The following is a 66,575-nucleotide window of genomic DNA, read 5'->3' as shown; positions in this document are numbered from 1 at the left end:
TGATGAAGTGTGAGGTCTGCACGAGCAGGGTGCGTGGATGGAAATACATATGCTGGCAGGCAGGTAGGACATCCTATGCATTCCACAGAAGATAGGTATATGTACATGTTTTAATATTTCGACCACTTCTATTATTGATTGCTATCAGGATGTGAAGAGAGTTTTAACCAGTATAATAAAAAGTGTTACCTATACCCTACCTTTAAGGGAACGTTCCATTTTACAAACATTATGGGAATGTTACTTTTGAATGTTCTCTGAACATTCTGAAACTAACATTTAAAGATGTCATACTAAAATATATATCTAAACCAAATATATATTTGGTAACCAAAACGAACCAAATCACAAAATCATCACTAGAATTAAACAGGTACACCCCACTCTGGCACAACCCAGAATTCATGATACAGAACAAACCTCTTTATTTCCCCACATGGGCACAAAAAGGAATCACACATCTTCACCACTTATTTGAGAACCAACATTTCATGTCATTTAATACACTCACACAGAAATATGGGGTTGGGAGAGAACAATTCCTTCAATATCAACAAATTAGACTTCAAATTAAAGATAAAACCACACTTACCAACAATACATTACAACCTTCCCAGCTTATAGAAGAAATTTTGAAAATTAATAACTTCAAAAAATTAACCTCCCAACTATATACATTAATCTCCAACCAAAACACAACAATAACACTCCCAACAACCAAGTGGGAAACCGACCTGGCCGTCTCTTCCAACCCTGAATACTGGGAACAAATCTGTAGGAATACATTTTCCATGACCGATAACACAAACCTGCAGCTTATACAATATAAAGTCATTCATAGAACTCACATCACCCAAAGTAAAATGTTCAAAATGGGCCTACACAACACCGAAATCTGTTCACAATGCACTTTGGGTAGCACAGACGACTATTTGCACGCCATGTGGCACTGCCAACCAGCCAACACACTGTCCACTATCCTGAGCCACAGAATCCCATCATCACCAACACTTTGTCTCATAGGCGACTCTTCCGAAATTCATATCCCGCAAAAATACAGGAATCCGTTGCTCATCTCTCTAGCTGTCGCTAAGAAAGTAGTTCTCCAAAACTGGAAATCAAAAAAATCTTGCCACATCAAACACTGGACAAATTTAATCTCAGAATACATTTCAATGGAAAAACACAATGCACACAGAAGGAAGCAAACACCAGCCTTTGAAGACACCTGGTCACCATTTTTGACATTTCTAAATACCACACAAACATAACTACAAGCCGTGTACATTACCAACTTTTGTTCTTGCAGCTATCACTTCATACATACACATAGGCATACACTTATGCATAACACGTTTCCAAACCCTTTTCCCTTTCAAACACCCTAGCCATGACCAACTAATATAAATCTTAGATTAACAAATAAAATTTGCTTAAGATCATTCTACTTAATCAACAATAATACGTTTTTGTGTTTGTCAACTGTCCTGTCCCTCTGTTGTCTGTCTATCACCTTGTCATGTCCTACAGTATATGTTATGTGTTACACTCTGTTCGTGGTGTTATAATCCCCCCCCACCCCTCATGTACCCAGGGTCTTACTAAATTGGTTGAATGGTCACGCACTGTATATAAATCTGTCGTCAGTATTGTAATATATTGTGTATATAATTTGCTTCATTAAACAATAAAGTTGTCCTCCGAAGAGGGGGGGTGGTGGCGGGCCAAAAAAAAAAAAAAAAAAAAATATATATATATATATATATCTTTTTTTTTTAAAGTTCTATAAACAATGTAGATAATGTTTCTGTAAAGTTTTGACATTATTAAAGACCAGATAACTTTGAAAAAAAAAACGTTCTATTAATGTTACTGGGAGAACGTTTGTTCGTAACTTTAAGAGAACCTTGCCAAAACGTTTGGGAATATTCTGTGTTAGCTGGATTATTCATAGGTAAAGAGCTTTCAACAAGTCAGAAACAATAGGGTGGAAGGCATGGGTGCCTCTTATTATGTGAGCTTCTGTGAAAAGGGCAGCATTATTTATTCGGATAGCTGTTCTTGCTGAATCTCCTCATGACATCTTTGTGTAGCTAATTTTGACAAACAAATTAAGAAAACCACTGTGCCCAGTTGTAATTAACAAATGTAAACTGACTGTTCACTCGTAGTAGAATTAGTTATCACCTAACAACAAGAAACAAGAAAAAGACCATTCAAAGAACCCAGACTAACATAACTACAGCATTTACAGTAACAGTGTTGTGTTGTGCTGACATCTAGTGGCATAGATGCAGCATGATGCAAATGTTACCATATAGGGCAAACACTAAATAAGTACACCCCCTGTGAACATATTTATAATTTTAGTGATAACTATTACCATATTATTCATGGGAAAATGAATACAATTAAATGTATTAAACATATAGGCAACTCAATAAAACATACAATTATCTCATCGGTATTTGTAAAATAAGTAAATCAGACCATTCAAATCAAATAAATCCTGGAGGATGACCTCCTTGAGTGCTCTAATGTTTGATGAGGACTGATGCTCAACATACAAAATCCCTCAATTTTGGTACATTTGGATGAAATACTTGTCTACCGCAGGAGTTTAACCTTGGGAGAGTATCATTGTCATGTTGAAAAATTGCCCAACAATGCAGATGTTTTGTTTCCAAATTTTGTATTAAATGTGTGAATTCATGACACCATTGCATCACAATATTGCGTTACTCCTTAAATAAAGTAACTATATGTGGTACTTATTTATTTTTTTATGGAAAGTAATGCGTTACTTTTTCTTGTAATAAGGCATCTTTGTATATATGGTTACACTTTATTTTAAGGTGTCATTGTTGTAGTGTAATTATATATTTAAGTACTGAGTTATATGATTAACTACATGTACTTACTATAGGGTTAGGGTTTGGTTGAGGGTTTGTTGCATGCAATTATGCATAATTTACTGTTATTACTATGGTAAGTACATGTAACATATGTATCAAGGACACTGTAAAATAAAGTGTTACGGTACACTCACCTAAAGGATTATTAGGAACACCATACTAATACTGTGTTTGACCCCCTTTCGCCTTCAGAACTGCCTTAATTCTACGTGCCATTGATTCAACAAGGTGCTGAAAGCATTCTTTAGAAATGTTGGCCCATATTGATAGGATAGCATCTTGCAGTTGATGGAGATTTGTGGGATGCACATCCATGGCACAAAGCTCCCGTTCCACCACATCCCAAAGATGCTCTATTGGGTTGAGATCTGGTGACTGTGGGGGCCATTTTAGTACAGTGAACTCATTGTCATGTTCAAGAAACCAATTTGAAATGATTCGAGCTTTGTGACATGGTGCATTATCCTGCTGGAAGTAGCCATCAGAGGATGGGTACATGGTGGTCATAAAGGGATGGACATGGTCAGAAACAATGCTCAGGTAGGCCGTGGCATTTAAACGATGCCCAATTGGCACTAAGGGGCCTAAAGTGTGCCAAGAAAACATCCCCCACACCATTACACCACCACCACCACCAGCCTGCACAGTGGTAACAAGGCATGATGGATCCATGTTCTCATTCTGTTTATGCCAAATTCTGACTCTACCATCTGAATGTCTCAACAGAAACCGAGACTCATCAGACCAGGCAAAATTTTTCCAGTCTTCAACTGTCCAATTTTGGTGAGCTCGTGCAAATTGTAGCCTCTTTTTCCTATTTGTAGTGGAGATGAGTGGTACCCGGTGGGGTCTTCTGCTGTTGTAGCCCATCCGCCTCAAGGTTGTGCGTGTTGTGGCTTCACAAATGCTTTGCTGCATACCTCGGTTGTAACGAGTGGTTATTTCAGTCAAAGTTGCTCTTCTATCAGCTTGAATCAGTCGGCCCATTCTCCTCTGACCTCTAGCATCAACAAGGCATTTTCGCCCACAGGACTGCCGCATACTGGATGTTTTTCCCTTTTCACACCATTCTTTGTAAACCCTAGAAATGGTTGTGCGTGAAAATCCTGGTAACTGAGCAGATTGTGAAATACTCAGACCGGCCCGTCTGGCACCAACAACCATGCCGCGCTCAAAATTGATTAAATCACCTTTCTTTCCCATTCTGACATTCAGTTTGGAGTTCAGGAGATTGTCTTGACCAGGACCACACCCCTAAATGCATTGAAGCAACTGCCATGTGATTGGTTGATTAGATAATTGCATTAATGAGAAACTGAACAGGTGTTCCTAATAATCCTTTAGGTGAGTGTATATATCAATGGTTGTAATGTTAGCTATAGTAACAGGACCGTTTTGAGTGTCTGTTTGTCTGGAGCTGCTGGCAAATAACAACGGACGCTTGCTTGTATATACTCATGTACTGTATGTCCTTTTTTTGTTCTTCATTGTATTTGTTTGTCATCTACGCTTTATATTGCTTTGCTTCAGCTATGATCATGAGACATCCACTCTTGCATTGTATGTTTGTGCATTTGAAGGCAGCTCTAGCAATGAAAGGAGGGGTCTGTTTGTTTGGGTTAATTTCAATTATCAACAGTGTTTCTCAGAAATTGCTTACTGCACCTTTAATATTTTTTAAAAGCCTCCCAGGTACATATTGTGTTATTGGTTAAGGAAGAGATTGTATATAACTGTGATCTTGACAAAGGGAGACAAATTTGAAGTTAAAATAAGACCATTTTGATTAAAGTTAAACTTCTTTATTTTTTCAATTCTTGAAGGGCTTTGTTTTCTCACACATTATACATGTTATTTCATAGTTGATGGCTTTATGTTCTTCTAAAATGTAGAATATATAGAAGAATGATTTTTAACTGTTTTTCTCAACTCCAGTCCTATGTTTTAGATGACACCACTATTGCCCACAAGGCTATGGTCATAACACATGGCTTTAACAGTGTAAGCCCATTTATCAGTCCAAATGGGGGTTTCCGCCAGAACGGGTGATGGTCTTTGCGTGTTACTGTCTTTCCGCGTGGCAAAGTAATTCCATTTAAGCTTTTATCTGACTCAATTTTATATCTGACTCCATTTTATCTCGACCTCATATTAAAGTTAGATTGCCAATTGGTTATTGGTCCATTAAATAGTAGTTTATACAACAGCAATACATTTCATTGTTCTAATTAACTCTTTAGGCCTACTTATATTTTACCCGTTCATATTAGGAAGCTATGTCGCTCAGAGGTCCTCACGCCTTGTTTAACGTGGGTCTCACGATCACAATCTCGCCAGCTTCAGTCACAAAACAGAGGTAATTGCTATATACCTGAGATCAGTCACATTCACGCTTACACAATCAAAGATACTTTGGTATATTTTTAGATCTGAATGTCAGATACCCCCGTGATTTTTATACACTTGAAATTAAAGGAACGTTTACTTCAGTAGAGGTAAGGACACTACTACAGATATAAGTCAACCAACTTTACTTGTCTTATAATAGCTTTGGATTGGCCATGCTGTGGTTTCCCACGTACACTTATCTAAAGTAACATTAAATTAAAACAGAGGTAAGACACACCCAGATTTAGGTTGGTCAAGCAGCACTTTTGCTGCCCTAAACGGAAATTCACTTCTTGTCTTTGCAAAACATGTACACTTGAATTAGTGCCAAATATTAGTCGTCACTAATCTGACGCAAAACTTGCGGTAACATACGAATCCGTTTAATCTACTTGGGAAAACAATTTCAGAGTCAGTCGGAATAAAATCAAATGTAATAATTTATTATGTCAGGTAAATGTATCATGCCAATTTTATAATCAGTTCAAAGATAATAAATACAAAACACCAAATGCTCTGGAATAAAGAGAGAAGATGCGAACCTAACATTATAAAATACATGATGCGAAGTGTTTTGCATACACTCAGCATCAGGGGCTAATTTGAGTTACTAATCACCACGAGCCTTCTTCAGCATCTCCCTACATACTCAGACCAAGGCAGAAACCTCTTTTCAAATGTAAACATGAGTTCACAATGGGAATTTGAAGTAATCACGGTCCCAGACTTTCTGGGGACAGATGTTGATTTACATGGGGGCACACCCACAGCAGTTAACAAGTTATCTCTAAACTCTCCACACCTTATTACCTTTTTGGTTCGTGGGAATGAGACCTTTGTACCAGTCGCACTGAGACATTTCAAATGATACCAAACATGTATGTATGTATGATAATTGTTCATATTAAACCATATAGATTTTTGGGTGAATCAGGTAGGGATGGGTGAAGGGTATGATGTGTAAATTGGGAGGTGATCAACTCAAGTGTGATCGTGTCTCGAATGGGGATCTTAATATAGCAAGAGAGTTCAAATGTTAATTTCCTTTGTTTTCTCAGAGAGTAGCCCGCTGTTCCAGTTCTTCCTGTTTCTCCAGTCTTACAACAGTATATTTAGTAATGTACAAAATCAATAAAATTCCTTGTAGTTCACCTATGGTAAAAAAAAAAAAAAAACTTATCTTTAATTGAATAAAACATATAGGTAAAACAAGAAAAAGTAGGGTAGCTCAGAAGGTTAGGATTTAAATTTGAAAAGTTGCATTGTAACCTTTGAACCATTAGTATTTGGCTAAAAAGTGCAAGGAAAATGGGCTATTTTAGAGAATCACTGCAAGTTACAACTCTGTTTCAAGTTAAATGACTGGCAGACATTCATGAATGAAGTAACAGAGCAGCAGCCGAATGATAGGCTACACTGGAACTGTAGAAGGTATTGTGCTTTGGATTGGTGTATATTTGACTAAAAAACAGCATTCTGTTCAAGATTTTTCCTTTTTTTTATTATTATATATATTTTTTTTTATATTTCAGTCCAGTTCCAAAACTGTAGCTTTTTTTGTTTTACACTCAAGACACAGCCATGCACAATTTAGAATTCAAAAAGTATATTGCTTCAACCACAATTTAAAATAGCTTATCCAAAACAATAGTTCCCCCCTCTCTCATACGCCTCACATCCAGCCTTGTTTCAAAGAGCAGGGGAGGGGCTTGCTGAGATGAGCCCAGCAGTTCTCAAATGTCATAATTAGAATAATAATTTAAAAAGAAAACATTTGAGTTTGTAAGCACGTACAGTCTTGTTTCTTTCTCATATTAGACACCAATAGAGGGATTTTGTCACAGCACGTGTACAGGGTTCACACATTCAGAAGAAAAGGGGAATTTACAAGAGACAAGAGGAATCCTGGAGTGAGTCGCTTTCCACATTCGTGGTGCTTTTCGTCCTTTTACGTTTTCATGTGCTCCTAGTTCACATCAGGTCCGAGCCCTGATTAAATATGAAGGGTCTTTTAAAAGCGAAGTCCACTATCTAGAAATAAATTTGCATTGTGTTTGAGAGTGTGTTTCTCCTTGTACATCTGCCCCAGTACATAGGTGAAGGCTGCAGTATAGGTCGCTCGGTGAGTGTTCATGATGGTCGTATTAGCCTGGTTAATGGGGCTGTAGTCTCCGTGACAGGCACAAGATGCTGCTATCTGTGGGATTTGCACAACCATGTCCATCATCGATTTGATCTGTTGAATTTCTTGGAACCAGGGTGCACAATATTTACAAATACATATCAAAGAGCAGCCTATCGTAAGGTTTTCATTTAAAAAAAGAATAAAACACAACAATGTACATTAAATATCATCCTCAAAATACCTTTTGTAATGCTAACTTATTCAAAGGTTATCGGAGCTGAAGGAAAGTAATTCAGTAATGTCATGCATGAAACTGGTTCCTACGATAAAACGACACTCCCATTTACCTGCTTTGATACTCACTGTAGGTGGGGTTGTGACATCCATCGCGACATACACTGAAGCAGTAGCACTATAGATATTGCTACCCATGCCTTAAGATGTCTATGGTTGTCGCTAACTACTGTTCTATGTCTACTCTAGTACCCATCTGCCTATGGTAGGGTAGTCTAGGTGTAGTATCCTGAATTTTCACAGTGATTTGAAAGACAGACTAAAAGCAGGCTGAGGTTATCCTATCTACGCACAAACATAGCACAACTCTCACACAAACACTCATTTGTAAAGAAAGATACCAAGTTGACATGATCTATCAGACACCTACATCCTCTACAAGGGCGTACACTTAAGACTTCTACTCATGTACTGTATTGAATCCATATTCTTAAACCAAGGGAGAATTAAGATAACCTCAGCAAAAATCAAACATTTTTGACTTGTGACCGTAGTTGAAAAAGGCATCAGAAATAGCACCCCTATTGATGTTTGTTGCAAACCAGAAAGTCTTAAAAACTAGAGCGTCAACAGTTGGGAAGGGGGTTGGATTTACAGACTGTTCTCTTATGCCCCGTTTAGGGTATTAAGATGCATTTTGGTCGATCGGATCACAAGTAGAAGAGGGAGACATTCCTGTCTACATTTGGTGTTTTAATCCGTGTCTTTTGTCCACTTTCAACCACTTCTGTCCTGATTTCTTCGAGGGGGGTCTATGGACTGGTAAATGTATGTTTTTTTTTTCATATGGCCAAAATAAGTTAACACAATTTACATATGAACGCACCGAAGACGACGGAAAAACATACGGAGAGCATCAGCTTTCGTTTCTGCTCTGACAGCCGCAAGATCACGCTGAACGCTGTGAGTGTGTGTAAGAAATCAGGAATGTTGAGAGAACATTGTGCTTGGTACGTTTTAGTCTTCAAACCAAACTTGGGTCTTCAGCCAACAAAGCTTAATATTAGCCATAATATTTACACATTAGGTCAGTAGGCGGAGAATAGGCGTCTTTTGTGGCTGTTTGAACACATTCGACCACATGAGCGTTTCCACTACGAAAGCAATTCGGTCAAATGCGTTTTCGACTACCTCTGGAAGTGGTCGAAAGTGGACAAGCTCAAAACATTTTGGACCCCATTTACACCTATACTTGCCGTTGTCCACATGTGATCCGATCAACCAAAACGCATCTTAATACCAGGTGTAAGCAGGGCCTTATGGACCATTCACACAAGATGCGATCTAGTGTTCACAATGGAATGGAGTAGAACTGTTTGCAACCCACTGTCTTGGGCAGAACATTCTCTACGCAAGTATGCAAACACAGATGCGAATGCTTGGCCAACACATTGCGAATGTACGCTCCCTGTGCATACATACCACGTATATGCTGAATGTTGAATACATACAATACATCATTGTGTTACGGTTGCTTTTATAAACCTCGGTTTTCTAGGCAGTAAAGTTATCTTTAAATATCCTTCATCAAACTGAATGTTATTATTCTAAGTACCTGGCTACATAAGATGCAATTTGCCCAGCAAGATTCTCTTCAAATTGCACTCCTTGTGGCACTGAGAATGCAATGTGTACTCGCTTTATATTATGAACTGCATTCTGACACTGGAACTGGGCTTGCGTAGCTTGAAGTGTCCGCGTAATTGCGTAGAGCTTTGAGCCTTAAAAACATGGAACTCATGTTGCAAGACAAAAGAGCAAAGCCAAAGACTGACGCCAATGTGTGCCGCATGGCCGACAATGAAAAAACAATAACGAGTCTTATGTGAATGGCCCTTCATCATGCAAATATTTTCAGCCAATCACTGCTCTCTGAAAGGTTGTACAGAATGTTTTCGAATAATGTGTGATGAGCAGATGTCAAAACACCAGCATGGATTTCATACTCCATAATGCCCAAGTAGCAGCACATTAGCCTGCTCTACATTTGGCTCCTCATGGCTTGGTTTTCAGCATTTTTCATTTTCTCTTAAAATGCATAGTATAGACCTATATGTTATGGTATTCATGCCTAAATGCTGGGTTCTATGGCAGAAATATTGCACAAGAAAATGCAGTCTGTGAATCCATTCTGAGAGAGTGACAAAAAGAGAGAGAGAGAGAGAGAGAGAGAGAGAGAGAGAGAGAGAGAGAGAGAGAGAGAGAGAGAGAGAGAGAGAGAGAGAGAGAGAGAGAGAGAGAGAGAGAGAGAGAGAGAGAGAGAGAGAGAGAGAGAGAGAGAGAGAGAGAGAGAGAGAGAGAGAGAGAGAGAGAGAGAGAGAGAGAGAGAGAGAGAGATTCTTTGCTTTCTGGCAAAGTCAGGATGCAATTTGCCTTCAAATGATTTTTATCTGTGTTTAATCCAGTAGCAAAGTGGTTTACATATTCAATCTTTGAGTAAATATTTTGAAACATTTCAAGAACATGTCCAGGTTACATTTAACCCCAAAAGAAAATAAAGCCTGTTTTAGGAACCATTAAGATTTATTGAATTGTTAAATTATTTTCATAACAATCAATCAAAGATGAAGTGCGCATTTTTTTAATTAAAGTGCGCATTTTTTTAATTAAAAAAACCTTTCTCTTCGTGTTTAGAATTCTTATTACTATAATGAAAAAATATCCTCATTAATTTGAAGAAAATTTTTTAAGTATTATCATGCTTCTAATTTATGATTTAAATGAATAAAAAAAACATATAGAGTTTATTCAAATGTCTTAATACAAAAATCTTAGTATTAATAGTCCTGAAAATAGGTATAATTTCATTTATGCAGAATTGATCTTCATTTTTGTTCCCCCTTTTTATTTTGGGATGAAATGTGACCTGGACATGTTTTTTGTGAGATTGATCTTTGTTCTTATATATCTCTTGCTCTCAAGCTCTCTCTCTCTCTCTCTCTCTCTCTCTCTCTCTCTAGCACACTGTCGTATGCTCTCTTATTTTGCGCACACACAGTGTAGAAAGGAAATGATTGCTGTGGAAAGCTGTGGTAGACAGTCATGCAGATGTCTTGAGGAGATCCCGAGATTTGGAGGTACACTTCTTCAGGCACAGGAAAAACTCTGTAAAACCCAAAGAAGGTTGCTTGTAATCCAAGACAGTACAGAATAGATTAAATAAGAGATTGGATGATTTTAAAGGTCTACTGTAATCCATATCATCTTTCATTTCAGAGAGAAGGAACACAGGAGTTGTTTTTCAGTTTGTCTCCTTTCCAGATGTGTAGAGGTGAACACACACTGATGGACTGGTGCAGCAGTTCCATACATCACAACGTGTGTGTGAGGGCAGGCAGCAGGGGACAATCCCATCCCAAAGGCCTTGAATTGCTGTCAATCACCCTTATAAGGGTAAGTGCATGTGCAAGCATGTGCTTGTGTTATTGTTTGTGTCCAGATTCAGATATTGTGTAATTGTGCTATGACACATAAACACACTGTACCTGCACTCTGTGCATATGAATGTGTATGTATGTGTGTGTGTGTGTGTGTGGGTGGGTAGGGGGAAGATCCTAGCGGCTGCTATTCTTGATGGCTTCCTTGGCAGCTACAATCAGCGGACTCAAACTGGAGAGTGGTTTGGCAAGCTTCAGGAACGAGTGCTGTAAAGAGAAAGAATACATTTAGAAAACTTCACTTTTTATATCCATTTTGGTCTATATGTATTCCTTTAAAACCATGACATTACAGTAGTCAACATTTGAAGTCGATAAAAAAAGTTCATCAAAGTTGTCCTAAGACAAAAACGGGTATTGTTCAAAATTCATGTATAACTTTGATGAAAGGTTTTGATCCACTTCAAATGTTGACTATTGTAGTTGCGTTTCTAATAGAGTATTGTAGATGTATTAAGTACATTTGCAAGTGTCTACTGCCAAAGCAGCAGCATGCTCTTCTGAGGTTTTAGCTTTAGCCCAAGACTCTGAAAATGGTTGAAAACCAAATTCCGATGCAATGACAAATTGCTAACTCCCATGACTACACCAAAATGAGCTAATCATTGAAGTTCAAAACCCGCACACACTGGAGCCTCAACGGGGCCAGAATGGCATCCATGCACTTCAAGGAGCCAAGGCCAGTCCGAATGGAAGAACCAAAAATGGATAAGCTTTGCCCCCAAAGCAAACCTAAGGAAATGCCTGTCTCTCTGGATGATCTAAATATGAAAATATGCAACCTTCAGATTGATCGTAGCAAACAGATCTTGGGTTCAAACTTGAGACATCCCAATTGTTAGCTAGCAGCGCCAAGTCAGTAGCTCACCTGAGCTCTTTAACTACCTCATCAGGTAAACCAGAACCCTCATCCATCTCCTTCAAAGTGTAAGCTTGATAAGCCACCATAGTATGCAAAGCCGCACACGTCTGACTGGATGCCATATAGGATTTTCTGATCAGAGCAGATGTGACTCTACACAGCTTTTCTAGCAGCAAAGGCCAGGACATCCGAGTGGGAGCTGAGGTTTGCCAGAGATCAGTCGCTTCTCTTCAAACACCAGCATCTCCACATGCCACTGTTTCGCCAGTCTAAAGCAGCTAGATTAGTAGCCAAAACACTGCAAACACTCATCCAGCTTAGATTGAGCCTGAGGCTGGGCTGATTCCTCCCAATCCAGCTATTTTATCTATTGCATCTTTTAAGGATCTCTGAGAATTGCATTAAAAAAAGACCACATCTGTATATGTGCTTTGTTATTGTATACTTATTATATGTGTTCCCAAATTATTCCTTTAATAGTGCATTTTGTTGGAATCAGTGGAAAGAAACACTAAACAACCACTGCTAACAGTCACACCTGCTAAAATTCACCAGTCTTATATAAGGACTTTGGCTGACGATGTTGGTGTTTTCTGCTTGTCAGTTGAAATTTTAGTGTAGACAATGGGGTTATAGGAACAACTATTTCTATATACCTATTAAGGTGCTAATATAGAGCAGTATGAAATAAAGTATAATGTACATAATGTGTACTAATGTAGTTAAAAAACTATATTACTTAATACAGATGTCTGAAGCATAGTTTGTTACCTGCAGCAATTCTTTTGCTGACCCTCTCCGGTCTACATCCATCTCAAGACAGCGGTTCAGGAAGTCTCGAAACACTGAGGATAGCCGTTCAGGATTTTGTAGCTCTGGAGTTCCATTGGTTGCAATTAAATACAGGGCCTACCACAAGGGAAAAACATTAATGTAGTGGAACAATTCTAGAAAAGTCTGCATATCCAATCCAAGTTACAATTCAGACATTAAATGTAATTTCTCCCAATTTTCTATTATGCTTTTTCGAATATTTCCATCCATGTCGTGTGTAATACAGCTGTTTGTGAATGTAAAAGGTCTGCAAAGTTTTAAAGATCAAAGTGCATGACAAATAAAGTTATTGTCTCCTAAAAGTAAGAATCAAATCTGAACTGCTGAAACGAGTTGTAAGTAATTCCAGTCTCGCTTCCTTAACATCTACATAGGATTGTAATAAATATACTGTACATAATGCCAGCCTATGGCCTTTATTGGCCGCCCGTGAACAACGTCTACTTATTACTTTGACCCGCCTTCAAACACTAGTTGTAGCTAAGAAAACAACATATTGTAGTAACATGTTGAGAAGATGCTGTTTTTTGCGGTCCACTTTGCATGCACTTCCAAAGGATGAGGACTCACACTGGATATTGATACAGTGAAACTGACACCATTGTTTCTGTCCTCATCACTGTATATACAAGTGCTGAGGCAGCTAAAATTCAGATATGGTAATGGACGTTTCGTTTCTGACAAGTACTCTATGCGGTAGACCAATCAGAGCAGAGAAAGCTCTGAGAAAAGAGCGGTTTAGAGAGACTGAATCTTTGATTGAAGCGTTTCAGACACTGTAAGAAAAGAAGTGATGCTGCAATGTATATTATGAGAAAATGTGAGTGTTTTTTGACCTTGGATGCATGTAAACCTATTGTAGGAAACCTTTAAAACAAAATTAGGAACTTTTAAAATAGCATAATAGGGGCACTTTAAATGTTTTACTCATTTTTGTTACCAGCTAAGATGCTTTACACTTAGACCAACCTCAACACAGTTAACTACTGTACTTCAGATTGTTTTAGGAAATTCCTGCGTTTAGGATTAGTTGGCATTTTTTTTAAAGAACATTTATAATGTGTCTTTTAAAAAGCTCAGTAAGGTCTTACCCTGAGTGGGTTCTCATTCAGGTATGGCGGTTCTCCCTCCACCATTTCAATAGCCATGATGCCCAGGGACCAGATGTCCACTTTAGGGCCATAGGCCTTCCGGGTTACGACCTCTGGGGCCATCCAGTAGGGTGTACCCACCATAGTGCTACGCTTGTTCTGCTCAGGTGTGATCTGAGCACAAAACCCGAAATCCGCTTTAGAAAGAAAGAGAGAGGGGGTTAAGATGTTGATCTTGATGCATAACAAGAAATTACATTAACATTTCTGAAGAATTTGTGTGTTCACACTTGGAATGTTTGGTTAGATTAAAACGAAACCCTAGTGCGATTGCTCTGTTAGTGCGGTTCATTTGAATAAGTGTGAACATTGCCATCCGAACCCTGGTGTGCACCAAACAAGTGGACCAATACCGCTGAAAGATATGTCTTGGTTTGCTTCCAAATGAACTCTGGTTTGGTTTGAATGAAATATGAACGCAACACGAATTATAAAAAGGACAGAATGCTTAAGCATACCTGTTTTTTCTCGTCACAGTCGCGATGTTGCCCATTACCATTCAGAACCGCGTCTCCTCACAGCAGATCTTCATTTTAGTGTGTGACGGAGGGATTCCTGACGCTGTTTTGACTCCATTACACATTTTATAATCTCTTCATGAGTTCTCAGCTGGTCAAAACACCATCATATGTAGGCTATATGCACAGACAACGAGCGCATTTAGCACATATCGCTATGCCTTTAGGTTCGGTGTTAAAACGGCAATGTGAATGCTAAGCGAACCGGGACTTAATGCTTTTTTTGGTCTGGACCAAGCGAACTGCACTATAAATGTGAACACACCTAAAAAAGTTTTTTTTTGTGCATAACTTACTGAGTTTCACAGAACCATCCATGCCCAGCAGAATGTTGTCACTCTTGATGTCTCTATGAATCACCTGATTAGAATGGAGGAAGTCCAGAGCCTGTAGACACTGCAAAGATAAATACAGAGTAAGATCAGATCTTCATAGTAATTCAGAGACTGTAGGCGGTAAATAAGCAGTGTAATTTGAGTGTATTGAGTGTTACCTCTCTGCACACTGCAGCAATCTGTCCCTCATCCATGCAGGTCTCGGTTACCACATCAGTTAGAGAACCACCGGCCAAATACTCCATCACCACCCACAACTCATCTCCTACAAGATAACTGAGACAGAAAGATGAAACTATTTATATTACAGGCACCAACCTGACCACTGAATGAGAAGTAAGATGATAGTAACACAGTACCTGCATTTAAGGTTTAGTACATCTTTATAGGTAGTTTTCAGTATTTCAGGTTGGACAAAAAGTTGCAAGTTTTTAATGGCATTTACAACTATTCATATAGCAGATGCTTTTATCCAAAAATACAAAAATGTGAATACTACAAGCAGAAACATTAAATCCAAGGGAGAAAACTATTCATAACAAATATTTAGAAAAAAATTGTTAAAAATGACATTAACATTATGGCTATCGATATAATTAAATAACCAATATTAATCAAATTTTTGCCATTGTCATAATTAATTTCATATTTTGCCTCTAAATATATATTTTTGTCATTTGTAGTCCATTTTCTTATATTCATTCATTTTCTCTTTTCAGGAAAGAAAAGAAAACAATAATGTAAATAATATGTAAAAAATTCACATAAATAATAGCAAATTGCTAATAATTTCATAGTAATAAAAACAACTATTGTCACAATGTATTTGAGAATGCTTCCATAAACAATTTACACAGACATGTTCTGTTAATGAATAAAGGCAAAGTCTTTAAAATAATTGCATTAATTGAACTCAGTTAATATATACTACTATTGAAGGTTGTACCTGTCCAGGTAGTTGACTATATTGGGGTTTTTGTTTTCCCTCATCACGAGAATCTCGTTAATAATGAGCTCTTTCTTTGGCTGCTGTTGTAGATTCATCTGTTTAATGGCCACCTGAACAAAGTAAAAGGGAGAGAGGTCAGCAAAGAGCAGAAGGCAATGTGGAGGCTTTCTTCAGATCGAAACGTAATCTGGTTTACCTCTTGTCCTGTGGCAATGTCAATAGCTGTGTATACTGTCCCAGATGCCCTTAAAACACACAGAGGAGAAGCAGGTTAAAACTTTTCTATACTGTAGTGACTTAGTATGGACTCATCCATTATTCAGTGCCCAATAGAGGGCAGCTCTGGATTTCTTAATGCCCCTAGAGATCACCTCTCAAGAAATATGTACATGTATATGGGTTGGTAGTTGACATGTCCTGCTGTGTGATATGCTAAACAACATTTTTCTAATTTAGCTTTAATGACCTCACATGGCTTGGAAGACTACATTTGTGTTTTTACAAATGCATGTCACACTCACAACACAGGACAATTTAAAATGAACTAATCAAGGCAATAAATAAAGAAAAATAGTTGATGATGGTTGAGCAGTCTTAACCTAAAATATACATTTTCCCTTATACATTCATATACATTTGACATATTAATGGACATGTTATATGTACATCATATCCATAAAAAATGTAAATTAAACATTTAAATAATATAATATAATATAATATAATATAATATAATATAATATAATATAATATAATATAATATAATATAATATAATATAAAATAAAATAAAATAAAATAATATAAAATAAAATAAAATAAAATAAAATAAAATAAAAAGGCTTATTTTGATTATCAGCTCATTGGCAGTGAAATAAAATATAAGGTAGTGGTAATATAATTGTGAGTGATGGTATTAGCAGTTGCTGTGTGGAGATTTAAACAAATCCAACACAAATTTACAGGGATATAAAATATCTAACCTTTGACCTCTACACCCACAATCATAATACTGGGGTATTTACACAAGGCTGAAAAAAATGTGATGCATGAAGATCAACATAATCTTACCAGTGTCATCAGTGTGTAATTCCCCACTATCTAATACACACATTTAAGAGTAATACATACATGTGTAAGCTTGAAGAAGCTGCTGCTCTACTTGATATATGAGGCTGTTTATCTCCTTTGTCAATCCATGAACACACATCTTTTCTCTCTTTCTAGGGCACCAGGCCACAGATTATTATCAGGGTGCATAAATAATAGAGCAAGGGTGCAACTGGATCAGGTGCATTCAGGGTAAAGCCACATTGAAACACCCTTGGACTGATCCTGGAGCAGTATTTGCTGCTCAGAATACAGGGACTGCCAGCAACTGACAAGAATATGTACAGGTCTGACATCATTTATGCACGAGCACAAGGTTAAAATAGAAATATTAACCAATTTATGTGTTTAATTGAATTAATGTACTATGCAATAACTTAGAAAATAATGTATAATAAAAAAAAATAAAAAAAATAAAAAGTTAAAAAAGAAAATAAATGTAAAAAAAAAAAATATATATTAACCCACTCAAATTAACTCACCCTCATGCAAAGATGAATGATTTTAGAACATCTGGAAAACAGTATAAGAGTCATATGGGCTACTTTTTTTGGTAATTTTATGGCACTTTTTTGAAAACATTTGAAAACAGCCTTGCTTTGAGAGGAGGTCAGCTGATAACCTCAAAACACACTCCCTCTCTTTGGCCTGTAGTCATGTCTGAATTAAATTTTCATTTGCTCACTTTATTCTTGACTTCTTAAACCTGATATCCAACCCCTCCTATCCTTTCTTCTCTGTTGAACCAGTCATGATCTCATATCCATGTCTTTGAAATATGAAATGAGAGGTGTGGTGTGTGACTTTGGGTGGGTATGTGTACATAGATGATGACTGTGTATAAACATACCCTTGGCCTATTTTCTCAAAACGTGTATATTTCTTCTTGGGATCACCAACACTAACAATACTTCCTGGAAGAAAGAGGAGAACCTTGTAAGACTATATGCACACAGAAGCAAATGCATACAAACAAAGCTTTTGGACAGGTAACTGCTGAAGAGAGATGGATGATGAGTTTGGTTAACAATATAAATAATTGTTAATGATGGTCAGATACATAGACATAGATCTGTGTGAGTGTGTCTGTTGGGAGTACTGTTGGCAGAGTAAGAACAGTAATCTCTGTCTGTTATAAAAACTATAATCTCTGTTTTAGTGCTTAGTGCTGTCAGTAATCTGGATCACATGTGTAGAGTCAAACGGGAAAAAGACAATGATTCAAAGAGTGCACATAAAAGAGACCAGATCTGCATTCCTAATCAAAAATTCTAAATAAATGTGCATAAGATACGTATAGGAATTTTATCCGAATTTGGAACCGACTCCAAAGGATCCTAATGATATCGAATATCGAATGATCATCTTGGGAATACAGACATTCCTATTAGGATCCAGTAAGGTTTCAAATTATAAATGAAATTCCTAAATGTACACATTCCTTTAGGATTCTCAATAGGGTATTATTCAAAAATGTCTTATTTGCCATTGGAGAAGAACCTTTAAAAATGGGAACCTTTAAAGCAACTTGACAATTATGTATTAAGTATTGTGGCTGAAACAATATTACAACACAGTTCTGTCATTCATGAATTATGTCTCCATTCCATATCATACCACATCAATGAACTGACAATGAAGTATCAGTTCATAGAAATATTATTACTAATACTTTTTGGAAATCTGAGTAGATGTATACCTTTTTAAAGGCTAAAGTTGCGGTTATGCTTTATTTCGATGGTCCACTTTAGAGATTCTACTAACTATGAGTAACTTTGCAACTACATGTCAACTAACACTCATTCAAGTATAAGTAGACTATAGTAGACTGTTAGGGTTAGGTGTTAGGGTTCGGGTTAGTAGAATAAGCTGACATGTAGTTGTAAAGTTACCTATAGCTAGTAAAATGCCTAAAGTGGACCATTGAAATAAAGTTACTGGTGCTCTTGAACCAAATATTTCAATAGTGTCTATTTCAATAGTTATTACAGTAAAAATAAATAATATTCTACCACCACATGCACAGCTAAAAATCAACACTCTTGACCACATACTGAGTTTTTCCAGTATTTCCTCATCTGTCATCTTGGATTTCTTCCTTTGTCGGTCAGTGTGACGGTACAGCGTACTAGACGTGTTCTCCGGCTGGACTTGTGACTCTGGAGGGGTCGTGACCTCTTTGACAGAAGCAGGAGGTGCAACTGGCTCAATAACAGAGCGTGTGAAGATCTACAAAAAATACAGTGATAGAGTAAATGCATAGAAATACATAGCAGAGAGAAACAGACAGGGATGAAAGGAGATATAATACATTTCTTGATTGTTTCTCATAGACAAAAATATTAAATATAGATCAAATAGAGACTTTAAGGGTGTGTTCACACTTGTAGTTAGTTTCTCTTGGTTCTTTTGGCCCAGAACAAAAAAAGAAAAATTATACAATTAGTTCTGGTTTGCTGAGTGTTCACACTGTTATTTTTAAAGTCACCTAAACCGGAAGTTGCGACCGAATTTACTTCAGTATTGTGACGTAATACTGAGAAATTAAGTGTAATTTCACTTAAATGGCATAGAAAATGACCTATGAATTGTCATTTAAGTGAAATTACTGAAATTAAATATACAAGCTTGATAAAAATGATCATTCTAGAAGAAATTTTCAGTTGGCACTTAGAGGCTTTTGCATCTGAACTCTTCATTTTCAGAATTTGCTCAAAGATTACAAAGACAAAAAAAAAAAAAAACTTTGTGAATCAACTTGCATTAATTGTTCACCAAAAGACTAATTATATGCACAAACAAGAAAATATCGACGCATGATGTATATTTTGCGACAGAACTTACCGAACATGCAAGACATTGCTGTGTGCTAAATGCACTCATTGTAATTGTGTACATACAGGGGTATTTTTACCAGCTAAAAACACGTGATGAGCTCATAAAATGTGTTAAGGATTCAAAATAGCACCAGGAATTCCTCCGTTACACACACACAAGTGAAGATCAGCTGCAAGGAGACGCTGTTCTGACGGTTACTGAACTGTAAAGGGCTAAGTAGCTCCTATAATGAGAAGAACCATGTATCCTTGAGCATTCTGTCCTTTTAAGGGTCGCATCTTGTGTCACATCCTGTTTTTGGTTCGTTTAGATGTCTTTAGTGCAGTTTAAATATGAATGTAACACAGACCAGAGTTCGTTTAGAAGCGGACCAGGACCCCATGCAAATGTGGCTCTCGGTCCATTTGTTTGGCGCACACCAGTGTTCTGATGGTAGTGTTCACACTTATTCAAATGAACCGCACTAACAGAGCAATCTCACGAGAGTTCGTCTTAATTGAACCAAACCTGCCAAATGTGAACACAGCCTAAGTCTCCCGCTTCTCAGATTTTTCTCCTGAGAAAGTACCTTAGAAGTCTGACATCTCACTCTAGAACGTTTTTGTTCATAATGTATTATATATCTAATCTACAAAATAAACATGCTGTACTAACAGATTTGGTGTGCTCAGGCCGTGGAGCGATGATGGGTGGAACCTCATCCTCATCCTCCTCCTCTTCTTCTTCCTCTTCATCCTCCTCTTCCTCGTCTTCTTCTTCAGACACCGGAGGTGCAATAGGAGGTTCAGAAGTTGTCTTAGCCCCTTGCTGCGCTCCCACACAGACACACACATGAGCAGAGTGCAAACATTGTTGAGCACTTGATCCACAATCAATAAAAATCACAAATTCATCCATGTACTGCTCATTTGTAGCCTTCATAACTAGCACATTTAAACAGGACCACAATGCTCTACATATATAATTCAAGCTGTCATGGTTAGGCCTGTAATGCTTTGTTTCAGTCATTTCAACCTCTAGAGGGCGACATCATAAACACAGTAGACCTGAGTAAACTGAGGCTATTCCAGTTCATGGCTATGTCTGGAATGGGATACTAGTTTATACTAGTAAATACTGTCCATTTTAAAAATAGAAAATTAAACATTAGAGATTACTACACACTAACTGTTTCAAACAATAGTATTCTACATTGTTGCACCGTTTCAATTTGTCCAGTTATTGTTATATTTCTTAATACATTTTAGGTTAATTTGTTTGTCTGATCAAATAATGAGTCAAAACTGCTGCAACTACTTCTGGTTCATTCATCACACATTAAAAAAAGCAAATTGCATTGTGCATACAGTACCCAGCGCAGTGCGTTTAATTGCATTCTCCACATTTTGCAAACGTAGGAGGCCATCTGTGTTTTTTACATTTTTATACTATGAACAGTATACATACGTTGCAGCACAAGCAAGAATGTATGCATGCTAAGTATACTAATCCTTATGCTAGTTTGCTAATGTCCATTCATGTGTGTTTCAATTTTCTGACAAGACTTGGCTAAAGGACTCATTATACTGTCATTGCTGTGCTACGTTCGATTGGTATGTGTATCTGGATTAGGGTGCAACAGTTCAAAAATACATAAATATTATGTATAGTTCATAAATACGCCATAGACACTTTACAAAGTCAGCTGAGACAAAGAGCACTAAATTATTAAAAGCATTATCATAATGGAATGGATACTCGCAGGACCAGTGAAAACCCAAAGATTTACTATTATTTACTATCAAACATAGCAAAATCTAACTCATTTAGTACAAACATACATATCGACAACACAAGTGAGGTTTGGGATCAGCAAACTTTAAAAGCCAGCTGCGGTGTTGTGATGATTAAATTATGAAAGGATTTTTAAAAGAAGCTTTGGCTTGAGAAAATAACTATACTCTTAAAAATAAAGGTTCCCAAAGGGGGTCTTCGTAGCAATAGAAGAACCATTTTGGGTTCCCTAAAGAACTTTTCAGTGAACAGTTCTTAAAAGAACCCTTTTTTCTTAGCGAGAACAACATTTTAAAAATCTAAAGTATGTTTTCCACTAAAAAAAAGAACCATTTGTGCAATGGAAAAGTACAATGGATGTTCTTCATGGAACCATCAATGCCAATTAAGAACCTTCATTTTTAAGTGTACAATCTGAACTTTCAATTCAGAGCACTTGTTTTGTCAAAATGCATGGTAATTAAAACAGCTGAAACTGAAAACATAACATACTACTTCCTAAAGAGTAAGCATTAAACAAACCCATATGCTCTACAAGGTGAATCTGAATTAAAACAGCAGCCTTATTTGTGTAAAGGTCACACTTACAGGATTAAGCATAACATGCATTTTCATATTTGTCTCCGCCAATTAGAAACTGGAATTTGGGCCATAAAAAAAGTAAATAATAAAAAAAAAAATTCTAAACCTGAAATACAAGGAAGAGATTCCAGAAGCATCCAGCACCTGTTGGTATGAGATGGATGGCGAAAGATAAAAAGACACACATACACATACTTGCATGCATGTGACGCTGTTGTTGTATGTTTTCATGGTTAACTGCACTTTAGGGAGTATTTAATAAGGCAAGCAGCAATTATTTTACAGCTAGCAAGCACATCTAAATGGAGCACTTGAGTATAAATCAGAGAAATTAAATATCAGAGGGGAAAAAATAAGAACGATATCAAATTTACCTAAATTGACATTAAGGTCCCTAAATTTATTTCTCTTTAAAACCCCAAGAAATAAAAAAGGAGAATTCCTAAAAAGTTGACAAATATATTTTAAAAATGAACTCAAGAAACTCCTGCTTGCCAAGCAATAGCAAGTAGCAGTCATGCCTTGATAGCAACCCTCAGGCCTAGATAGAAACACTGATGAATTTCACTTAATACATTACATAGAATTTCATTTAATACAGGGAAAAATTATTTCATGGGGTCTTTGTTAATATGTTGGTGTATTATGGACTAGCTTTGTTGTGCATCCAACCTAAGTTTCATTCTCATTTTAGATGAGAAATAAAACATTGTGTTAGAGATATGACTGAGATTAGCTCAGGCAAGCCTTGAGTTTCCAGTGAGATCTAGAAATTTGTTTGCAGTGTGCAGCATTTTTTTTTTTCATGTCACTGCAGTGAGTAAAGTTCAGACTACAAAAACTACCTTGTGGAAAACCACAGATTTGGGCTGTTGGGTCACGGCTAGCTTGTGTACAGTAATGTGTTTAGATATCAAATGCCCAAATATTGTGTCTTTGACTCATGGCTGCACAGTAGAGGCATTAGCTTTGCCAAATGATGCAGCTTCCTTAGTGCCGTACAGTATAAAGGTGAAGTGTTACCTTGTCAAAAAACGCGCTGCAGGTTCTAAGGCTGACAGGTGGCCCGGAAGACAGGAGGCGGTTCTGAATGATGATAAGGTTGAGAACGGGAGGATATTTTACTTGACACAAAAAAACCCCACAAAGTATTCAAACACTACAAATGGATTCCAGGCAACAGAGGATAGGAGGGAAAGTGTGACAGGAGGGAGGAAGGCAAAGGAGAAAGGTGGCTTGGAGGTGAGATTCTTGTGAAAATAATGGGCGAGGAGGAAAATACAACTAAGAAAAGGAGTGAGCATCTTCATTATTGCGGTCTAAACATGGACATTCATTTGCCACCACTTTACAGTTCATAGTCACCAAACAATCAAGCTGTCAAAGTTTTTATACAAAGATCAGATCAATTGTCCCAGCAAAACCGGATTTTCTGCCAGATAAAATGTCAGATGAAGAGCTTTTCAGTGTGAGAGAGACACATTAATCTGGGGAGTGTTTAACTGTCATTCGTGTTCTTTTGGCCATCTTAAGGGTCCCTGACACTTAAATAATCAAGGATTTGATGAATCGTGCATCACAACACACACTTCTGTATGTAGTCTATAATTACTAAGAAAATATTCTGATGAAAAGCTGTAACCACTTACTGTATTTTCTGGAATATCAGTTGCATTTTTTAACATCTGAAATTGACTTATATAACATCAAGCAACCAAAGTGCACACAAATATTCACACAAACAAAACCTATCAGTTCTAGCATTGCTAACTTGACATCACAGCATATTTCCTCATCAAACAAGAATGCAGTCAACTAAACATAAAAAAGTTACACTGCTTACTTTAAATTGTCTGTTGTCATTAGCTGGGGGGACGTATGTTTTTCTTATGCGAAGATTTCAAACAAAGTGTATTTCTAGGTGTAAGAATTTCACTTCACCCTCACTCTTTAAAGGGGTCATATAATGCCATTTTTGTACAAGCTAATATGATTCTTTAGGGTCTAAATTAAAAGTTTGTAATATACTTTAATTAAAAATTCTCATTAGTATTGTAAGAAAACACTAATTTTACCTGGTCAAAAACAGCTCTGTTTTCAGCACGCCGTTTCAGTGCATGTGTCTTTAAATGATAATGAGCTTTGCTCACCCCGCCCCTCTGTTCTGTGGGTACACCGTATTAGACATTCTCTGACCGTATCTAACACAATAACCACGTGTTATTCGTTATAAACGTGGGATTATGAATTATATTGAGAACGTCGTACATAGAAAACATGCTGTAATGTACCCTGAGTGTAAACCTTAGACGCATTCATCGTGAAGCCTGCAGCAAGGTTTGCAAATTTCGCAAAGATTAATATAAATACTAATATAAAGGTTAATAAAACATTACACTCACATCTTCTGGAGGTTCAGCAGGAACACGTTGGTGCCGATCCGTTTTTTCTCTTTGTGAAGCTGTCTGGTGTGAAATGATTCGCGTAAACATGAAAGCACAGACGATCGTGGGGAATCCCCGTGAGGGAATCCCCGCGTCAATCCTTTGGGCATATCGCTTCAAAAACAAAACTCAGCCACTGCTTCTTCAACGGCTCGGATTTAGGAACATCCAAATGACTGCTGTGTTCCTTATTACATCTAAGAACAGAACACCACAATCGCTTAGACGCCATTCTACTCCAGCATATCCACAATGGCGGACTAGTATGATGACGGCTGTCACAGCTTGCTCAGGGCGGGTCTTGTGTTGAAGCACGGCTGTCAATCACAATAGCGGGAGGGGCGTACGATCTTATGACGTCACAATATCGAACGGCTTGATTTTAGAGATGGTCAAACATATAAGGAGATTAAAACAAAACCACTGGATGGATTTTTAGCATGATAGGATGGTTGTGTACAGGCACTGCCAACAGACATTTCAGTGCAATCAACTTGTAAAAGTGCATGTACCATTATATGACCCCTTTAAAATTAAACCGCTTCTTGTCCTTTCATGAACTGAACTTTGATGTTCGTGATTACTTGCGTACTGATTGAGTGAAAGTCATTTGTTGTTTTTACAGTTGGAGCAGATTTTGAATCGTCTAATAGTTCTGCAATTTAAAACGATTCCTAATTTGAATGCTTAATCTTAATTGTTGAGTTCTTTAACTCTTCGATGTTCTTCTATTCAATAGAAATTCCCAATTGTATACGATAAAGAAGATTAAAAAAAAATTAAGAGATGAAATCAAATTATTTTTGTACAATGGTATCTAAGGCATTTTAACATTTGAAATTAGTTTGTGAACTAACTGTGAAAAACATTAAGTATTTATAGGTATCATTGATCATAATTTCTTTAGTAGACAAATAAAAGAGTATGCTTGTAATAAATATTTGTATGTGTTAGTAATGACTAGTTTTTCTGTGGTAATGTAAACAGCAAAAAGTGTTATAAATGTATTGGATTCAGCTACATGATGGATATATATTCTGTTCTGCGAGCTGCTCACGTGATTTCCCATCATTTTAATGGAGTAAAATACATTTTTCCATTTTTGATTCTTCTCCCAAATCGTCACTCACATCTCACCCTCTCTCTTTTCCCAGCGGATTTATTTGTGTAAACATTTATTTTCCTCCTTTTGTTAACTTTGAATACATATATATTCACATTTTAATGTGGTAAAGTAGAAAAACACTGTAGATCAGATATTTTTACATCAAAATAATAGTAATAATTATTTGAACTCTTTTAGTCTTTAGTTTTGTATATTAGAAATGAGTGGTCTGTGTGTTTGTACAGAAATGTTTTATCTTGTGGGTTTCAGCTTTCATCTCTCCTCAAATTCAACTTTAACAGTTTGTGCTTGTTACGCGAGGTAAGGTATGTCAATTTTATTCATGTAATGCTTTGCCCACGTGCAGATAATTCAGTTTCGCTTTAAATTAGTTAGGGCTTGGAGTTTTTAATAAATGTTGTTTATAATGAATGAAAATAATTTGTTTATATAATGTTTATATAATGTATAAAATGTTTCTCAATTCTTTTTCTGTATACCATTCAATTTGAAGGATTTTTTATTTTTATTTTTTTTTGTGGCAAGAGTGGAAATAAAATACATGTTAAAATTGTAAACATTTCATTTTATTTACCAGTATTTTACATTATTTCTGAATGTAATAAAAAGCAACGTATACACAATTCAACTTATCAGTGTTTTTTTATTATCTTATTGCATTTTTGACCTGGTGTGACTTGTATTCTTTTTTTTCTGGAAAGTACTGTACTTTCTTTTGGAATATGTTTTATGCAGGATATCCTTCCTGACTTGGAGCATCAAACCACTCAAATGCATTAAAATATAATATCATAATACTGCATTCAGCTTCAATGCTGTAACAACACTAAGATTTTCCCTATAACTCTGAAGACACATTATCTAAATAAATAAATAAATTATATTCCTATTGAGTTTCTTTGTAATGAATTCCTGTAAATATTTACATAAATGTATGTTTTAAAAATATTTAATGAATAATGGAGTGGTATTATCTGCTGGACTTAACGTGTTAAATAACGTTTGTGGAAACTATGCCCTTAAGCCTATTTAATGCTCTTTAAGAAAGTTATTCATGTAGTAAAATCAACCCACGCTCTGGAAAAATGTGTGCCTGTGGCAACATTTTTGCAAATATTTAATTATGTTGTTTCTTGCACGTTTATGAAAGTTTTAAAGTTAAACATCCAATGAGTGATGCTAAAAATCTTGTTTAATTGTACCAACTTTGTATTATGTTGGTTTATATACGTTGAGTGATGCTAAAAGATTAATTCTCAAAAACAAAAAAGAATATACCCCCTACATTAAACCCAACCCTAAGCCCAACACATCATGAGATAAAGACGCATTTGCTGAAGCAACAATGCCATTTTACCTTGTTTTTACACCGTTTTGAGCTCTTTTTCTGAAGAGCTGATCCTTGCACCCCCAATCAATTAGTTTACAAACAATGCACTATGGTAAAGGTGTTTTAAGGTGATAAAATATTATTGTACAAGGAACCATGCGAAAATCAGGGGCCGTTTGCATGACACAATTTTCAACTAAAAACGGAAACCCTTTATGGCCTTTAATTTATAGGACAACGGTGTCAAATAAAAATTTAAAACTGGTTTCAGAGTGCACGTTTTTGAAACCGATACCATTATCGTCTCCCTGTAAACAGCAAAAAAAAGCAAATTTGTTAAAAAAAAGACGGCGACATCATGCGCATGCGTATTACAGTCTATAGACACGTATGCGTTTCTTTACAAAGTCGCCAACTACTGGCCTGGCAGCAATATACAGCGTATATTTTCACAGATATTTTTGATCATTTCCATTTTTAATCAGCGTTTAATCAGCGTATATTTTCAGCGTATATAATTTTCACGGATCCGTGTGAACGGGGATCGTTTTGACAATGTTGTCGTCTGTACGTTTCCATTTTTAGTACATTGTTGTTGTTTGAACGTACCCTTAGTCTTCATTCATTGATAATCTGCCCCAGTGTAATCATAATTTGTCTAAAAGAAATAAGAGTTGTTTTACTGCCCCTTGTGTTCATTTGTTACTCTTTTTTTTTTCTTATCTTTTTTAAAAAATGTAGGTAGAGGCACATTTTTTCGAATAAGCCGAGTTGCACAAAACTGTTCTTCTCAACCAAATTCAACTCAATTTTAAGCCTTAAATATGTTGAATTGGATTTATATTACCAAGCGGTAAAAGCTGTTTTGTGCGTAAATCTATAAAAGATAATGTGAACACACAAACACACAGGGCCAAATTAAAGCATCACCTCATCGCAGGAAAGTTTAAAAATTAAGCACTTGTGAAGCTGAATTTTTTCCACTGCTCTCAGCATCAGTCAAGTATGTGATTGATGATAACCTGAATTTCACACAGTCCAAGTTCATTTAGGAAATTTCACAATAGGGAAAAATAACATGTCCAGATTTACACAGATACGACATGGAATCTGATTCAGGTGCAGTATGCCATCTACTGTTAACACAACATTAGTTACGGTATCATTATGAAAGAGACTCTATTAGTCTTGACCATTACTACTGTAACAGAAAATTCGGGGAAAACCCCGGAAAATTCAGCTTTAACCAGTTTAAGCTGGCTTGCAAGGTGTCTAGCTGGTCTAGATGGTTCACTAGATGGTTCACTGTATACTTAGTCTATTAGAACCTCTTGGTCAAGATGTTTATACCTTGTAGCCCACCAAACACAGCTTTAGCACCTTAACACGCTATGAGACACATGTATAATATATACATGTTTAGTGGTAACTTTTAATACTTTTCAGTGGGTGGCAAATCAAATCAAAGCCAGCAACAGTTATGTAGAAATGGTCGGAGAGGAATAAGCATTTTGAAGATATGTGACCCTGGACAACAAAACCAGTCACATGGGTCAATTTTTTTGAAATTGAGATTAATACATAACCCAAAGGCTGAATAAATAAGCTTTCCATTGACGTATGGTTTGTTAAGATAGGACAATATTTGGCCGAGATACAACTATTTGAAAATCTGGAATCTGAGGGTGCAAAAAAAAAAAAAATCTAAACATTGAGAAAATCACCTTTAAAGTTGTCTATTTATGTTTGCGATTGTGCTGCATTCACTCAAAAAAATACATGTTTTATATATTTACGTTTGGAAATTTACAATATATCTTAATGGAACATGATCTTTGCTTAATATCCTAATGATTTTTGGTATAAAAGAAAAATCGATAATTTTGACCCATACAATGTATTGTTGGCTATTGCCACAAATATACCCGTGCGACATGTGACTGGTTTTGTGGTCCAGGGTCACATATGTGTTTCCTTAATTCTGTGGTTTAAAATCACCCTTGAATCTAGGTCAAACAACAGTTTTGTCACAGTAATCTGGCAATGATGACACCATCAATAACATCAATGTTAGAAATATATGCAGGTGATGGGGAAGATATTGAAACGAAGCTAACTAGATGCACAAGATCTTTATTATCACAATATTAGAGCAAAAGTGATCTTTATTGTTATTTTACAGAATCTTTGAGTCACAATTACATTTAGGGCCAGATTTACTAAACAGAGCAAATGATCGTGAGCGCAATCCCATAAAAGCGCTGATGGGAGCGAAGCGTTCTGAGCGTGATCTACTGACAACGTGCAAATTAAAGAACACAGACGCAGCCGGATCATTTCCATAATGACCAACGCAAACTAACAAGAGCAGCACAAATTAGCATCTGGTTTAAGACATGCTTGTTTGGGTGTTCAAGAATGGCGCAAACACCAGTAAATTGACGAGCGCAAACCTTAATAAACCACCTTGCATGATTCATTTAAAAACTCTCCACCCATAAATTTTGCGTCTGAAAGGGAAACTCCTACAAATGCATATGCAAAAAGGTCAGCCGCAAAAATAACCGTGTCCACACCTTTTCAGCGCTAACTTTTCACTGCGCGCCTTTAGTAAATCCTGACAGTAGTTTTTTAACACCAAAAGAGGGTTTGCGCTGGAGCAAGCTGTTAGTAAATCTGGACCTTCATCTGTTACTAAGGAATGGCTAAAAAAATACATAATGGTTACATAACTACAAAGACAATGTGCAATTCAGCTAGTCCATGTTAGAAACGGTTATGTTTGTGAGGGGCAGACATGGCATTACTGGATGCTTGAATCATGAATCCTTTAATTCATGAAGATGAATTGGTAAATTGAAATAAAATGTCAAACTGGGAAACAAAATAAGAAAAAGACCAACAAAAAACACTCACCAGTGTATTGGCTGCAATGTAACCATGAGCAGATTTATCTGGAAGCAAAAAAAAAAAAAAAAAATTCCATTAGTCAGAGTTTTACTCAAGCAACCCAATTTAAAATATAATTATATAAATGTAGTATGTATCAAATCCCAAAAGCAGTCTGTGTAATACTGATTCTAAAGGTACTTGTTTTGGGATTGTCCGGCCACTCTTAAGAAACTGAGTCATTTGTGCTATTTATTCTAATATGTCATAGTAAGTTTGGTATTCATATAATTCAAATATTCATACTTTGTTCCTCCAAGAAGTTTTAAGGTTACTGCACCACACCATTTTATTTCCACTTTAATGGTGTTTGTTGTACAAAGAATAATTAATATATATTTAATTGATCACTATGATTTGAACTACTGAATTTCATATAATATGTATAAAAAAAATGTGTCCTAAAAAAAAATAATAATACTTAATCCTGCCAATTACATGCAAATTAAGTTATACAGACATACTATTCATAACAAAAAGTAAAGTAAGGCACACACATTTACTAGTGCTACACATCTATACCACACTGACTTATAAGCCTATAAGCATATTCTTCCAATAAAGTGGCTAATATGAAGTGGCTTATTTTTACAAAAAAATAAATTGACATCTAAAAAGGAAGTGTCAGTTGTTATTGCGATCAGAAAGTGTTGTGCAACAGGGGTAGCCAGAGGGTAGGGATGCACCAATACTGATAACAGCACTCAGGTGTCGGTCCGATACTGTGCTCATGTACTCGCAAAACTACCCCGATGCAACCGCACCCGATACCACTTGAAAGGGCCGTTCACATATCGCGTCTAAAAACGCGTGGAGAGTGCAGCCACACCGTTTCTGTAAAATGATTCTCCTTCTTTCCACAAGCGCTTGGAAAGCGCTCCCGTGGCGCCTGGAAAAACAAGCGCGCGTCACTTCTATTATGAGTGGGCTTGCCGCACGCCTACATTTGAAATAACGAGTTTGCACGGGCAAAACACGTGATATGTGAACGGCAATGGCCCCTTATGGCAACCTGACCTTAGCCTAACCTCTCGTCAGTTGAGCAGGTAGTCGGAGGAGGAGTAATGTCAGCCGTTTTGAGATATTTTAAGATAAGCAATGATGATAAAAGTAGAGCAGACTGCAAACTATGCTCTGCTAAATTGTCAAGAGGAGGGGTGAGAAATAGCTCCTTTAACACAAGCAATCTGATTATACAAGTTGTATAGGCCTATTTATTTTGTTACAGTCAGAAAGTGAAAAATATCTGATGGTATCTGAAGAACTGTAATGGTATTATTAAGTACTCATATTGGTACTTGGTATCGGCAAGTACCCAAATGTAAGAACTTGCACTTGGTCTGAAAAAAAGTGGTATCGGTGCATCCCTACCAGAGGGGTTGTCAAGCTTCACTACAGGGCCACCACATTTGCATGTTTATTTGAGTGGGTGTGCATGCCTCACCTCCTGACGTGAAGCTCATGTATTTCTGGTTGTTGACAGTCTCTTTGGAGTCGTAGAACTTGAGAACATCTATAACAGCCTGAGGGTTTTTCTTCTGTTCCAGCTTAGTAATATTAGAGGTTTGCAATAACCGAGCCCATTGCTCTGGTATACCCTGTTTATGTGTACATTGGAAATAGAAAAAAATAAAAAAAATGGACATATAAGTAAATCAAATCTTTTGCATGTGCCAAACACAAATGAAAAAAATAAGAACCCTGAACCAGACTTTGTGACACTATTAGCAATTTCTAAACCAGGGGTCCTCAAATAGCGTATTGCTGTCCGGTTCCGGGGTCCGAACCCTGGTTTGGTTCCAACTGGACCGCGAGACAATGACAACAGTAGCACCGTTTCTGTGTGCATTGTTCTAAAAATCCTCCATATAGTTTCTGATTTTCATAACTAATGCTATTATTTACAACAAACACACATGCCAAATGTCATAAAAGGATACCATTCGCATGAACCATACATCACAGAAAACAATGACTCTCAAATGAAAAACCTAAAACCCCAGAGACTGGGTGAACTCACAGTGAACTCCCCCGTTACTGCGTCAAAGCCTACATGGATAGTGTGCTCGAAATCAGAGGGCAGGGATATCTCTGGACGCTCTTTCTCTTTCTTCTTATTGGCTGTTGAATAGAAAAACAAACACACTTTTAAACCTTTCCGATCAGCTCATCAAAACAGTACCATTGGGTTTGAATGGTACAGTATCGCCATTCAGCGTCTCTGCTGGTTTGCTTAAACAAGTGTGGATTATACTGGTAATTGCTGGTTTGGAGGAGTTGGTGAAGCTGACTAGCCAAGGAAGTCTAGTTAGCCTGTTAACTGTCAGCGTCCTGGCAATGGGACGTTTGGCACACTTTTATTATTGTCCTTTTTTCCATATCACATATTTTCGTAATCAAGATAAATGAGGTATCATTCGAAAGTTAAACACTCAAAATTCATCCTGTGAAAAACATTTTGAAATTGGACATTGTGTTACCATGGAAACGGTGCTTTAAAACCTTTCAGCGGGCTAAAATGTTTATAATCTTAACTTCAGCTTTGGAAGGCAACTTGGTTAAACATATTGCTTTGATCCAAGTTATTTTGTAAAATATATATTTTGTATAAAAAAAATATTTTAGTTCAGTACATTTGAATTACAATAAACTGAAACTTCTATAACTTTTTACACTTTCATTGAAGTGTACATCTGCTATAAAATTGTGAAGTGTCTTCTTTAAAAAGAGCATCCAAAGCGTTCATGAATTACAACCATTTAAGTTCAGATTTAGGCTCAAGGGGTCCTTTAACTGTAAACAGGTTAAAGGAACAGTTCAGCCAAAAATTTGTAAATTATTAGGTCAGCACAGAATCTGCGCCCACAATACACTGCAAGAAACTGTAGATTCTTGCAGAACTTAATGGTCTGTCATTTGCAAAATTATACCCATCCCTTATATGTTTTTATTAAATATTTGGCTAATTTAATTACGCTTTAAGCATTTTCCAATATTTAAATACATTCCACATATTTTCCCCCACAAAAAGCACAAACAAATGTGAAAACTACATACTTTTGTCTCCCCCGGGAAAGATGGACCTGAGACGGGCTTTCTTGTTCTTCTCTTCTGGAGCCATTGGAAGTGGTTTGGAACTGTGCACTGAGGAAGGGTCACGGGAACTACTGTTCATTCTCAAGGGGGGGGCAGGTGGTTTTTCTTCAATATCGACACTATCGGACATCTTTAGTTGCACTCCCTATGGCCTGCAAAGACAGAAAGAAAGTTTTTGTAAAGTCCATTTAAAGTCAACACTTCACAAGGTTCTAAACATTAAAGTACCCCTGTAGTCAATAATTGTATCCCTTAAAACTGATCTTTGATCATTAAAATTACATATTTAAAAGTTTTTCCTGTGAAAAAAATTCTTCATGCCTTAAAATAGCTTGAATGTAACTCTACACCCTTGCTTCGTTTAGTATGTATACGCAGATCCATATGCAAATTAGCCCCACCTCCACTCACTCATACAGGGTCATCTACAAGTTGATGTATCAGAATGGTAATCTCTACAACATCGGACACATATTGGCGATTAATTTGATTCGCCTTTTGCTTGACTGGGTTATCAAATAGCTGTGTGTTGCTAATGTTACAAATTACGTTCTTGTTCGCCATTTCAGAGTCAGACAGCTGCCTTTTAAAAATCAGTATCTTTAGAAAAGCTTTGAACAACTCAGAACGTCAATGGAGAAAGGCATATAGTTCATCATAACATCGTAATATACATCATATAGATAATTAACTGGGATAACCTGGCTTCTCTTGAGACTCCCCTGCTTCAGAGCATAGTTAATGATAAGTTAAAGTCCGCCTGCAAATTGACAGCATTGGTTACAACATATTTGATTTGGCGATTTCAAACAATGTTTTTGAGATTGTCTTTGGTTCACTGCAGTTGTAAGGAGAAAATACTCAGCAATGGTGTTGACTCATGAATTTGCACATGCCACATGGTTTTTCTTAAAGCATATTAAAAACACCACATAGATATATAAACAACATTAAAAACTTGAAGGGATCTTTAACTGTTATTGTATATATTAATATCAGATATATGTATGTATATGTAGCCTATGTATTAAATTATAGATAGAATTATTATTTTATATTATGTATGTTTGTATACTGCATTTTGGAATGTATAATGTTGTATGCATGCCTTATAACTAAACCATTAATTAATGAAACCCAATATATAGCATGTCTCATATCACAATAATCCTCTCTTATATTTTTTATTGTTGATTTATATCATGTCCTCATAACTTAGGCTAAATTATACTCATTATACTATTTTTTTTTTTTTTCTTTGCCTACACAAAATGGCACTTTAGGATTGTCTGGTCCACCTTCAAGTGGTGTGACCTCTGTAAAAGAGCCTTCCAACACAGAGTGAAACTACCAGAAAACAAATCCATCATCAAGTCTGAATAATATTTCCAGTGTTTGTCTTTCTTCTCCTCACCTTTGGAACAATCAAAGGCAAATTTCACTACTACCTCCCTCACTCGAGAATCCACAGGGCTCCAAAGCAAACTACTACCTGACAGCCTATGCAACATTAGGTCACCAAAGAGTGAAATCAGATGAGGAACACACTAGGGCGGCATTTGGGACAGGGCCAGAAGATGCTGCCCTAAATCTATTCTTTTGGTTTAGAGCAATTTTGAAAAAGCCAGTGTTTATACTCTTCAGTAAATAAAGATACTAATGGCTTATTTATTTAAGAATTGTCTCTGCAATAAAACTAGTCAAGCAGAACATATTATAGAAAAAGAAAATCACCTTTGAAGAAGAACCTTTGAAAATCTCTGTGCATCTCTACTCAAACACTCCCAAAAAAAAAAAAAACACGATATAAAAGATGTCACTGGGGTGGAACCCTTTTAAAAAGGTACCATCTAGGTTAAAAAAAAAAAAAAAAAAAAAAAAAAAGGACAGGTACCGCCAAAGTAACAGTTTTTCCCCCCCCTGAAAGTGATTAAATTAAGAATTAGCTAATGTTAAATCAAACACTGACCAGTCATAACATTCCCAACATTCACTGGAAGGGAAACACTCACACACCCACACAAACAAACACAAATGTGGTTTCATCTTTTCAAAGTAATCAATTGTAATTAGCCTGTGACCCTGTGGATGTCATAGATTTTTGCCATTATGAAAGCATACATAGAAATGATGTCCATAAGCCTGTCAGTGCAGTGTATGTACAGTATGCATTCTAGTAACAAACTTTGTTGGTTTGTTTTTCCAATTTCCCTATTTCCAATTTCCCCATTCCACATACAAATGTACAAACCCTGGGCAAAGCCTACAAACTTGTGCCACAATATCAGCATTTGGAGAGAAAAAAAAAAGAGATATAAACAATTTCTTCCATCATATAGCAAAATTTATGGCGGCTCACATAGTGAGACAAGCCGATAAGCAAGCATTAGTCAAAGATCACAACTGTTCTGTTTATCTGCCAATGTGTATCTGCCACAGCACACTGCAAAATCAAACAAACGAAAGAGTTTGCCACAATTGGTCATCTTTTGTCTGGGACAGCCCAAAATAGTACAATGTACGGGCATTAAAGGGTGCATTCGCACCGCCAGTAAGAACTCTGAAGTGATGTAAGCCGCGCTTGTTGTTGTGACTTATTTTGACGGCACGACGGACCTTTATTTTGAAGGCGCTGAGAACAACTGTTTTCCATGTTCGTAGAGTTAGATTGTGGAGTAAATATATAGGTTATAATCTGTGTGCTTAGACATCTTTTTCAAAAAAATAGGGTGCTGGTGTTTTGCGTGCGTTCGGCCAATCAGCGTACACTAATGTCACGGATAGTTCCTATAGTGCTGGTTTAGACCCTACTCTAAGTAGGAGCTAAATTAGTTCCTCCAAAATGAGTTACTAGAACTAAAATCATTCCCAGTTCCTGCGGTGCAAACATGCCGACATCCGGGTACTTTCACCAGTAGTTCTAGGAACTATGAAAAGGTTCCTCCGGTACAAAAGCCCCTAAAGCCATGTTAACATCTTTTCAGACTGAAAGATCCCTAGTTGATAGCTCTTCAAGATTACGGGTAGTGCTCTTCACCAAGGTGCATGGTATATCAAACCACAATGTATTTCATTTGATAGCACTAAAGCATGGTACCGTCAACGTACTTGTATTTGTGTTATAAGGGTAGTGATGTTTTGAACTCATAGCAGCTGCTTTACAGCCAGAAGCATACATGGTGTTAACTTGATATACAAAAATTGATTACAAGCATAAACAAAATACAACATGTGTGAGAAGTTATTCTGCTGAAGTCATTATGCTGCTCCATTATAGAGCAGAAAAAAAACAGAAGCATAAAATGAATGAAGAATGAAACTTGCTAGCAAAATGTGTTGTATTACTATATACAGTAGATTGCTCACCAAATCAAGTGACATATTGACATGCCTGTTTTTTCATACAGTCACAGACCATCAGAATCAAATATATCCAATTGTATGTAGTAGTAGTAGTAGTAATTAATATTAATAATAATAATAATAATAATAATAACAACATTATTATTATTATAATAGTACTTTGTAATGGAAGTCATTTTAAAATTTCAATCTGTGGTCAATTCACCTGAGAGAAATATTCAATTTTGTAATATTTAGGAAGGCTGGATCATAAAATGACAAACTAAATTCAGACTAGAAGAAATTCATAAGAGCACATGCATCGTTCCATCACTGCCTTTTATTTTGTTGAAAAAGTAGTAAGGGGCTCAATGCAATACACAGATAGATCCTATCCATTCGTACCTACTTACCTGTAATAGTTATTGATTAATTTGACACTGATTGACTAATTTGAATTTAACAAATGACAAAAGAGGATAGAGCATGAGAAACTCCTAAACAGCAATGAGTTCATTCATGCATGGAGTCAGTTAGTGTGTATTTTCCTCTGCTGTGCAGAAAGGTGTGGTGCTGACTCTTTAACTGTCGTTTTTCTGGCCAAACCGGAGGTCTCACACACACACAGAATGAGAATTCCCTGTGAGAGCCATAAATCACACCCAACACACAATTATAAACCCAAACGTACATTAAACAGTTTCTCGGTTTTTAACAACTCTTTTTACCTGCTGTCATCATCATCTCTCATTTTACAAGATTGTATTTTTAGAAGATTGTATTTAATCGTTAAATGTAAATTGCATTATGAAATCACAAACTATGCTGATTTAACTCAGCCTTCAGGAATTGTCCACTAGTGGCAAACAAAACAAAACCAAAGATAAAGTGATTAAAAAAAGAAACACCCCTCATTGACAACCCCCACCTCTCACTATCTCTCTCGCTCTTCTGTTTTAAAGTATTTTACATGGCATGATAAATATTTTTACATTCATATTGCCAAAGCATTGCTGCATTCAAGTAAAAGAGTGCCACATTGATAATAGCGCAAAAGCAACATAAAAGTAATGAAGAACAAAAGAACACTGTGTAAATGACAACCAAATATAAAATATATGACATTAGGGAAAATTCAAGTAAATAAAAAGTAATAATAATAATAATAATAATAATAATAATAATAATAATATCATGAGAAATAGCAATAATATTGTTCAGAAGTCTGATCACTGTTTTCCGTTTCTCATTTTATTCAATACGGCCAGAAAGTAGAGTGTTTGCAAGCAACCCCTTCAGCCATGACTATATTCACAACAGGGCACTGCTTTGAGAACCTTATTGTTTTTAGATATGTTAAGCACATAATACAAATAAAGCAGAAAATATGAATTAAATGTTACTTTTTTAAAGTAAAATCATTAAATGCAATCCTCCCACTGAAAAAAAAAAACAAAAAACTCCCTGGAACAGAAATAAAAATTCATAGGTGTAGCATGCCTCATCTGATGGAGCTCAGATTTCACTTTATTTTACAGTACATGTACTTACCTAAGAAAGTACAGGGTAATATAAGGTAACTACATAGGTTAAGGTTGGGTTTAGGGTGGGTTCAGGGTTATTACCCAGTTATTGCAATTACTATAATAAGTACATAGGTTCCACACCACAACGGCACAGAGAAACGATATCGCTGGAATCAATTCCAGAATAACATTTTTGAGTTTTGAGTTGTGAAAATGATGTGATCTCTTTGCTTTAAACCATACGTGCCATGGTAAAAACTGTAAACCTATCCCTCACAGCCTCGTTTTCATCCACGTGAAAATCAATATGGTGCTTAACTTGACTAAGGTATATGGTATCATCCTTAGCTGAGCTGAACACAATTATGTAACAATTGTTGATGATTATACATTTCTCAACAACAACATTCACTTTTTCAGTCTTATCAAAAAAAACAAAACTTAACTTGGGCAATGACGGACATCTCTCAATTCATGACAGCCAGTTAAACAAAAACTGAATATGACAGCATTATATTTCAGGGTTCTGTGGTCAGTTACTTTGGAAAACATGCCTAGGGAAGGTGTAGGAGCTTATGAGACATTACATGGCAGCAGGAGACATATGAAAGAATAAGACCGAGGGAGACATTAGACAGTCGCTGTAGCAGTAGTCATTCAAATTAAACTGGACGCTGAGGAAACCATTCATCTTTGATCAGGGAGGTTGCATACTATAGTAGTATTTCTGCAGTATATGTATCGTCCAGATTATATACCTTGAGCAAACATCTAGATATTCCACAATGTGAAATAGTCAAGCAGAACACACTGTGTGAGATACTGAATCCCACAATTCAATGCCTATCAAACATCACATCTTTAGCTTAGCAATATGCTAACTAGGGATGGCGAAAACTAAACATTTTCTTGACCGACCACCGAGCCTCATTAGCTGGTTGAAACCGGTTAACCGATTAGTTTAAAATATGCTACGCTATTTGAAATAACAGCCATTTCGAGCCACGCCTGCAACTTCGCAACTCTGTCGCATCTCTCTCTGCCGCTCTGCCTCCCGCGCACACACACACTGCCTTCCACTCACGTCACTTTTTTAAAATCCCCTACAGCGCGAAACATGAGTCCCGCAAACGCGGCGGACAAATCGGAGGACAAATGACTCATTAGTTTTCAAAATGGTTTGGGTACAAGGTGATCGCGTTGAAAATAAAGGCGTTTGTCTAGCCTTAGAAGCTCATTTGAAACATTGCCGCGGCTCATTTAAGAAAATGACAGCTCCGAAGAGACGCCACTTTAGTTTGAGGTAGTTCTAACAATAATAAAGATGATGATTCCTGTCGTCTGCCCTGGCTCTAACCTCGAGTGTTTTTAGCCTGTAGCCTTTACTTTTCGCAAACCTTGTGAGCGCGCGAACCCAAACGCAGTGACCTCGCGCCAAATGTTTTTATTGGTTTATTAAGTACAAACAGGCGAGTTATGAAAAATTGAGTGTGAGGAATTTGTTCACTTCACACAAAAAGATCTTGGAATGAGATGGCTAACTGTAGTAGCGTTTAGTCCACTGTCTATAATAGCCTAATTTAGAGATCACTTTTTTTTTTTTAACCGACTACCGACAACTTTGATCGGTTAACGTTGATACGGTCAACCATCGGTCAAACGGTCATCGGTTAACATCCCTAATGCTAACTCCAGACTACATTAGAATCAAGTCTTCTATTTGATGTGTAGATTTGCTGACTATGTACAGCATTTTAAAATCACTTCTGAGGTTCCGTTTCAGTTAAGCATCTGTATGTAGGCAATGGGCAGCAGTGCAGATTTTTAAACCACTAATGTGCATATAATTTAAGTTTTTTATGATTTATTGCATTTCTTTTCAGACCACTGTGGTCTCCGTATTGCTCATTTTCCTCAAAAGGATATTACAGAGAGGAAAGACTAATGCATCAAGGGAGAGATGCACAGAATCTCTCTCATATTCTCGCTTTGCTGGTCTGTGCTCAGCTTTAAATAGGTCAGAGTTTTAATGCTACAGTCGGGGATAAGGAAACACTACAGCGGCCATATTTAACCCTCCCAACAGAAAAGACTGTCGCTGCTAGAGAGAGAGAGAGAGAGAGAGAGAGAGAGAGAGAGAGAGAGAGAGTGTGTGAGTGTGAGTAATAGATGGGATGTTGGAGAAGCTCTAATCAAAATGTCTTTTGGTCAATTGTTTTGACGTGGCTTGAAAACGCCCCACCGATTGGGGAACACCCACTAGCATTCTACCAAAAAACATACTTGCATGATATGAACAATAAATAAATCAACAATAAATCAATGTTAGTTCAATGCCACCATCACCACCTATGGCCCTGTGTACACCTGGTATTAAGATGCGTTTTGGTCGATCGGATCACAAGTAGATGAGGGAGACACATAACCGTTTGCACCTGGTGTTTTAATCCTTCACAACAAAACGAAACAAATAAACACCTCCATTAACTGGAGTGGGCTCAGGCTCTTTATCTGTGGTGGACGACATCAACATGGGGTATAAGGACTCCAGACACCAGAGAATGGCTTCTCTCCATGTTCCTTCTTTCATGTCAGGTATGTCAGGTATAATAATTTGCTCCAAACCAGTACAAAGATTCAATAAGTCCAAAAACTGTCCACTGTCTGTCCGAGCATACAAGTATATTTAATACACAAATATACCAGATGACACTGAACAAACAGCCTGCAGCATCCCACCAGACAGATGACAGCCCTTTATGACGCCTCAAAAGTCATTACCCTTTCTCTGAAGGTCAGTGAGAAAATGAGGAACCACCTATGGTTCTCTCTTTTCCTCTCTCATATTTTAGAATAAGGAACTAATTTATCTTCAAGTCAAGTCAAGTCATCTTCATTTATATAGCGCTTTTAACAATGAATGTAGATTGTTTCAAAGCAGCTTTACAGAGATAAACGTATAATTTATGGTAACAGAGATTGTTTTGGCTTTATAGCGGTTCTTTAAGTAAAGTTATTTTCCAGCTAAAGTTAGTTTTGATTGATTCGCTTCCGTCGCAGCGATCATTTGTTATTAAATTAGGGGCCGCTAAGACGACACCATTCCCTCTACACAGACTTTAAACGCGAACCTGTGAGAAACGCTGATGGCGTTCACATGCGCATTAAGAATTGGTTCTATAGTTATGAGCGTTTGAATATATGTGCGCAGGTTTGGAATTCCCTACAGACCAAGCCTAAACAAAGTACTGGGCTTTCCCGAAAATGCTTTATCTGGAGTGGTAAAGGGATCCTCCATAGGGAGAGACTAGTTGGCACTTCAGCACTGCGTTGTCATGGGGTCCAGGCGAAGGCCCTTCGTCAGATCTGGATCTTCTCCTCTTTCCCCTCACTTTAAATATAAAGAGAGCAACAAGGGTATCCTTTGTAATGCATTGCTCATAAGACATGCCACAGATTTGGAACAGATATAAACACAAAGACTCGCTTGGCGAATTCCAATCCATTTTATAACCACTATGTCTACAACTAACAGCATTGCTTCAAACAGTTTGTTATCATCGTCAACTGATAATGACTTTAAACCATATTTTAGATCAAACTAGATTTGAAGGTTTCTGTCTTGAAACCTTCCCATACCAGAATGAAAACCTATAGGTGAAACCTAAAGCAATGCTGACAAATTAACAACATGCTGTAAATGTCAGACAGAGAAAATTATTTTTAGTCATTTGAAATTTCTTTGTGAATTCAAGTAGTGAAGCTGAAATGTAAAATCACTTGTGTCTAGATCTATTGATTAGCAACATAAATTACGAGCTACAGGCAAAACAAGTGAAAAATGTCAATTTGAGGTTCACACAAAAATGACTTCATTAAGCCCTCGTCTAGCAATCCCAATGCTCCAAATAGTATTTGAACATCTAAAAGGATCTTTATTTGTAAGTTTTCTGCTCACTTCTCAACGACTGGCACTTCCCCTCTCAAAAGTTTGGTATCGTTTTAAAGTGCAGCATTCCAACTCTCGATGCTACGAGGCTGAACCAATGAAATGTGATTTTCAAACTCATGCTGATGTAAAAATAAATAAAAAATCTTCCTCTCAGACACAGACACGATCCTGATATACATACACGGAATTAAAATATCTGTCTTGGTGAGTATTCACGCAAACATTATCTGTTATGTCAAATGAATGTTTGGTTAACTGTAGGGGAAAAACATCTGATGGGTATATAGTTAATATAATATAGGCTATTTCATTAGTGTTAATCAAACATCTGTGGTATATATATATATTAGGGGTGCACGATATATCGGCCGCCGATATAATATCGGCCGATATGGTCATTTTTTTTTCACATCGGTATCGGTCCGATGTCAAAATAGGGCCGATGTGAACAGGCCGATATTTGACTGTGAAGTTGAAGATTAAGTTACTGATGCTGACTCGTGCAGTGAACGCGCCTGAGAGAAATACACATTTCATACAGATGACATAAGCAGAGAACAGTCTGTTTTCTTTCATTTTGAATTGTTCTGTTTAAAAATAGATGTTTCAAGCTTTCTATATAGGCTATGTCTCAGGTCTGTGAGGCAGGTAGGTTTCGGTTCATTTGAGACACGCTTCAGTTCACGCGCTTTCGCCTCCATGTCCTGATTAAATATTTTCTAATATTTAGCCTACTTTGTTTATTTTTGATGAAACATTGATCAAAATTAAGATACAATTAATACAAAACGAAATTAAATTTAAAGACAGGCTTTGTGCTTTCTGTTTGAGGTCTCTGTGAAAGTTTTAAAGCAGTCTTTGGACGTGCGTTACAGAGAACTGTCCCGTCAGTAACATTGTTAACGCAGTCCAGTGCGACTTATGATTTTTCCCTCATGACACATTTTTGATTGATCGTTTTTTGACTCGTAGATATTTGAATATTGCTTGATATTTGATACCCGTTCGAATTTGATTTTTTCTCAAAAGTGACCGCACGTGTGACTTGTGGATTACTGATAAGCGCGAGTGGAGAAACAGGCGTTTATTATTCATTCTGTGTTGAGAAACGTACCTTCATGTGTTACGTTATTGTGTTGATAATAACTAAAGTAACCTAATTATGTTACATATTTATTTTGTATGAAAACTAGCGCGTTCGTTACTTATGGATTAAAAAGTAGGCTACCGATGTATCAGTGCTGCGCGAGCTGTCCCTCACAAACACGGACGCGCGCACACAGAGAGAGAGAGAAGATAATTGTAAAATGAAAAATTGACGGGCTAAGTTTAAATTTTGTTCTTGCTTGTTTTTTTTTTCTTTCAAAATGTCAGAAAGCATTTTGTATTATCCATCCGATCCGTGTTTTTAAAATTCGTTAAATGACGGACGTTTTACTGTTAACACAGCCCATATGTCGGATTCGTCTTATAGCCTAGGCTACTTGTTATTATTTTTAGAATAAGTGATTCGTTATGCTATTATTGGACTCCTGTCTAATCATTGTCAACTGTTTTCTATAAATATGTTTGTATTGGCTAACATTTATTCAGCTGCGTGTCCTGTTTAAAATGTGCAATGTTCAAAGGCAAAGACAGCACGTCACAAATAGAAGTCCTTTTCCCTGTGGTATTTAGTATCATATTTGGATATTGGAATAATAAATTAAGTAGCCTATCTTAATTGTACACAATGTTCCTGGGTTTTTTTTTCCTGTTTTCTAAGGGTTTCATAATTTTAGACAAGTTGACCAGCACACATTATATGCAATGCAATATAATGCATGTGTGTCGTATGTGTGACATATTTTGCATACAGGTAAAGGTGCCCAATATCAGTCATTTCTAAAGTAAAAAAAAAAAAAGTGTTTTGGAAAATAGCTCTTTATTTGATAATCATTAAAATTTGTTTTCTATACAGAGATATCGACATCGGTAAATATCGGTATCGGCCATAACAGCAATATTAAAGAGCAACTTGCAGGTTAGAAGACCCAACAAGTCAATGTATAGAAAAATAATGTAGGAACTAGATTTTCTTAAAAAAAAAATTATAAATACGCTACAGTGGCTTCTGGAGTCGTTTTTATGAGAAAATTTTACTTCCGCATCTGAAAATGGGCGTGACGGGCAAGAGTCGTGACGTAGCACGAGGGAGAGCGGTCGATTCAAACAACAGAGAAAAATGGATTGCAATGACATTTCGGACGCTGAGGAAATTGTTGACGGACCACAGCCATACAATTATGAGCCTGCTAGGCTGCCAAGAGAGCAGGGACAGGCCAGGATTAATGTTAGACAGAACATATTGGAACTTACAATAACAGAAACTAAGCTTCGATCAGGCGTTTGTCATGCTCATTAATATCCGCCCAGACTAACGTTACGTGATATAACTTAGCGGTTTCTCATCGAGAGACAGAGAGATATTTATTCCTGCTAACATTTTTTGTTCCATAGGTGCTTGTGTGGGAAATGCGAGGCAATGTTTACAGCTGAGGAAAGTCAGTGTTGCAGGGAGGTGGATGCATACTGGGCCTTAGTGGAAAATGCCAAACTTCCATGGTTGCACTTAGTGTTACTACAGTAAGGCCATGGTGAATGTTGCTGATCTGTGGACACTGGATAGTTCGTTCATTCATTGCACAATGTTTATTCCTGATTTCCACGTCAGCGCTGTTCGATCCGTTAATAACGGAGAAATGTGAATATTTCTCACTAGATCTCGCAGCGATGTTATTACTTCAGTGGCGAATTCAAATGCTTTATTTACTGGATCTCGCAGTTAGGCTACAGTGTTGCTCGCGCTGCACTGGTCCAAACTGATAAACAGTCCACACAAACACAATAACGAGTAGCTCAGTTTCGTTCCGCTTACATTGCGTTTGCCAGTTGATGTTGTGCTCGCGCCTACATCCGGCGGGAGAACCCGAAGATGTGTGCATAATTCTCCGGAGTGAAATGTGCGCCACAAACGACCGAGTGTGCGGTGACAGACGCGGCAGTGAAGTCTGCTCTCTTCACCTGAACAAAACGCACCCAAGAACGAAAAGCCTTGTTTTTCCTAGAAGGAAAATGATGGACACGATGTCCTGACAGGCTGGATTTTGTGCAACCAGCACAAACACAATCATTTACCATTATGGCTTCTCTAAAACTCGATCTAAAACTTTCTCTGTCGCTCACTACTGCTCTAACTACTACACCCACAATGAGAGCGCTGGCTGAACGCGAGCTCATATTTACCTCGGCATACGTCATATGACGCGTTGCTATATAGGGGGAAAGGCGTATTCCAGAGCCTAGCACATTTTCATCAAAATCTCTACAACCAATTAGATTTCATTAGTAATTTCTACAAATGTGTTTTTAAAAAAACCTCTTCAGACAATATCAAGTATTAATTCAGTTATAAATTTAACCTGCAAGTTGCTCTTTAATATCGGTTATCGGTATCGGCCACAATTTTCACATCGGTGCATCCCTGATATATATATATTATTATAATATAACTGTTATATATATATATATATATATATATATATATATATATATATATATATATATATATATATATAACAGTTATATTATAATAATAGTTCAATTACAATGACATAACAAACACTACATTCTGTGTCCAATTAAACCTCATGTTTATACTTCACTTTGGAACCCCTTGAAATGGGTTCCACCAATTACACACACATACATACATAGCATATATACACACACATATACATATACATATATATTTCCTTAGGTCCGTAGACAGTTATTTCAGTGATTAAAACTAAACTACTGTGCATCTCACCCAGAATTAAGATTAAACAAATACTGAGGTTGATGTTAGGATAAGGCTTGTCAAGTGCAACCATTGGCTACTAGGTTGAGTTAAGCTGCTTTTTTCACCCCATCTTTACCAAAATCTCCTCTTTGGTAAATCTGACATGTGGTAACTTGGCATTAGCCACAGCCTCAAAAAGAATTTATCTAGATATGGTTTTATTATTATGGTTTTACAGTATTAAAAACAACTGTAGTCACTATGTTGTTGGTAAATTTTCATCATATATTTTAAGGAACCAGTAAGTTCCCTCCTCTGTAATTTTGGTTATAATGTGACAGATTTCTGAAGTAAAACATAAACTATGATAAAAAGGAACATGCAAAATATAGTAGATTTTTTTCTATGCAAAACATATATCAAACAGGATACATATATAAGGCAAAATATTAGCAGAAAAATCAAAGTTGGTCAAATGGGTTTTGGCAGACAGTATTGATGGCTGAAAGTCAGTGTGTGTCTGTGACTCCCTGCTGAGATGGCTGTAATACTGACAAACACTATGGCAGCAAATGGGTCTGCTAAAGCTAAATCAGCCTTAGGCTAATGAAAACCTTCCTCAATAGGTTTCATCTACTGCACACATTCTCTCACCCACAAAAATGAATATGCATATGAAAACAAAAATTGGCACACATATGAACTCGCATGCACATATAGTAACAGATGGAACCTGCTCTTTCATTAACCCCATACTAATACTGGCTAGGCAAATATTACTAGAAACTAACCAACATACTTCACATTACTTCAGACTCACATAACTCATCATTTTCAGTTATAGGTTTTATTTAAGCATTTGCAAGACAAATGTTCCAGTTGTCAAAATATAATATTAAAAGCTATAAGATGTTTTGAAATTGGCAAGATGTTCTGAAAGGGCTTAATGTAATTAAACAGATTTCCTTTTTGTCACATGAAGTAAATCATTTTTTACCATGCATTCATTTTTTTTTACATACATACACCTACATCATCTTCCGCTTATACGGGGCCAGGTCGCGGGAGCAGCAGTCTAAGCAGAGATGCCCAGACTTCCCTCTCTAGACACTACCTTCAGCTCTTCCGGGGGGACACTGAGGCATTCCGAGGCCAGCCGGGAGACATAATCCCTCCAGCGTGTCCTAAGTCTTTCCCAGGGTCTCCTCCCGGTGGGACGCGCCTGGAACAGGGAAGGCGGGAAGGCGTCCAGGAGGCATCCGGAACAGATGCCCGAGCCACCTCAGCTGGCCCCTCTCGATGCGGAGGAGCAGCGGCTCAACTCTGAGCTCCTCCTGAGTGACCGAGCTCCTCACGCTATCTCTAAGGGAGCGCCCAGCCACCTTGCGGAGTAAGCTCATTTCGGCCACCTGTATCCAAGATCTTGTCCTTTCGTTCATGACCCACAGCTCATGACCATAGGTGAGAGTAGGAATGACCGGTAAATCGAGAGCTTCGCCTTGCAACTCAGCTCCTTCTTCACCACGACAGACCGGTACATCGACCGCGTTACTGCAGAAGCTGCACTGATCTGTCTGTCAATCTCCCGTTCCATCCTTCCCTCATTCGTGAACAAGACCCCAAGATACTTGAACTCCTCCACTTGAGGCAGGAACTCTCCACCAACCTGAAGTGGGCAAGCCACCCTTTTCCGACTGAGAACCATGATTCACATCCCAGCCACTTCACACTTGGCTGCAAACGGTCACAGTGCATGCTGAAGGTCCTGGCCTGATGGGGCCAACACAACAACATCATCCGCAAAAAGCAGAGACGAAATCGTGTTGTCCCCAAACCTGACACCCTCCGGCCCCTGGCTGCGCCTATAAAATCTGCCCATAAAAATTTTGAACAGAACTGGTGACAAAGGGCAGCCCTGCTGGAGTCCAACATACACCGGGAACAAGTCTGACTTACTGCCGGCAGTGCGAACCAAGCTCCTGCTCCGATCGTACAGGGACCGGACAGCCCTTAACCAAGGGCCCCAGACCCCATACTCCCAGAGCACCCTCCACAGGACACCGCGAGGGACACGGTTGAATGCCTTCTCCAAATCCACAAAGCACATGTGGATTGGTTGGGCAAACTCCCATGAACCCTCCAGCACCCTGGAGAGGGTATAGAGCTGGTCCAGTGTTCCACGACCGGGACGAACACTGCACTGTTCCTCCTGAATCCGAGGTTCTACTATCGGCCAAATTCTCCTCTCCAGTACCCTGCCATAGACTTTCCCGGGGAGGCTGAGAAGTGTGATCCCCCTGTAGTTGGAACACACCCTCCAGTCCCCCTTCTTAAAAAGAGGGACCACCACCCCGGTCTGCCAGCCCAAAGGTACTGTCCCCGACCACCACGCGATGTTGCAGAGGCGTGTCAGGCAAGACAGCCCCACAACATCCAGAGACTTGAGGTACTCAGGGTGGATCTCATCCACCCCCGGTGCCTTGTCACCGAGGAGTTTCTTGACTACCTCGGTGACTTCAGCTTGGGTGATGGACGAGTCCACCTCCGAGCCCTCGGCTCTGCTTCCTCAATGGAAGACATGTCGGTGGGATTAAGGAGATCCTCGAAGTATTCCTCCCATCGTCCGACGATATCCCCAGTTGAGGTCAACAGCTGCCCACCTCCACTGTAAACGGTGTTGGTAGGGCACTGCTTCCCTCTCCTGAGGCGCCGGACAGTTTGCCAGAATCTCTTCGATGCCAACCGGTAGTCCTAGGTATCTTTTTTTTTTTTTTACTTTTCAAATGCTGGTTACATTTAGATTTCTTTGTTTGTTTCATCTTTGTTACAGAACCAGACTTTAAATATAAAATATAAAAACACATCATAGAAATTTTAATTACTACATGCTTAAAACTAGGATTATCTAAACATGAGAGAAAAATACACATAAATCATTTCAGTAAGTATTTTGTGAAAATTATTTTTTATCAATTTCTCACCAACAATTTTGCCCCTAATAAAGGTGTCAAAAGTGTACTTGTGTCAGTGAAGAGTGAGTGTTGTGTGAGTGAAGTGAAGAGCATGCTTGATATGACGTGACATCTCTCATGTGTCTTCCATACACACTGTGTGAAGACAACAAACAGCACACAGTGAAACTGAGAGAGAGGCTTCACTCATATAACCTGCTTAATTTGCTTTCTCAGTGCCTCTCTCTCTCCACACACACAGTTAGGGTTAGAAATTGACTACAGGATGAATAAATCAATAGAAGAGAAAGCCCTAGTACACAGACAGGTAGAGAATGCGAGTCTGTAAGTGCCTGTCTCTCCCTCAGTTTCTCTCTGCAGGCGGTTACCAGATGGCACTCAATCCTCTATGCTAATCCAGTATAGCAACTGGGGCCCTACTAGCACCTCACAAAGGCGCACAGACAGACACGCGCTTAAAATGCGGCAATTTGACCAGTGAAATGAGGGGGGAGGATTTCTTTGTGTTTGCATGCACGTGTGTGTGCGGTTATGTGCATCATATTTTCTCAGGCTCTGACACCAGTGTTAAGTCTATTCAGTACCTTGCATGTGTTTTAAGTGATTGGTAACACTTGGTTTAGGAGATTGTATGACTTTTAACAATGTTTCCTGTGTATTTTTACAAACACACACTCCAGAAAACCCTCAATTTGTTTTTAGAATAACTAGAATACAGTAGATCTTTCCAAACTCATTTTGAAGATCTAATAAAAAATTTTTTTTTACAATTTTAAGCAATATATGTTACATAATTACATATGCACACTCCACTCTGGCTTCAATTGTACAGAGGAACTTAGACGTCATTATCAACTTCCTAATAAGAACGTTCTGTTTCCTTCATCCCTTCAGTGAGGACAGGATAAAGGCCCATTCACACCAAGAACGATAATTATAAAGATATAGCCTAGTTCTAAAAAGTATTCTAAATATAAAAGAATAGCAGAGTCCACACCATGACTAGCTATAATGATAACGACACAGAGAAATATGGCATTGGAATCACTTTCAGAACATTTTTTTTTCTTCAGCAAATGAACAAAAACATTGAAAGCCAATCAGAATCCATTGAGGTCCACTTATAATGTTAAAAAGATTTTTACATAAAAAAAAATTATAATAAAAAAGTAATTTGGAAGTAATAGGCTATTTTCTATTCTGTTTTTGACCCTCTTTGAAACACTCTGACAGGAGTGCCACATATAAGACTATAAGAAAGTAAACACTCACTATGATTGGGTAACAGTTTTGCATATTAACGTCCTCGCTACACGTGTGGAATTGCTTTGAAAACTTCTGATGTTTGAGCCAGAGTTGTACCATTGTTTGTCGCAGTGTCATTCATCATTTTCTGTAAAGTGAAAGTAAAGGGAGTACATATCACACAATCTGCAACAGACTAAGCAATAGCAAAACTAATCTGCAGTCAAATTAATGCTAACGCAATTTTCGAGTTGTGGACTGTGAAAACGAAGGTATTCAAAAACCATGATGCATTTTTAGTCATGTGACTCATATTGTACCAATAGATATCCAGGTTTATACCGGTTTTGTGCTATTCACCTTCACACTGTTGCTAAAGATAAGTTTATTTGTACACTCTTCATATTACAGTCCTGCAAAGATGACAGAAAATGAACTCGCATTGCTGTCCTGCAGCAAAACATGAGGGCATTTATGTTCTACTCAAACATAAAATGGTGGCTGGGTGCAAGCTGGAAATAAAACAATAAATAATCAAATAAAATGATCCTGCTAGAAGAATAGCATGAGAACTTAATTATGTCTGTTCCGTCTGTATAATCCAAGTAAGCGTTATTAGGTTTTTCACATGCACAATAAGGTTAATTTTTACGATGTTTCAGTGTGGATGTGAAACTTTTGGAAAATGCTGGTGTGGACAGTAAACGTTTTGAAACACAAATGAATCTGGATTAATGTAGACGTAGCCTGAAACAAGTCATTTTGAGAGCTTGGTTTCAATAAAAGCTGTTTTTGGACTAACAGGGAAATGGAGTTCTAAAACTTACAGGATATTTTTATAGTACAATGACCTCTTATTTGTCAAAAGATCAAGGAAAATGTGATTTCTTAATTCGTGAGTTTGAGCATTTAAAGAGGCAGACAACAAAACTGCAGCTTGAGCAATATTATCCACTGGTGTAAGAAAAGATTATAAATCCACAGAATCCATTTACAAATGCTATGAATAATGAATAGCATATAATCTTTAAAAAAATATGTTGGGAAACTACTTTAAAACTGTACCTGATACAAGTTAATCAAGCTATTCTTATTCAGATTTGTGTTCTAGCACAGATGTCGGAGTTTTTTTTACCGTATTTTGCTTGCAATAACAAACTAACCAAACCGATTCACCAAAATGTCTCCGGTAACCCATTGTTTCATATAAGAGAAAGCCAGTGTACACTTAGGCAGGCATATTTAATTAGCATCTCAAATCGCTCAGCTATAAAGCTGCAAGCATTGCACAGCAGAAACAAAAATAGCAATGTAGTGTTATGTCATGCAACACCACTAAACTACTTGCTGTAAACGCTACTTTATTATAAAAGTAACCTAAAAAAACTGCAAGGTAAGTTAGTTGCAACTTGATTGTAGTACCCCAGAGTGCAGTCTGGACGATGGGGCGGGGCGACACTTTTAGGCGGGGCGACACGTGTCACTCCGCCCACACCCAATTTAATTGGTTTATAATACCGCAATCTTATTGGTGTAGACGATTCAGGTCTGAGCATGCGCATTCCTTTCAGTTCGATTTTATGAATGATTTGGCCGTATTAAAGAAATATTAAATGCTAACTTTAATCGTAGGCTATATGTTGTCGGTTTACCATGGTAATTTTAGTTAAGATCTATTGGCTAATGTTTTATTGTACTTAAGAAACAGAATGGATGAAGTTATTGTTTAAAAACGAACGCAGGCCTACTTCAAAGAGATGTTTTACAAACTCGATTTTACTCAAAGGATGAGAATTCACTGTAAGAATGTAAAAGCAGCTGATTTTCATTTTTAAAGCACGACCGTTTTTTGTTGTCATTTTTTTAGCGAGATGTTGTCCAATGCGTGCGTTATTTGGTAGGCTACAGTGCAAATAAAATGTTTAATGGCAAACTCACGTTTCTTTGTTAATAAAATGAGGGCCTGTTGGTTCTGTAAAATCCCTATGTTATAGTTTTAAAGATTCATGTTTTATAAGTGTCGACCGTAGGCTACAATTCGACTATCTGTTACTGTGACATCATCAGGCCATTGGGTTTTGTGCGTTGGCTACAATAGAATTAAAACCGTGTAGTGCTGAAATGTGAAAATAAATAAATATGTATTTACTAAAACAGATTTATTATATCGATCTGGGCTTGTATACTATTTGGTAGGCTAGCCTATTATTGTCTTATTTGTCACTGTGGTTTTGCTTTAAAATAAAATAAAACAAACTTTCGGATTTATCCGATGTTTTACTGAAATACAGTGAATTATCATCATTTGTGTAAAATCCCGAGTTTGTGTTTATTCACTGATCCTAATGGAAAAACGAAGAAGCATTTACGAATGATTTGAAATTCCGGAGCCCTGCATGACATGCGGAAAAATATTGTCTAGCCTATATCAGCCTAGAAATGATCTCTCCTTTGATAGCCTATATGCCAGTAATTTCATGCTGTCATGATCATTGCTCACTAAAAGTGGCACTGACTTATCTGCTGGGTAAATTAATAAATATAAGAGTAGGCTATCTAAATTTCAAACAGTAATTTATCAGCAACATATTTCGTGATATTGCCTAGCCCTAAAACTGCTCAATATTAGCCTAAAGCTTACAATATGATTTTTTGTAAAGCTGCTTTGAGACGATGTGAATTGAGCGCTATACGAATACATTTTGACAGTAACTTCATCTAACTTGACCCGTAAATTCAGCAAAATATTATCCAATTGATCATTAGGCTACTGAAATCGGAAATCCCCATGGTTATCATCACTTAATATTTCTGTAGTATGGCCAAACAGCGTCGAAGTCGTAGATCATTCATAAACTCCTACCATAGACTCGTACATAAAGGAATGCGCATGCTCATGCCTCAAACGGCTACGCCAATTAGATTGCTGTATTATAAACCAATAAAATCGGGTGTGGGCGGAGCGACACGTGTCGCCCCGCCTAAAAGTGTCGCCCCGCCCCATCGTCCAGACTGCACTCTGGGGTTACTCACTTGATTAGCCAATCCTCAGACACTCAGCACAAAGTTAAGGCAAATCATTAAGACTGCTTTACATTACACACTTTCACAAAATTACAATGCTTCTTAAATACTATTAGGAGAACCGGTACATTTAAACAAATACAAATGACTGAAAGCAAACACTGTTTAAAAGGAAGTAACAAAGCCTGAGGCCAAGTCCAAAGATAGAGTTGCCTTTATCTGGCTAAAAATTCAAATTTGAATCAGGTTTTTTTTTTTTCTAATGACTTATTGCACTTGAACTTTCAAATAATTGTCAAAATGCTCTTCTTAGAGAATATTCAACACAGTCGGTTATGTCTTAAGTGAAAGTAAAAAGTGTCAATATATTAGATCAGTGCATTTGGTCTTAAAGTGGCAGCAGCCTAATAAATGTCATAGTAGCCTCACATAGCCAGACTGACGGCAGAAGGTCTGGACTCCACCGCAGCTTTCATTGGCCAAGGACCGCCCAGAGGCCGTCTGTCTGATATGTTAAGCAACCAATCACAGTTCGTTTTGTTCAGCATCATGTTTAGGGGTGTAGAAAATGAAAGTCGATGTGCCTACGCTAACAGACTAGCATGCATCTAATAAGTTATTCATTCAAGAATGTGACAAGTTTACTGCAACAATGGAGCTGCGAACTTTTGAAAATCCAGTGTTTAGTTCTGATAAGCGCTCATTGTAACAGATAAACATGACTGCTTTCTTTTTCCATTAGGGGGTTTGGGGCTTATTATACACAGAGGAGATAACAAGGAAACAAGACACAGCTGGGGATACAAGAAAGGAAAACCAATGAACAAAAGAACTACAAAGGTACTACAACCAGTCACAGAAAACTAAGGCATGAAACAATAAAAGTCATTAAACACAAAACGGGGAAAATGAGCCAAGTTGGAGCTAAACTCTGCAGGACAGTGGTCCTCAAGGACCGAGTTTGGACACCGGCCTGGACTAGTGTCTGTGAATATTAAACCACAAAAAGAATGCAATTTCAACATGTAGTCTGAATATGAGCAGTGCAGTTTCTTCTACTAGTCCACACATATTCAAGTATGCATGACGCTTGTGATGTTTTCAGCATCTGCCGTCTCACATGAGGACACTCCACATGAACTTCACAAGCATTCACCATTTCATTTGATAAAACATTTGTCAGTTACACATACTTGAAGGTCTTCACTACAACCCACCAAAGTAAAAGTTTGGTTTAATTTGAAGAAATTATCACAGATATAGAGATATATATACATATATTACTGAATGTATTTCTCAAGTAATAATAACAGTGTATTAAAAAAAAGAAATGTAATAATATCACAATTTTTTGTAAATGTTTTCATTTAAACTCTAAACCGCTGCTGTGTTGTATGCCAACAAATAGAATGAATTGTTTAAATTTAATTTGATGACATTTTAAAAGATGAATTAAATAAAATAATTTGTATGTATTGCTACAGCGTCTGTGATCTGGAGACGCTATGATCCAGACCAAATGGTCTGTGTGTGTGAATGTGTGTGTGTGTGAATGTGTGTGTGTGTGTGTGTGTGTGTGTGTGTGTGTGTGTGTGTGTGTGTGTGTGTGTGTGTGTGTGTGTGTGTGTGTGTGTGTGTGTGTGAATGTGTGTGTGTGTGTGTGTGAATGTGTGTGTGTGTGTGTGTGTGTGTGTGAATGTGTGTGTGTGAATGTGTGTGTGTGTGTGTGTGTGTGTGTGTGTGTGTGTGTGTGTGTGTGTGTGTGTGTGTGTGTGTGTGTGTGTGTGTGTGTGTGTGTGTGTGTGTGTGTGTGTGTGTGTGTGTGTGTGTGTGTGAATGTGTGTGTGTGTGTGTGTGTGTGTGTGTGTGTGTGTGTGTGTGTGTGTGTGTGTGTGTGTGTGTGTGTGTGTGTGTGTGTGTGTGTGAATGTGTGTGTGTGTGTGTGTGTGTGTGTGTGTGTGTGTGTGTGTGTGTGTGTGTGTGTGTGTGTGTGTGTGTGAATGTGTGTGTGTGTGTGTGTGTGTGTGTGTGTGTGTGTGTGTGTGTGTGTGTGTGTGTGTGTGTGTGTGTGTGTGTGTGTGTGTGAATGTGTGTGTGTGTGTGTGAATGTGTGTGTGTGTGTGTGAATGTGTGTGTGTGTGTGAATGTGTGTGTGTGTGTGTGTGTGTGTGTGTGTGTGTGTGTGTGTGTGTGTGTGTGTGTGTGTGTGTGTGTGTGTGTGTGTGTGTGTGTGTGTGTGTGTGTGTGTGTGTGTGTGTGAATGTGTGTGTGTGTGTGTGTGTGTGTGTGTGTGTGTGTGTGTGTGTGTGTGTGTGTGTGTGTGTGTGTGTGAATGTGTGTGTGAATGTGTGTGTGTGTGTGTGTGTGTGTGTGTGTGTGTGTGTGTGTGTGTGTGTGTGTGTGTGTGTGTGTGTGTGTGTGTGTGTGTGTGTGTGTGTGTGTGTGTGTGTGTGTGTGTGTGTGTGTGTGTGTGTGTGTGTGTGTGTGTGAATGTGTGTGTGAATGTGTGTGTGTGTGTGTGTGTGTGTGTGTGTGTGTGTGTGTGTGTGTGTGTGTGTGTGTGTGTGTGTGTGTGTGTGTGTGTGTGTGTGTGTGTGTGTGTGTGTGTGTGTGTGTGTGTGTGAATGTGTGTGTGAATGTGTGTGTGTGTGTGTGTGTGTGTGTGTGTGTGTGTGTGTGTGTGTGTGTGTGTGTGTGTGTGTGTGTGTGTGCCCTGTGATGGACTGACCATCTGTCCAGGGTGTCCCCCTTCTGTGGCCCAAGAGCTGGGAAAGACTCCAGCATCCCCGCGACCCTGTAGAGGATAAGCGGTTTGGAAAATGGATGGATGGTTGTTCATTTAACCCAGTGTAATGGGTTGATTAACACTAGTTTACATGAATACTGGGTTTTTTTTTTTTTTTTAGATTATACATGGGTTAATATTTCCAGATATATATTAACGTAAATTCTTTAAAATGGTGTATGTATTACACTAAACAACCTTTGCTTTGGATTAACACAGATCTAACTGGCATATTTTATACATTTAGGCCTATACAAAATAGACTACATTTAAACTTGTTTAACAAACATTTTATAAATAAGCAATCAACAGTTAAAAGTAACATTTTAATTCAAGTGCAATAAACGATTTGCTGTTATTCTTTTTCCACTAAAATGGCGCTAGTTCCTGTGCAAGTGATTTGCCGAAATCGGAGCCTGACTCCTCATAACCTGCCCATAAGCAAAAATGCAGTACAGAGTTCCGAGAACATATTTTAACATCCAAAGTAATTAGATTCAGTATTATAACAAATAAAATTTGTTTATTTTATGCAAGGCAAAAGGCGTTTACATCATGACTGACATGTTCTGTCCTGACATGACTGATATCTCGTCCCTATATGTTGTGTTGCGTAAAATAAAATTTACAGTAAAGGCTTTTAGATTAAATAAAAAGTATACAAACCTTATTGTCACGTGCGGCTGTAGGCCTACAAAGTGTGCGAAGACAAAGGAGAATTCAGAATAACAATTTTTAATAAATCCACGCAGGGCAAACACAGGAGAAAAGGAAAAATACAACCACTTACATTAACGAGACAGGAAAAAGAACTGAACCAAACAGAGAGTATATACACACAAGAACAAACGAGGAACTAATGAGCTAATAAATGAACAACAGGTGAACTGAATGAAACTGACACAGAATAGTAACTAGGTCAAGACAGGAACAAAACACAATGAAAACAAAGCATAGTCCAGAGTCCAGACACTTATATTTCACAGATGAATTGTACCAATTTTTGGCAGCGCTGAGAACTGCTCTCTCCTGCTCTTTCCCAAAAAGCCTGCACTCTGTAACTCAACAGCTGAGTTGTAGTAACGCTGCTGCTGGGTTGTTAAGTCAGGGGGGGGGTGTTGTTTCTGTCAAGCCCCTTTCACACAGCGCGTTGATCCCGGGAAAATGCCGTAAAATTGCTAGAGTGCCTTCTATGTGAACGCAAACACGTCCCGGGATTGATGCCGGGATGGGGACCTAGGAACATTGGAATCAGTCCCGGAACTCGCCCTTTGTGAACAAAAGCCAGGACCAATGCAGTAAGGGGTGTGTCCAGGGCTGCCAACTCTCACGCATTGAGCGTGAGACTCACGCAATTGACACTTTTCACACGCTCTCACGCCACACATCCATTTTCTCACGCACAGAAAAATTGCGGAGCAAAGAGGTACTTTAATGTTAAACTAATTCTCAGCTTAGATTCCGTCAATTTTATTACGAAATTCAGACAAAAATACGTTTGGCGCTTGTAAATGTGACGTGACAGATCGCTGAGCGCCTCAGTTCAAGTGCACGTGAACCGATCATCTGTTACTTTTTTATATAAAGATGCAGTACAACTTACCGAAATATACATAATATCGACCAATTAGTGTCCACCCGGAAAGAGGTCAATATAACAGCAGGAGAACAATTATGTCACATAACGTTACATTTACCTCAGGAAAAGCCATTTAATGACCATAGCATGTTAACTGAATAGAAAAAATAGCAAGAGAGGAGATTTTGCTGAGCACTATATTACGTATTTATTATATTATTATATTTTTACTTATGTCATTAAATAATTGTTATTATAACAAAAACTGCATTATATTTCATTCGTTATTTTTAACCTTTAATAATACCAGCAGATTGGGCCCTCTATGTTTACAGCATTAGGTGAGATTATTGTTTTAAATAAAATTTAAAATAAACATGTATCCAAATGAGTCAATACTGAATCAAAATCGGAAACCAAATCCCAAGAATGGAATTGAAATCTTGAATTTTTGTCAAGCAATAATAAAAACTGTATCCTACCAGTCATTGTACAATGTAAACATTGTAACATGTTGTCACTAAACTTTATAAAATTTTATTTAGTTACCAAATGTTTTGACAATCACAATAATAATAATAATAATAATAAATATATAAGTGATATATTTTGTTATCATGAAATAAAATGAGGCCTTATATATATATATATATATATTATATAATTAAAAATATCGCCCACCCCTAAGCTTCTTTAATGGAGCCAAGCAGAAGTGAGACTCTTTATATACACACATGTATGCACAGATGCATATATGACAAGACAAACAACATCCTTTTTATTCACAATTCCAATTCTCACAGACGGCAGATTTATATATGCTAACGCACACATTCACAAGCTGCTGAAACACTTAGCCTGTAGTACTCCAAAAAAACTCCTATTCGGAAAATCCCCCAACACACATATTCACATTTGACACACACACATACTTTAGCCCCATCACTCACTCTGCACATTCCAAATATTTGCCTCCGGTATCCACCGGCCAATCTATCCACAAAATCCCCAGTCCTTTGCTACATTACTAGAGACACATACACACTCCATGGGGTTACATAGAAATATAAAGAGCTCCACTAAAGTTTAAACCTTAAATCACAGAGGACGACAAATTTACTTTAAAACATACAGCATCACAAATAAACACTGCACAATAAAGCAAAAGCCATATAGTTCAGTATATGATGGTTGAAAAAAACGAATTGAAAAAGCATTTCAGAAAATTTCATTCTACCTAAGATTGTGGTTTGCATCAGGTTTATATTTCATTGTAAAAGTATTATGAATTGGTGGTGCATGTTAGCTAGTTGTGTATGTTTGTGTGTGTTAGTCGTGTGTCCATGGGTGTTTTCCTGCCCTCAGCCTGAGATGCTAGGTTAGGCTCCAGCAACACCGCGTCCTGATTTCTGACAAATGTTTAAACATTTTAAAATCTATGCTATGAAAACAACAGCTATCTAATCAGGACCCTACTGTGGATTTTTAATCAGTTGAGGGGCCAGTGAATGAGTGATGCAGTGCTCTGACAGTCAAGGAGAGCTTATGGCTTGGGCTAATAGGGCCAGATCGCCAGTGCCTCTGACTGCCAGGCTTACAATACTGGGAAAAGTAAAAGGGATATCAACAGTAAAAACTGCTTAAATGTGTGCCAGTATTTGTTGGCAAAAAGTGAAATATCAGCACTGTGACAAGCTGCAATTGAAAACAAAATAAATAAGCAATTATGAGAAAATAAATTATTTTTTTCACGCATCATTTTGATTACAGTAAAAAAAAAAAAAAAATCATGTATTCTTCTATTTTTTGTCACAACTGAGAAATAGAAAAACCACAATTAACAAATATGGATAAAAGATTATTCATATTTGTGCCTGGAAATAAAAACTGCAGATGCTATTCTCAATTTAGGAAGAGGATGTCAAATGACTGTATACAGCAATTGAATCAGATGATGGTTTAGGTTCTAAATGTTAATGTCAATTCAATCTAAAGATACACACAGGGCTCCCAGATTCTTGTTATTATGGTTGTGCTGACCTGGCTTCTTTTGCTCATTATATACTTTCTAGTTTCTACTTCATTTAAAAAATAAAAAATAAAAACGGCACAAGAGAAACGTAGACTTAGGTTGTAGTTCAACAGATGAATACATATAACAGGAAACACACAGAAACACATATGAACCAACAAACAAATTAAGTGTAATGAGAGGGAAACCCCCGCACAATCCAAAGCATTACATTCTCTGTAGAGGAGCTCTTCCTCTTCCCTGAAGAGGTGTACTGTCTATTGTTGTGTGGTGTAAATTAGATATAGGGATGCACAATATATTAAATTATTAATTAGCAGTCTAGAAATATGTATTTAATCAAGTTTGATTATGCTGATGTTAGAAGCAGATAAAACTACATTTACAATTTAATCAGCAGTCATTTATGGCAGACCATCTATCTTTTCTATTATGCATGTTTTGATGCATAATCACTTTTACCCCCACTTTTTTGACGTTGCCCTAAAACTTAACTAACCTTTCTACAAAAATAATTTTAACTTAATTTTAACCACCCTATGTTATAATGTTTTGATGTGTGGTTTCACAAAATTCTAAATTTTAGTGTGAAATAGAAAGAAAATAAAGATCATATGCCATCATATGGTTATCAACCATAACCTAATATTAATTTTTGGTTTATCAGTATTGGCCAAATTTCCTATGCCAGCGCATCCCTAATTACCGCATAATTAGTGTAGCTGTCAGGTCTTTGTGTACAAGCCCCAACACATGATCACACACTCCACCACTCACACACATAACACCCCTATCCCACAGGACACATATGTTAATGAATGAAATCCCCCACAATGCCATCCTCCACCCAGTAAAGATCTACACAGATCATTGGTCCTTGCTCTTTCTTTCTGATACTCTATATCTAAAAGAAATACATCTATAAGGAGAGGTGAATAGGCTGTATACTGAGTCCTAAAATGTGTATCTGTGAGTGTGTGGCCTGGTAAACCCTATATTATGGGGGCAAAATGTCCCTACAAAAATGGCAAGATCTCAAATCCTTGTCCTTGCGGGGACATGTTTTGGTCCCCATGAGGAAAACAGCTTATACATCATATTGTGATGTTTTCTAAAAATGCAGAAAGTTTTGTAGGTTTAGGGTTAGTGTAAGGTGATAGAATATACAGTTTGTACAGTATGCAAATCATTATGTCTATGGAAAGTCACCATAAAACATGAAAACAATGTGTGTGTGTGTGTGTGTGTGTGTGTGTGTGTGTGTGTGTGTGTGTGTGTGTGTGTGTGCGCGCGCGCGTGTGTGTGTTCTTGTGCATCTGCGCAGGCTTGGCAGAGAAAAAAAAAAATCAATCATCCTGAAGCGTTCTATATAAAAGACCCAAATCCAGACATGTGCAGTCTAACAAAAGGTCATATACGACCACCAATGACATCAGTCTGTCTACTGAACCATCTATCCACCCTTTACTGCATCTATCCAGCTGTAGCACCAATGGAACAAGGAACAAGATTCATCATTTGGAATGGATACATCCACATAGAAAACAAATGCAGCTTTGAATTTCAGTGGCAAAAATAGCAGTGCTTTTTGTTTCCACATTTGCCGCTATTCTATGATTACACACACCCACAATGTTCATTTGTGGCATCAACAAAGATGCATCTGCCACTGGAATGGGGCAGGGGCAGGGGCAGCTGACAGCAGCAACAGACCCCGGGATACAACTGGATCTCCTCGACACAATGTATTAACACAGCTTCTCTCTCTTTCCTCCGTCATCTTCTTTTTCATATCCTCCTTAGAAAGGCCGTATGCTAAGAGCCGAGCAAAAGCGCTCCCTCCCTCCTTCACTCCCTCCCTTTCTCTTTCTCTCTCTCTCTCTCCCTCTCCCTCATCCGTATTCGAGTCATCGCAGACAAGAGCCCTTGAGAAGCAACTCACCTGAAACATGTCTTGACATTCCCTGGCTGTATCCGTGGAAGCCTCCTTCTGTTTTCCATGTACATCCTCCACAGCATATTTTCCTGAAAGCTAGTATACGCACAGGCTCTCCATTCTGTGGTCAGACCGGTTCCTGACCCCCCAAACCTGGACTCACTGGCTTTAGTCGGCAGCCTGCCTGCTTCACTGCCTGCCTACTGTTCCCTAGCCCGTGATGTCACAAAGCCCTCGCAGCCTCATTGGCCAAGGGGCTGCATGTTAATAAAGGCAGCTGCTAGGAGAGAGGGGGAGGGGGGAAGCCAGAAAGACTGGATCTGCTGTTTCACAGACGAGTGGAAGCAAGGTAGGGATTTTAAATAAAAAAAATGTTTTATTCAGAGTAAAAACATCAGTATTGATAAAAAAAAAAAAAAAAAAAATCCACACACAGTTTCATTCAGAGTAAAAACATCAGTATTATATATATATATATATATATATATATATATATATATATATATATATATATATATATATATATATATATATATATATATATATATATATTTAAATCTACACTCAGTTTCATTCAGAGTAAAAACATCAGTATTAATATATATATATATATATATATATATATATATATATATATATATATATATATATATATATATTTTTTTTTTTTTTTTTTTTAAATCCACACTCAGTTTCATTCAGAGTAAAAACATCAGTATTAATAACATTTAAAAAAAAAGCCACACTCAGTTTCATTCAGAGTAAAAATATCAGTATTAATAACATAAAAAAAATCCACACTCAGTTTCATTCAGAGTAAAAATATCAGTATTAATAAAAAATAAAATAAAATCCACACTCAGTTTCATTCAGAGCACCAAATACCACGGTATATGAATATAAGTATGTAGTACCATGCTATCAAAAAACAGGTATTACATCTAATAACAACACTGTACCAAAGTGTATGTTTTTGTCAATGAATAAAATAATCAAAAATAACTTCTGACAGATTTCTAAAACATTTAGAGAAAATCGCAAGCTGCCTAAAGATACAACAAAAATTAATAAAATAAATACCCAATGAAATCTTAACCTCATTTTCAGGCTAATTAATAGACAATTGAAGAATTGTTCACTTGAGTGCGCACCAAGGCGACTTGCCTCTTTACCCCAGCCAACCCATGATTAATCTGCGGGCAGTTACACCAAACAAAGACCTGCTGCAACTTGCCCTAATTTGTCTATGATGTCATCTTTTTCCCTCTTGCTCACCTCTGATTGGTGGATGGCTGCAGCAGCTGCTGTCTTGAGGCGGAGTCTTATCTTAGCTGCTTGGAATCAGAATCACACTGGTTGTCCTGACAACCTCATAGTCCTGTGGGAAAACAGGGATGATATGTGATGCTGATGTGTGAAGTAGGGGATGAGAGATGACGGACACTGACGAGCATAAAAAAAAAAAATCTATCTGTTGTTTTCTGTCTGAGGTGTGGTAAGATGGGGGAGGATGCCCCCCCCCCCCCCCCTTAAGAACAATATGCATGTGCAGGATGATGATGCATCAGTCAATGTGTCAAAGAAAATTTTGTTAGATACAATTATTTAAAGAGGCCATCTTACGATCATTTTACACTTTGTTTAGCCCTGCTGGCTACAATTTTACATAATGCATATAAATTACTTTTGATATCATTCCTATTAATATTTGTATCATTTAAAAAATGTTATTAACATTAAATACCAAAAATCAGCTATTTTATTTAAAATAGTTTTTGGCAGTATAGTTAAATAACTGGTGACAGACAAAGCAGAATCCTAGTATAAAAATATATATATATATATATATCTGAAAGATAAATTCATTCTATGCTAAATTAATTTAGCAAGATAGCAATTTACATAGCAACACTGAATTTAAATTGAATGTTTTCACTCAATTAGTCTTTATGTTTCAATGAAAAGTCTGAAATGTACATCTCATTTGTGGAATTATTAATTAATAACCCCATTAATTACATTAAGTATTAAATTAAATAAAAATAACACTATAGTAACAACGTGCAACTTAACTTTAGTTTAAGAAAACTTTAAGAAAAGTGAAAGCTCCTCAGTAAATTTTCACCAGAGTGAGAAATATGTCTGTTTACATGTTGTAAAATCATATGAAAAATGCATTCTTAGTTTTTTTTAATTAAGAATTGCACCTTATGAATTTGCTTAATAAAATAATGAATTGTAGAGTATTATTGTTATTATTAATATTTTTATAATTATTTCACGTTTAAAATGGTCATACCCTGAATTTTTTAAATGTTATAATGTTCTCTGAGGTCCACTTATAATATTAGCAAATTTGTTTGTTTGTTTTTTACACCAAAAAACATCTTAATTTAGAAGTAGGCCTAAAGTGCTGATTTTGACCCTCTTTTTGAAACACTCAGTTTTCATAGGTGTGCCGCTTTCAAGTAAACGGCCACTGCTAAGATTGAGTTTTGCATATTAAAATATATTTCAGTGTCCCCGCCTTTACATGTGTGAAATTTTTTTTGAAAACTTACAATGTTGAAAAATGGCAACCAGTGAAATTCAGTCATACATGATTGAGCCAGAGTCTAATCCCGAATCAAACGAAACATAACTACACCCTTAAATACCAAGTAAACTCCAGTGTATGACAGCATGGTAATTTATCATCTTTATTTATTTTTATTCATATGGTCAGTTTCACAGACAAGGCTTAAGCCTATAAATGCATGTTTGAGCTGTTTTAACTGAAAGCAACTTGCACTGACATATCTTAAAATATGTCAGTGCCATTGTTTTGTCTCAAGATGCACACCGGTAATGTTTTTCTCTAGTCTAAGGCATAGGTATAAAAGCTACCTAAAATTCCTAATTGAACTAAGGCCTAATCCTGGCTTAATCTAAGCCTTGTCTATGAAACCAGGTCCTAATGTATTTGTGAGGTACTCATTACATTATATTAGTGTTTAAACAATGACACCACAGAACGGTGTTTATCTCTTTGGATAGGTGAAACATTTGCTAACCGTGGAACATTTATGCATATTACCATAGGCGGAGGGTGAAGCAACTCCAGGGTAAGGCTAAGGATATGCACCTCCCCTTTAAAAAAACATATAGATTTCCATGAAATGAATTTGAAGTTGTGTCGCAAAAATCTACACATCCCTGAACGCTCCCAAAAAATAATTTGTTATTTGTCTGTTATTAAAATGGCTACATTCATGTGGCAAGCAGGGCGGGGCCGAGAGCCATGGGAATGGAACGAGTCCAAACCAGCCTCGAGTTTCTCACAGAGGAGCTCTGGGAGGATAAAAGGAGGAGCAACGACAGTGAAGGATGAGAGAGGACAAGGCATGGTTTATGTTGTGTTTTATTGCGAGCCGTTGCCGGCCATCAGGGGACGGGGGGAGAAGAGGGCCGTCCACCTGGGGTATCCAGTGCCACCGCCAGGCATTACGAAGAAGTTCTCCTGGCTGGTTGAGGAGCGAGCGGCAGTGCATTTTGGGAACCAGAGAGTTTTTATTCTTTTCCTCTCTCCCCTCTCTCATCTCTGTCTCTACTCATCCTTCCATCTCCTTTTCCAGCCACCGTGACTGGGGGCCGGGTGAGTAGAGCGCAGTCTCAAGGGAACCCCCCGGCCTGCGTGGGGCGATGGGGGTATATAGCAAGATTGACGGGGGGCGAGAGCCATTGGAACGGAGTTTCTCACAGAGGAGCTCCAGGAGGACAAAAGAAGGAGTGATGACAGTGAAGGACAAGAGAGGAGGGAGGACCAGGCCTTGGACATTTATGTAGTGTTTTTATTATTTTATATGTGACAGTCATCCGTGAGGGGCTGCAGCTTTACTTTCATTTTGTGTTTGTTTATTTTGATATTAAAGTTTAGTTGAACGTTCGCCGGTTCCCGTCTCCTTCATCCCTGAGCTTTAAACATTGCTACACAGACCATCTAATTTTGGGGAATAGAGATAGATTCCCTACCAGTGCAAGCCATAGTCCATAGTGACAGCTTTCCTCCTGATAACTATAGACCAGTCATCACTCCTTGGCTGTACATTGAGTAGCTGAACCAAGGTTTTAGTGTATCGCCATAATGCAGAACATTTGAAGTGGGCACATATTGTTATGTGGGAGACCATGACCTGGTCATAAAGTTTATGAGGGTGCGAGAAGTCTACTATACCTATTTGGGATTTGACCTTAATATTCAGTGACATTAGCCCTGTCTTATACGTCACAGGGCAGGGAATGCCTGAGCAGGCTGTGAGCTCATTAGAGGCATGGCATCCTCTTGGGGATGAATGAGCGGAAAGTCTATTTAAGACGTTTGTCTGGCAGCTGGCTGGTCATCGACAAATATCTTCGCCAGATTTTATAACTATCCTTCGTTTGCGCCATTTGTATTGTCTGTGCAAACGCTTAGGAGTTTAACTGAAATGGAAGCAAAGCCTTTCCCTTAGTTATTACAACTTACTGGGATTTTGAGTGGTATCAACTAGGTCGTATAGACCTGGGTGGCAGTGGTGGTGCTTGATGTGCAAGTGACGTGCATGTGCTTCAATAAAAGCAGTGCATTAATATAGAATGGTGATTAAACTGACTTGGAACTATCTATGCATTAAGCGGTTTTATTGCACACCTTCCAGCCAATCAGAATCGAGTATTTAGACAGACCATAAAATATATATTTTTTAAACTTGGAAGGTAAAGAATTAAATAATGTATTATAATTTGTAGTGTTAGTTGAAAGAGTAAACATCCATAAAAGTAACTATTTCATGTAGTCATTGTTATGCGTCTTGATTTCTCAAAGTTAGCAATTTAACACATTTTCATATGAAATGCCATATCACAGCTCAAATCTCAAACGCAATATACAACTAAATAATCACATTACATGATTTTAATCCACGATGTGGATTCAAAGACAGTTTGAACGCACACATTCCAGCCCATCAGATTCGAGTATTCTGACAGATCCTATAAATATTAAAAAAAAAATGATTTAATTTAAAAAAATAACTCTTTGAATGAACATAAAAAAAATCATGGAAAGGATTTCCACATGATTAACTTGCTTTATTTCAGCATTATGCAATTCTGTTATTCCAATTTAATGTACTTACGTTGGGTCAACTTAATTTATTAAGGTTGATTCAACTTATTTACTATGGTTGGACACAGCTTAATTTAATAGTGTCAGCCCAACTAGTTTACTTAATTTGCATTCAACTTATGTGTTTGTTATTTTCATTCATCCATTAATATTTCATTT

General features: G+C 37.4%; 1 protein-coding gene across 2 annotated transcripts; it reads right to left on the bottom strand.

The window, feature by feature from the left end:
* Positions 1–10,110: 10,110 nt before the first annotated feature.
* LOC308690687 (serine/threonine-protein kinase PAK 3) lies at positions 10,111–61,514 on the bottom strand. Of its 2 annotated transcripts, XM_081365323.1 has the most exons (16): positions 61,277–61,514; positions 33,016–33,206; positions 31,979–32,079; positions 31,403–31,556; positions 29,926–29,963; positions 23,133–23,195; positions 20,409–20,561; positions 18,971–19,145; positions 17,767–17,830; positions 16,005–16,053; positions 15,806–15,918; positions 15,018–15,135; positions 14,821–14,920; positions 13,947–14,143; positions 12,793–12,930; positions 10,111–11,366 (listed from the first exon to the last, which is right to left on the bottom strand). In XM_081365323.1, the coding sequence occupies exons 2-16, from the start codon at positions 33,182–33,184 to the stop codon at positions 11,277–11,279; spliced, it is 1,722 nt and encodes a 573-aa protein (XP_081221449.1). In that variant the 5' UTR covers positions 33,185–33,206; positions 61,277–61,514; the 3' UTR covers positions 10,111–11,276. The 2 variants fall into 2 exon arrangements, with proteins under 2 accessions (XP_081221449.1, XP_081221450.1); XM_081365324.1 differs by lacking the exon at positions 23,133–23,195.
* Positions 61,515–66,575: the final 5,061 nt, after the last annotated feature.

This window comes from Scardinius erythrophthalmus, assembly GCF_964197995.2.
Source record: "Scardinius erythrophthalmus genome assembly, chromosome: 5".
In the NCBI taxonomy this organism is placed as follows: Eukaryota; Metazoa; Chordata; class Actinopteri; order Cypriniformes; family Leuciscidae; genus Scardinius; species Scardinius erythrophthalmus.
This window is presented reverse-complemented; position numbering and strand designations above follow the sequence as displayed.

Excerpts from the sequence above, each read along its gene's own strand:
- LOC308690687 (XM_081365323.1), bottom strand. The coding sequence starts at position 33,184 with ATGTCCGATAGTGTCGATATTGAAGAAAAACCACCTGCCCCCCCCTTG. Across the intron at positions 16,054-17,766 it reads TTTGAGAAAATAGGCCAAGG|GGCATCTGGGACAGTATACA; the intron begins GTATGTTTATAC and ends GTGTGTTTTAAG. Across the intron at positions 11,367-12,792 it reads CAGCAAAAGAATTGCTGCAG|CACTCGTTCCTGAAGCTTGC; the intron begins GTAACAAACTAT and ends TTCTCTTTACAG.